Source organism: Diospyros lotus, chromosome 7 (assembly GCF_014633365.1).
Source record: "Diospyros lotus cultivar Yz01 chromosome 7, ASM1463336v1, whole genome shotgun sequence".
NCBI lineage: Eukaryota > Viridiplantae > Streptophyta > Magnoliopsida > Ericales > Ebenaceae > Diospyros > Diospyros lotus.
This window is the reverse complement of record NC_068344.1, coordinates 992,173-1,053,118: the sequence shown is the minus strand read 5'-3', so window position 1 is coordinate 1,053,118 and position 60,946 is coordinate 992,173. Positions and strand designations below refer to the sequence as shown.

At 38.3% G+C, this 60,946-nt stretch overlaps 3 protein-coding genes across 12 annotated transcripts; 1 reads left to right on the top strand and 2 right to left on the bottom strand.

The window, feature by feature from the left end:
- The first annotated feature begins 3,029 nt into the window (after positions 1-3,029).
- Positions 3,030-44,420, top strand: LOC127805968 (prolycopene isomerase, chloroplastic). Of its 6 annotated transcripts, none has more exons than XR_008024250.1 (15): positions 3,030-3,885; positions 5,357-5,563; positions 5,657-5,756; positions 20,496-20,578; positions 20,690-20,746; positions 20,820-20,972; positions 21,081-21,159; positions 21,527-21,675; positions 21,767-21,901; positions 22,029-22,142; positions 37,802-37,912; positions 38,015-38,123; positions 38,508-38,625; positions 43,263-43,342; positions 44,147-44,420. XR_008024250.1 is itself a non-coding variant. In XM_052342839.1 (14 exons), the coding sequence occupies exons 1-13, from the start codon at positions 3,229-3,231 to the stop codon at positions 38,579-38,581; spliced, it is 2,028 nt and encodes a 675-aa protein (XP_052198799.1). In that variant the 5' UTR covers positions 3,030-3,228; the 3' UTR covers positions 38,582-38,625; positions 44,147-44,420. The 6 variants fall into 6 exon arrangements, 3 of the variants coding, with proteins under 3 accessions (XP_052198799.1, XP_052198797.1, XP_052198796.1); XR_008024251.1 differs by having other exon boundaries at positions 42,828-43,342; XR_008024249.1 differs by having other exon boundaries at positions 42,200-43,342.
- LOC127805966 (ABC transporter G family member 22-like) lies at positions 39,416-46,959 on the bottom strand. 5 transcript variants are annotated; one of them, XM_052342831.1, is made up of 11 exons: positions 46,794-46,959; positions 45,966-46,350; positions 44,440-44,510; positions 43,380-43,615; positions 42,860-43,015; positions 42,526-42,709; positions 41,743-42,045; positions 41,330-41,617; positions 40,408-40,692; positions 40,072-40,179; positions 39,416-39,897 (listed from the first exon to the last, which is right to left on the bottom strand). In XM_052342831.1, exons 2-11 carry the CDS (start codon positions 46,345-46,347, stop codon positions 39,685-39,687), a joined length of 2,226 nt encoding a protein of 741 aa, XP_052198791.1. In that variant the 5' UTR covers positions 46,348-46,350; positions 46,794-46,959; the 3' UTR covers positions 39,416-39,684. The 5 variants fall into 5 exon arrangements, with proteins under 5 accessions (XP_052198791.1, XP_052198795.1, XP_052198793.1 ...); XM_052342835.1 differs by lacking the exons at positions 45,966-46,350; positions 46,794-46,959 and adding an exon at positions 44,222-44,281 and having other exon boundaries at positions 44,440-44,454; XM_052342833.1 differs by lacking the exons at positions 44,440-44,510; positions 45,966-46,350; positions 46,794-46,959 and adding an exon at positions 44,222-44,328.
- A 3,047-nt stretch (positions 46,960-50,006) lies between these two features.
- On the bottom strand, positions 50,007-59,113 carry LOC127805816 (calcium-dependent protein kinase 20-like). Its single transcript, XM_052342602.1, has 7 exons — positions 57,608-59,113; positions 55,556-55,699; positions 55,302-55,454; positions 53,314-53,429; positions 52,138-52,305; positions 50,623-50,847; positions 50,007-50,527 (listed from the first exon to the last, which is right to left on the bottom strand). Exons 1-7 carry the CDS (start codon positions 58,512-58,514, stop codon positions 50,408-50,410), a joined length of 1,833 nt encoding a protein of 610 aa, XP_052198562.1. The 5' UTR covers positions 58,515-59,113; the 3' UTR covers positions 50,007-50,407.
- Positions 59,114-60,946: the final 1,833 nt, after the last annotated feature.

Below are 60,946 nucleotides of genomic sequence, written 5' to 3'. Positions count from 1 at the left end.
TATTTTTTTATAATTATTTAATTTTTTATTATTTTAATTATATCTCTAAACTTACTTTTTTAACACAATTTAACTCTTATATTTTGACGTAAATATAGTGTAACATATATTATGTTATCTTATTTTATTTTTTTATATATAAAAATATATGAATTAAATTAACTTAATAATATAACTCCAATGATATAATTAAAATAATAAAAAAATTAAATTATTACACAAAAAAATATTAATATATAAAAGTTAAATTAATTTAAAAAATAAGTTTAAATGTGTAATAAAAATAATAAAAAATTGAATAATTTAAAATATATATTTGGCTAAATAAGATTTTATAACAATAGTTTATGTATATACAAATAGGAGAGAGAAAATCACGTGTAACGTTACCAATCCATGCTTATCATCTATCATCAATTTCGATGACATAGATAAATTATTGAAATTCATTTATTTTTTATTAGTTTCATTTTAGGTAATAATTTAGAAATTCATGGAATTTAATTTCATTTATTCTGTGAATTGATAAATATTTTGCTTAAAATTTTACCTAAAACAAATTAAAAAGTAAATGGTAAGCAATGTCTTCAAATTGAATGGAATATTAAATTGGAAAATAAAGTGATTTGGGAATATTTTACTTTTTTAATAAATTTAAATTATAATAATATAATTAAAAAATAAATTTCTTAGCATATTTTAATTACAAACTATAAATTGACCATATTTTAATTTTAATAATTGTTCAAAATTTTAAGTCAAATCAATTAAATTGTTTCAATATAAATGAAAAACGATTCGATCACTAGTTAAATACTAACTTGATCAATTCTTAAATATTGTATCTTTTCTCCACCGAAGATATAACGGCAATTGGCGAGGTGATGGCAGAGACGAGGTAGCGATTGCATTCGCGACCATAGGAAATAAGAGGAAAGAACAACGGACAGTGGCCTATTTTATAAATTTGCAAAGTAAACGAAGGCATTTTAATCTTTTTATCCCCCTTCAATGACTTTCTCTATCAATCTTTCGAGTAAAGTAACACGATCCTTCTTTTACTATTCACAATTGGATCGGCTGGTCTGGTCCTAGTCTAAAAATGCTGATCATAACTAATTAACTATCAGATGACACTTGATGATTTTTTATTGAATAAAATTTATTATATTTAAAATTTTATTTAATATATTTTTATTTAATTTTTTAACACATGTACAGCACCGAACACTGGTATATTAACCGTTTATTCTTATCCCTTGTCGGGTGATGGGGCAGGGCCCCACTAGTAACGAACAAAGGAATGCAAAACAGCATATTCTGGGATGGAGCACATGATCATGTGTTACCAGTTGAAATTAGGGAAATTATATATAAAAAAATGAATATTTAAATGAATCCACCAATAGTATTTTGATTGAAATTTCGATAAAATTAAAATAATTAAATTAAACCAGTTAAAATTAGCAGTTTAGTTTGATTCAGTTTAATTTATAGACCGACTCGTCTCAATTTTCAAATTTAAATTTTTTGATTATTTTGATTTGGTCCAATATTTTTTAAAAAAATCAAAATAATCAAATCAATCGAAATGGCAAAAATAATATCATTTTGTTTATCAAAATTAGTAGATTTGGTTTGAATAATTATTTTTAAAAAATGTTCGATTTATTTAATTTGAACAATTCAGTAAATTCGGTTACGACTTAACTTCTATTGTTAGCAACTACAAATAATATTTGGCATAACTTTTAAATTTAATGAAAAATCAATCATTTTTGTAGGCTTTTGCAACACTTTTTATTAGGTTTTTGACTTTTAAACTTTGGTAGTAATAAATCAAACATCTTAACGATTTTATATAAATTGAATTTTAAAAAAAATCATAAGTCATATCAAACAAAGCTTTAGTTACATTATATTTTGATCACTCTGTTTCCCTCGATATAATACGAGTTGGTAATTTTTATATTGTTTTAAATAAAAACTTAATCACGTTGATTGAAAAGACGAATGAGTATAAATAAATAAAGTTAAGTTAAGTATGGTTTTGTTTGGATTTATCTTGTTTAATTTTAAAGACATTTAGTTGGACTCTTTTAGGAGTCAAACTATATAAAAATATTTGAATTTAATTTATAAACATTTATTTATATTCAGCTAAACTCATTGATTTATTTAAACTAATTGAGGCAAATTTAAAGCTTCTTATCAAGTTTGTTCATGAATAAATAATTATCGAATTTATTTATGAATTAATAATTGAACTCGATCATGAACAAAAAACTACAAAGTATATTCATAAATAATAAATGTGATTGTTATATTAAGAAGTCTTTGTCTTAAAAATCAAATTTAGGTTATATGAAAATAAAAAACGAGTACAGTATGAAGTGAAAATGGAAAATGTTATATTTTAAAAAATGAAGAAATAAAAATGCGTAAATAAAAAAATATAAATATTTTTTATAAATATAACTTCAATATATAAAATTATAAAAATTAATTATTTAATATAAAAATAAACATAAATTCTATAATTTATTTAAATAAATTCTAAAAAAAGTTAAGAATTTTAAGTTAAAGGCGAATTTTTTTTTATTTTTATATGTGGATGAAAATACTTTTTTAAATTAGAAATATATTTTTGATATTATGAAATGGTGATAAAAAATGTTTAAAATTATAAAAATGGATCAAAAATATTTTTAATATTTAAAAAATAAAAACATTTTAAGAATGTCGAAAGGAAACCCAAAACATATCGGTGCATCATGGTGACACCAAAATTGTGGCTTTCCACGGTGATTTAGATTGGACCATACTATTAGTACATAATTTATGTTTATTTTACACTACACAATGCATACAAATAATAAAAATACCTCTCGTACCTCATCGCCACACCACATTTAGTGAGATATTTTAGTTATATGCCTCACCACTTCACAATGCCTCATCGCACCATTATATAATTTAAGATGTATATAATGATATACCAATAACATTTTTAATTTAAATTATCACGAAGCATCTTGCGAGTGCAGGGAGGGGAGAACAGAGATGGAAGAATACAAAAATGGCCGCCCAATCCCAATAGAATTCCAACCGTGAAAGATTCTTCTTCCCGTTCTTGTAATTTTAAATGCGTTTGTCTCATTTTCTCGAGGAATCACGAAGTGGAATCGTGCCGGTCCACTCTCTTCTGCCCCCACAAAAAAGGCACAAATGGTGCTCTCCCAATCAAGCTCCATCTCCCAGTTTTGTCTCGCTCCTCAGCTCTTCGGCCACAGAAATCAAGGACCCAAAAATCTCTTTGTTGGTGCCCGAAAACTCTTGAATTTTCCGGAGCTAGGGCTTCACAATTCTCAGCTGTCAAGAAGACCACACAAAGCCATAGAGCACAATATATTTCTGTCTTTCAATTCTCTTGAGACCCTGCTTGCTAAGCGTCCCAAAATGGGTGCCGTGAAACTAGGGCTTTACAGTTCTTGGTGTTTTGGCGGGAACAAAACCGTACAATTGGGCGGTTTCAGGCTCAGAAACCAGAAGCAGAGTTTTTTGAGTTTTGATCAACTGAACAACCGAGAGTTTTTCAGTCAGAGGAAAGCGAGATTAATTGTCAATGCGAAATCAGTTTTGAGAGTTGATAGAGAATTGGAGAGTGATGCAAGTGCTGGAGTGGACTGGAATGGGTACTATGATGCAATTGTGATAGGTTCAGGAATTGGAGGGTTGGTTGCAGCGACGCAGCTGGCTGTGAAGGGAGGTAGGGTTTTAGTGCTTGAGAAGTATGTAATTCCTGGCGGGAGTTCTGGTTTTTACCAAAGAGATGGTTATACGTTTGATGTTGGATCGTCTGTGATGTTTGGCTTCAGTGACAAGGTCAGCTTAATACCCATCGTCTTTATTGTCTCACATAATGCATCTTACATGTCAATAATGCACCCAGAAGTAAATTCAAATCATTGTATGTGATTTTAAAGAATAAAAAGTGGTAGCATGTTGAGAAATCAAAACCAGATGCAACCCTGGGTGAGTAAAAGTTGAATCAATCTTGAAAAATGGTGATAACTCAGTGATTAACAAACACTATTAAATCTACATGAAAAGTAGCCTTTGGGTCCAATTCAGCGGTCAGCAGACAGGTACTTGCCCTGAACTAAATGACCCCGACATAGAATTGTCGAATGCTTGATTCTAGGAGAAACTATGGAGGTGCTATTGCCTGTGCACAATCTGCAATGTTCTGGATATTTTGTACAAGTGTTGGTATTTACACCAAATGTCCGTTGCGCAGGATAGTTGAGGATCTATGAACACTATACATGAGGATTGCATCTGCATCTGGTCCAATTAAGATGATAAAATATGGGGTGTGGGGAGTTGATGGTATCAAGGAATTATATGAACAAATAACAAAATATCCCGTCTTTCTGGAAGACAATTGATAAATTAAGGGTAACCAAGGGAGGGGCCTTCACAAGTGTATTAGCAGAGTTTTAATTGAGGAAAATTTTGGGATCAGCCCCAACAGTTTGGTATCGAAGCTTGATTATGATGGTATTTGAGGCAGAGGCCTCATATGGGGTCCTACACAAGATTACATTCAGCTTTCTGGATGTGATCAAGATGTCTCTATGGTTGAATAATACACACCTTTAATCACGACAAATACTAATGCTTTTGTGTTACTTTAAAAAAAATAACCAACACTTGGTGAAGATGTTATGAAGATAGGGAGAGATATCAGGAAGTAGAAGTACAGAGTAAGAGTAGCAACATATGAACCAAGTTTAATGAATATATTTTCTTGAAAAAGATTTGTTAGAAAACCTTTCATATTTTCTTCCTCAAACCAAAGTTATCATGATATGAAGTGAATAAGCTTGTTAGAGAAGTTCACATCTTGCTTTGAAGGTGTGTTGTCATCAGTTCTCAGAGATGTAACTGTATTTGAAGTTCACCATAAATTTTCTTTTTAAGTAAATCCTGTTAATCATTAGCAATTTAGCACCAAACAGGTCCTGCTTAAGTACAATAGAGGATGAATCAACTAATCCAACATAGATAGATTTGCCAACGAGGTTATGCTGGAGCTTGCCAATTCGTCATTTACTTAGAAACAAATTGCAGATAAAAGCTCTATGCTTTGATAATATATGAGTAATTAATCTTTCAATCAATATCCAACTATCATGTAAGAGATTTCAGAAAATAATTTAATCTTTTTTTGCATGAGGACATGGCATGTTTAAAAGGCCATATTGTTTCATATTAACCTTTGTTGCCAGCCTCTCTTGGGGCCTTCGTTTCATAAATCTTTACTGGTGATTTGTGCTTGAAATCTTGGCAGGGCAATCTAAATTTGATAACTCAAGCATTGGCAGCAGTTGGGTGTAAGATGCAGGTTATACCTGATCCAACCACCGTCCATTTTCATTTGCCCAGTAATCTTTCTGTCCAAGTACACAAAGAATACAATGAATTCACCACAGAACTCATCAGCAAATTTCCCCATGAAAAGCAAGGGATTCTGAAGTTCTATAGTGAATGTTGGAAGGTCTGTTTAAGATGAGGTGACTGCAGCATCCTCTGAGTGTCTTCACCTCCATTTGTGATTCAAACTTATGCTATTTACATCCATATTTTGCAGATCTTCAATGCCTTGAACTCATTGGAATTGAAATCACTGGAGGAGCCGATCTACCTATTTGGACAGTTTTTCAAGAAACCTCTTGAATGCTTGACACTTGGTAGTCACTTTAATCTTGATTTTACACTTTGTTTAATTATGAATAAAAATGGTATATTAGGAAGTGCAATGCATGTACATATTAAAAGACAGGCTTACATACTTTTAGCCTTTTTATATGGTGTAAAATGGAAGTTCGAATTTTGAGTCATCTCCCATGGTGCCAGTCCCATGTGGGATGAGTGACTGCAGGTGATTGGGGATTAGTTGGGTGCTCTAAAAAGTCTGGGAACTTTGTTGGGGAAAAAAATCCATTTCTGTATGGAGTCTGAAAAATTTTCAGGGGTTTGTTAATCCTCCTCATCACCCTATCATGTATAAACACGAAAAGAACAATCACTAATCTAAGGATTAGACCTATGTTATTTTGCTCCAAATGTGCAGTGATAAGTTTGCATAGTCATCAGGTTTATGTTGTTTTCTTTTTGATTGTGCAGTACTATGATAGGAACCTGATTGAATTCCAAAAAACAATCCACTATCAATAGTTCCAATTCCTTACAGCAGCAAAACAAGAATGAAACAGGGCATTCGAGAGGCCCTAACTCTCCCAAATCACTATCAAAATTCAGCTACCTCACTCTCCTTCCTCCCTTCCTACTTATACCACTCCCGGACCCCACTTTAACTGAATTCCCCATTCACATGCTGATTATTCCCTCAGCAGTGTGAATTACAACTCTACCCCCATGCGCACATGCTGGTTGCTACACCTGCATGTGCGGACTGCCCCCTACTCCCATCTTCATGCCTTCGGCTGCTTGTTACGTCTTTAATCGGTTCGGTGCACCGGCGGCCTATTATTACTCCCCTCTCGGACTTTCACCTTGTCCTTAAGGTGAAAAGCTGGAAACTGTTGCTGAATCATGTTGTAGGGCTCCCAAGTTGCCTCTAACGGTGGTAAACCTTTCCACTGGATCAAGATATCCAGCCCTCGTAAGTTAGAACCCTTCCCAGGCCGAACTCCCAACACTGCCTCTGGCTCAACCTTCAGTTCTAAGTCAGCCTGCAACTGGAGGGGAATTTGCACTCTTGCGCCCACCTCACCCTTGGCCTCTCTCAACTGGGACACATGGAAAACCGGGTGGACATGGCAGTGGGCTGGTAGTTTAAGTTTATAAGCCATCATTCCCACCCTCTATTCAATTTCAAATGGCCCATAGTACCTAGGAGCCAACTTCTCATTAGGGCGGGCAGCTAGGGACTTCCTTCTATACGGCTTTAGTTTCAAGTAGACAAAGTCACCAACCATAAACTGCACATCCCGTCTTCTTCGGTCAGCCCCCCTCTTCATGATCGCTTGAGCGCGTACTAGCTGGTCTTTGAGCTCTTCCAATGCTAAATCTCGCTCCAACAGTTGCTGTTCTATTGCAGATACCTGCGTTGAGCCCTTGTCAAACCTGATCAAGGTTGGTGGTTCTCTCCCATAAACAGCTTGGAAGAGAGTAACCTTTGAAGCAGTGTGGTATGATGTGTTATACCACAATTCAGCCCATGGCAGCCACACATACCACCCCATAGGTCTTGCTGATGCAAAACAACGCAAGTAAGTCTCTAGGGTCCGGTTGAGGACCTCCATTTGCCCGTCCATTTGCGGGTGGTAGGCCGTACTACGATTGAGCTTAGTACCTTGAAGTCGAAACAACTCCTCCCAAAAACGGCTCATAAACACCTAGTCTCAATCCGAAACAATAGTCCGAGGCATACTGTGCAGCCGCACTACTTATTTTACGAAAATACCAGCTACTACTCCTGCTGTAAATGGGTGTTTGAGACCAATAAAGTGGCCATATTTGCTGAGTCTATCTACAACCACAAGTATAGAATTCATATGGCCCGATCTTGACAACCCCTCAATAAAATCCATAGCTATATCATCCCAAATCTGGCTAGGAACCGGAAGAGGCTGTAAAAAACCCCTTGGCGTTAAAGCCTCATACTTATGTTGCTGGCAAATGTGACACTTTCCCACATGGTGGCGTATGTCCCGCTTCATACCCGCCCAGGAAACACTCGCTGCAATTCGTTTATATGTCTTTAGGAACCCGGAATGACCTCTTACACTACCATCATGACCCTCATGGAGCACCAAAGGAATTAGGGAAGAACCCTTAGGCAGGAACAGCTGCCCTTTATAAAGGAGCTGGTTACCCACCAGCTGAAAATCTGAGTTGTAAGCCGGATCCGCCCGTAACTTCCGTATGATGTCCTGTAAAGAAGCATCTTTCGCCACCTCTTGGACCAGCTGATCGAGTTGCACCACCTTTGGAATCGTTAGTGCGGACAGAGCTGCTGGTTGATTAATTCTCGAAAAGCTATTTGCAGCCTTGTTTTCCAACCACGGCCGGTAGTGTATCTCAAAATGAAAGCCCATCAGTTTCAGCATCCACTTTTGATAATTTGAGCTCACCATTCGCTGCTCAAACAAAAACTTCAAGCTTTTTTGGTCTGTCCTTACTATGAATTTCCTTCCCCAGAGATAATGTCTCCATTTCTGGACTGCAAACACTATGGCCATCAGCTCCCTTTCATAAATCGATTTTTTCCTCTCCAATGGTTTAAGAGCATGGCTGTAGTACGCAATCGGTCTAAGATTCTGCATCAATACCTCCCCTAACCCATGCCCTGAAGCATCAGACTCAATTATGAAGGGCCGATCAAAGTCCGGTAGTGCAAGAACTGGCAGCGACACCATTGCTGTTTTGAGCTGCTGGAATGCTCGTTCAGCCTCTCCATCCCAACGAAAAATGTTTTTCTTTAGTTTCTCGGTGAGGGGCCAAGCCAACTTGCCATAATCCTTTACAAACCTTCTATAGTACCCCGTAAGACCAAGAAATCCCCACAATTCCTTCAAAGTAGTAGGCGCAGGTCAGTCCAACATGGCTTGCACCTTGCAACGATCAGCCGACACGCCTTGCTGGGAGATGATATGGCCCAGATATTCGACCTCCAACTGCCCAAAGGAACATTTCTTCTTGTTGGCATACAATTGATTTGCAGCCAGCACCTTTAGCACACAACGCAAGTGCTGCAAATGTTGGTCAAAATTTTGGCTATAAATTAAAATATCATAAAAAAATACCAATACAAACCGGCGCAAATACTCCCTGAATACATCATTCATTAAAGATTGGAAGGTGGCCGGGGCATTCGTCAATCCGAAAGGCATGACGAGGAATTCATAGTGGCCCTCATGCGTTCGAAATGCGGTCTTTGGTTCGTCTTTAGCCTTGACTCGAATCTGGTGGTAACCAGATTTGAGATCCAATTTTGAAAAACCTTCGCGCCATGTAATTCATCCAGCAATTCATCAATGACTAGAATAGGAAACTTGTTTGGAACTATTACCTTGTTGAGAGCCCGGTAATCTACACAAAACCTCCATCCCCCATCCTTCTTTTTAACGAGCAACATCGGGCTAGAAAAAGGGCTAACACTTGGTTTAATAATACCAGCTGCCAACATCTCACGTACCATATTTTCAATCTCATTCTTTTGAAGATACGGGTAACGGTAAGGTCGAACACTAACCGGGGAAGTGTCGGGTAAGAGATTGATGGCATGATCTTTATTTCTGGTAGGTGGCAGTCCCTCCGGGTTGGAAAAAACTCCTCCAAACTCAGCTAATAATTCCTCCAAGCTTCGGGGCAGTCCCACCTGGAGTTCATTGCATTCGACAGCCACCTCTCCAATTTCCAGCAGCACTCCCTCCCCATTCTCTTTAAATGCCTTCATCATAGCTTTTAGGGAGACTAATGTCTTACTTAAGCTAGGATCACCCTGCAATGTCACTGCCATTCCCCCCACTGGAAACTTCATGGTCAGATTCCTCCAATCCACACTCATCTTCCCCACCGAAGCCAGCCACTTCATGCCAAGAATGACATCAGAACTTCCTAACTCAAGGGGAAGAAAATCTTCCACTATCTGCAGGTTATCCAGTATCAGTTTCACCCCCTTGCACACTCCTGCTCCCTGTACAGCCAACCCAGTTCCCATTATCACCCCATACCCAGCCGTCTCTGTCCTCGGCAAACTCAAGCGTTGCACCAATTCGGATGCGATGAAGTTGTGAGTTGCACCGCCATCCACCAGAACGACCACCGGCTGCCCTTCTATGAGTCCCCTTAGTTTCATCGTTTGAGGTGTAGTTAATCCCATCACCGAATTCATGGATAATTCAATCACCTCTCCCCCATATCCCAACCCTTTATCGCCCCCCTGCACTGCTTCTTCTTCTGCCGTAGCCTCGCCTATTTCTTCGTCATAGATCATTAACACTTGAAGCTCTTTGTTCTTGCACCTGTGGCCAATTGAGTATTTCTTATCGCAGCGAAAGCAAAGGCCCTTCTCCCGCCTTGCCTTCCACTCAGCCTCACTAAGCTTCTTGAAAGGAAAGTTGCCCCCATTACCAGCGGGGTGAATCCTAGGGCCTCGCTGATTTACAGACTTTTGGGAGGAACCCAAACTTTTCGCTGGAACCGGTGACATCCGACTTGCGATCGCGATTGCTGTGGAATACTCGCTCCTGGTTGGTTCGGTTGCCCGATGGCAATTCTGAAGAGCTACGTTCTTGTCCTCAATGTTCTGGGCCACGACCATAATTCGATCGAGCCCCTGCGGTTGTAACACCCTAATCTTAGCTCTTATCTCTGGGGTGAGGCCGTTGAGGAATTGACCTTCCAAAAATGCCTCAGGAACATCAGGCACTGCCGCGGCCATGGTCTCAAACTTCGAGTGATACTCCTTCACCGACCCCTCCTGCCGAAGAGCCAAGAAACGCTCCTCTAGCGACCCCTTCTGAGTGGGGCGAAACCAGCCCAAAATTCCTTGCTTCAGGCCTTCCCAGTTCCGAATTCCTCTTCGCCTTGTCTCCCATTGGAACCAAGACAGTGCTGCTACTTCAAAACACAAGGCTGCGGATTCTATCTTCTCCTTGTCCGTTAGTTGGTTGACAGCAAAATACCTTTCAGCTCGAAAGATCCACTCATCCGGATTTTCTCCTTCGAAAATGGGCATCTCCAGTCGTCTCCCATGTAAGTCCGACCGGTACCCGCCCCCGATACCCCCCTCTGAGTCGCAACCCCCCACCACCCCAGGAGTTACTTTGGAATCCATGGTGAATTCTGAAGGTCCTTCTCGCTCCTTGGACTTGTTCTTTCTCTCCCTCTCCAGTTCATCCCACTTCGTTCGCATGAAAGCAAACTGTTCAAGCATCACCACTACATTGCGCTCCACCGTCTGAACGTTCCCTCTAATGTCGTCGACTCCCCTTTGTACGCCTTCCGTCTTCGACTCCAACTCACCCACTCTCTCCGTCAAATTCACCATCAGGTTCGGAATGGCTCTGATACCAAATTGATAGGAACCCGATTGAATTCCAAAAAACAATCCACTATCAATAGTTCCAATTCCTTACAACAGCAAAACAAGAATGAAATAGGGCATTCGAGAGGCCCTAACTCTCCCAAATCACTATCAAAATTCAGCTACCTCACTCTCCCTCCTCCCTTCCTACTTATACCACTCCCGGACCCCACTCTAACTGAATTCCCCATTCACATGCTGATTATTCCCTCAGCAGTGTGAATTACAACTCTACCCCCATGCGCACATGTTGGTTGTTACACCTGCATGTGCGGACCGCCCCCTACTCTCATCTTCATGCCTTCGGCTGCTTGTTGCGTCTTTGATAGGTTCGGTGCACTGACGGCCTATCATACTAGTCGTCTGTAATCATTCTCATGTTTGTTGATTTGATCGGGGTTTTTAGGTCTTAGTTGGAAGACCTTTAAGAACTCAGGAGTATTTGTCATGAATCAATGCTTTGATTATTTGTGTAATTGGTCAATATTCTGTAGATTTAAAAGCTGTAATTAGGATATGATCATATCTATGTTACTATAATCTATAAATAGAAAATTACTCAATTAGGATACTTGTTTCCATAGTTAGGTAAACATCCTATGTGTATATATGAATCTTCCAGTTCAATGAGAAAATAAGCTATATTGTTCCACATGGTATCAGAGCCTAAGAAACCCTAGGACTCTTTTTTCGAGCCTTCATCGCTGACTGCCCTTTTGTTGCTGCCGACAACCTACCACCAGTAGCCTTCATTGTTTCCCAGCCTTACCTGCTACCTGCTACTACAACTATCACTAGCAGCCTTCATTGTTGCGATAGTACTTTATTTCCCATTCTTTCCTTAGCCCTTCCAATTAACTAGAGATGTCATCCACCACTGATGAAATTAGTTCCCATGACACAAGGGAAACAACAACACCCATGCTGCTTCAGTTGTTGGGAGAACTATAGCAAATCAATGCTGCCTATCGGTTGGATGGAAGAAATTATCTTAAATGGTCTTAGTTGATTCGAAGCATTTTGAAAGGGAATGGGAAGATTAGCCATATTATAGGAACCAGTCCAAAGAAGGAAGATCCATCCTATGCGACATGGGATGAAGAAGATTCCATGATCATTGCATGGTTGTGGAGTTCCATGGCACTCGAAATTAGTGACACCTGCATGTTTTTATCAACAACAAAGGAGGTTTGGGAGTCTATCCAACAAACCTACTCGAAGGTGAAGGATGCAGCCCAGATCTACGAGTTGAAGACCAAAATAGTGACAACAAAGCAAGAAAATAGAACTGTCATCGAGTATGCCAATTTCCTAAAAGGACTCTGGCAAAAGATGGATCACTACCGGGTAATTGAGATGAAGAATAGTGATGATGCAGCCACCTTGAAAGCTTTTATAGACAAAGATTGCACCTACGATTTTCTTGCAGGCCTCTACGTGGAGTATGATCGGGTGAGGGTTCAAATCCTAGGCAAAGATGACTTACCTTCACTTAATGAAGTGATTTCAAGTAGGAGGGGTGTCATGTTGGACCCAAAACCAGTTAAGGCCTCAGCAATGGTGGCAAATAGAGGAGGAAGTTGTGGGTTTAAGAAGAACCAATTGCTTGGAGAGAATGGAAAAACAAGTCTCAAATCCATGGGCAATAACAATCGTGAGAATGTGCGGTGTACTTTCTGTAAGAAACCACAACATACTAGAGAGATGTGTTGGAAGCTACATGGAAAGCCGCCGAGGAAAGAATGGGAAAATAGAGGTGGACAACAGCAGTGTAAGAGTTAGGGACAAGTCAATATGGCAAACTCCACAAGGGGAAAAATAGTCCCATGAACCAAAAGAATTCATCAAGGAGGAGATTGAAAGTCTGTAGTACTTTTTAAGTACTCTTGACACACCATCCTCTTCAGGTACCTGCTCATTGCTACAATTAGGTAAACCTCCAATTTCACATGCTTTAAATGCCTTTGATTTAAGGACTCATGGATTATTGACTCCGAAACCAGATACCATATGACTCCTTCATCCTGGTTTTTTCTCTCATACTCAACATGTTCTAGCAATCGAAAAATTGCTACAGCTGATAGTTCTTTCATCATAGTAGCTGAAAATAGGGGAGATTAAAATCAATCCTTCCTTAACCTTCAAAAATGTCCTCCATGTGCCTAAATTGTTCACCAACCTACTCTTCGTATCCAAACTATCCCATGACGCTAATTGTGAAGTGATTTTCCTTCCTTCTTGCTGTTTGTTTCAGGACAAGGACTTAGGACTGATGATTGGACCTGTTAAGGAACGAGATGGCTTATACTATCTTAAGAAATATGAGAAAGTACCCGTTGGCAGGTGGAATCAGCCCTTAACATGCCTTTCAGAACCACAAATACTCCCCAAGGACACTATTTTGCTGCATCATTACAAGTTGGGACATCCTGCTTTTTCCACTCTTAAAATTCTGTTCCCTTCTTTGTTTAAAATCCTTGATATTAGACAGTTTCATTGTGATGTTTGTGAGTTTGCCAGACATAGATCTACTATTTTTTCTGATAGTAATAATAGATGTCATACTCCTTTTGAATTGATTCATAGTGATATCTGGGGTCCATCAACTATTCCAAATGTTTCTGGGGCATGTTGGTTTGTTTCGTTTATTGATGATTGCACAAGGATTACATGGGTCTTTCTTCTTAAATCTAAATCTGCTATGAGTGATATTCTTCCCAATTTCTTTTCTATGACCCACAATTAATTTTGGGAAAAAATCAAACGGTTTCGGTTAGACAATGCAAGAGATTATTTCAACCAAACCCTTTCCAACTATTTCCTTCAATGGGAGTTATTCATGAATCCTCATGTGTTTCTACCCCTCAACAGAATGAAATTGCAAAACGAAAGAACAACCATCTCCTAGATACTATTTAGGCATTGTTGTTTCACAAAAATGTGCCTAAACAATTTGGGGGAAAGCTATCCTCACAGCCACTCATGTTATAAATTGATTACCCTCCCGAGTGTTACATTTTCAGACTCCAATGGCTATTTTATCCCACTTCTATTATGCTTTTCCTACCACAAATCAGCTTAGTCCTAAATTATTCGGGTGTGTTTCATTTGTTCATGTTCACAACCCTCATTGGGGGAAGTTGGATCCTAGAGCTTTTAAGTGTCTTTGTGGGCTATTATTCTACACAAAAAGGGTACAAATACTATAGTCCTTCGACTAAAATTTTTTTGGTTTCTGCAGATGTTACCTTTGTTGAGACTGAACCCTATTTTACTCACCCTTCTCTTCAGAGGGAGACCTCAAGTGTGGAAGAAAAGGATGAGCTGTTCCTTTCTAACTTTCTGCCAACTCCAGCTCCTAAACCTCTACTTAAACAACCTGCATTTGAACCTCTTCCTCCTAACCTATTGCCCAAACTTGCATTTGACTCTACCCCACCTGCACTTGACTCTACCCCACAAACTCATAAACCTAAATCCTCCCTCCAACCTGTTCTCCAAATTGCAGGGGGAGAGACCACCACTGACAAACGTTTTCCTCATATTTAGTCAAGAAGAAATAATCTAAAACCCAAACCAAGGCTGCACCTATCATTAGTTCCAATGTCTAGAAATGAGGTAACATTTATTGACTCACCTTCTAATGTTGATTCCATGGCTGATATTGACCTTCCTATGACACTAAGGAAATGAATTAGAGAGTGCACGAAATATCCCTTATATCCACTCTCTCACTTTGTGTCCTTTAAAAGATATTATCCATCTCATAGAAGCTTCTTACAAACATACATACATCATCCATTCCCACCACATTATTAGAGGCTTTAAACTATGAAAATTGGAGGAATGCCGTGAATGTTGAAATGCAGGCTTTAGAGAAGAATAATACATGGGAGATTGTGGATTTACCAAAAGGGAAGAAACCTGACGATTGCAAATGAATCTTCACAATCAAGTATAGAGCAGATGGGATACTTAAAAGATACAAGGTTAGGTTGGTAGCTAAAGGTGACATCCAAACATATGGAATAGACTACCAATAAACCTTTGCCCCAGTAGCCAAAATGAACATGGCGAGAATTCTCTTATCCCTAGCAGCTAACTTTGATTGGCCTTTACTATAGTTTGATGTGAAGAATGTTTTCTTACACGAAGATCTTAAGGAAGAAATTTATATGGACATACCCCCAGGGTTCAACAAAAACAGACCTAGGAGTAAGGTTTGTAGACTCAAGAAGGCACTATATGGCCTAAAACAATCGCCTAGAGTTTGGTTTGAGAGATTTTCCAAAGTAATGCAGTCCATGGGTTACAAACCGAGCCAAGGGGACCACACTCTATTCATAAAACACTCAGGTTTAGGTTTTGTCATACCTCTTATTATTTATGTTGATGACATTATAATGATAGGAAATGATGAAAATGAGAGGCAGAACTTGGGCAGATATTTGGTTGAGGAGTTTGAGATCAAGGAATTAGGGAATTTAAAGTATATCGTAGGTATTGAAGTGGCACGGTCCAGACATGGGATATTTATATCCCAACACAAGTATGCCCTTGATCTTTTGTGAGACACAGGGAAGATGGCTTGCAAACCATCTAGCATTCTAATTGACCCTAATCACAAACTTGGTGAAGCTAAGGGAGATAGAGACACAAACAAAGAGGCATATCAGAGGTTGGTCAACGGGCTAATTTACCTATCTCGCACACGGCTAGATATAGCCTATTCAGTTAGTATAGTGAGTCAATTCATGCACAAACCCAAGGAACTTCACTTGCAAGTAGTCTACAAAATCTTACATTACCTCAAAGGTACTCTAGGAAAGGGAATTTTGTTAAAAAAGGGGGACAAACTCACTCTAGAGGCCTACGTTGATGCAGTTTATGTAAGCTTAGTAATTGATAGAAGATCTATCATGGGATATTGTACTTTTTTAGGTGGAAAATTGGTTACTTGGAGAAGCAAGAAGCAATTTGTCGTGGCAAGATCAAGTGCAGAATCAAAATTCCGGGCAATGGCACAGGGGATATATGAACTGTTATGGTTAGAGTTTATTCTAAAAGATCTAAGACTCAAGTGGGATGGTCCTATGAAGCTCTATTGTGACAATAAGTCGGCTATCGACATTGTTCACAATCTTGTGCAGCATGAATGGACAAAACACATTGAGGTGGATCAATACAACAACAACAACAACAACATATCCAGCCTTTATCCCACTATGTGGGGTCGGCTACATGAATTCTAGACTTCCATGTATTTCTGTTTTTTGTCATATCTTTATTTAAGCACATACACTTCATATCAAACTTTAATGTATCTCCCAAAGTCTTCTTGGGTCTGTCTCTACCTTTTTTTTTTGACTAATTGTTCCATTTCATCAACTCTCCTCACATGAGTGTCTCTTGGTCTCTTTCTCACATGACCAAACTATCTTAATCTAGTCTTTCTCATTTTCTCCTCGATTGACACTACTCCTACCTTATTACGAATAATCTCATTTCTAATTTTTTCTTTTCTTGTATGGCCGCACATCCATCTTAGCATCCTTATCTCAGCTATTCTCGTCTTTTGCTCATGCTGGTATTTGACTGCTCAGCATTCTAAGCCATATAACAAGACTGGTCTTATAGCTGTCCTATAGAATTTTCCTTTCAGTTTTAATGGGATTTTACCATCACATAACACTCCCGATGCATTTCTTCATTTTAGCCAACCTACCTTAATTCTATGCATGACATCCTCGTGAATTTCTCCATCTTTTTGAATCATTGATCCCAAATATTGAAAATGGTCTTTTCTTTGTAAGATTTGGTCTTCCAATTTTATTATAACATCATCCACTCTTGCATTCTTACTAAATTTACATTCCATATATTCTTTTTTCCTTCTACTTAATTTAAATCCCTTAGATTCTAAATTGATTCTCCACAACTCAAGCTTAGTGTTCACTCCCTCTTTTGTTTCATCCACCAACACTATGTCATCTACAAATAGCATACACTATGGCACCTCCTTCTGAATGTATTTAGTAAGTTCATCTATTACTAAAGCAAATAAGTATGGACTTAGTGCAGAACCTTGGTGCAGTCCCATTATAATTTTAAATGGTTCAGTATCTCCTTCGTATGTTCTGACCCTTGTCTCTGCACCGTGATACATGTCCTTAAGGGCTTGTATATAGGCTATTCGGACTCCTTTCTTCTCTAAAACCCTCCATAATATTTCTCTCGGGACCCTATCATAAGCCTTTTCTAGATCTATAAACACCATATGCAGGTCCTTCTGTTGATCTCGATACCTTTCCATTAGGCGTCTCAATAGGTATATAGCTTCCATTGTTGACCTACCAGGCATGAAACCAAACTGATTTTCCGAGACATCTATTTTTTTTCTAAGCCTCTACTCTATTACTCTCTCCTAAAGTTTCATGGTATGACTCATTAACTTAATTCCTCTATAATTTTCACAGTTTTGAACATCTCCGTTGTTCTTGTATATAAGAACCAGAGCCAAAGTACTATTCCTTCACTCATTTGGCATCTTTTTTGATTTAAGGATCACGTTAAATAATTTTGTTAGCTAAGAGATACCCTCTTCTCCCATGCATTTCCATACTTCTATTGGTATATTATCCGGTCCCACCGCCTTATGATTTTTCATCTTTTTTAATGTTTGACTTATTTCATTTGAACTTATGTGTCGATAAAATGTATAGCTCACGTTCCCTTCGGAGTTACTAAGATGTCCCAACCTAACTCTTGTGTCCTCACCATCATTGAATAATTTTGTGAAATACTCCTTCCATCTCTCCTTAATCGCTCCCTCATTCACTAATACATTTTGGTTTTCATCTTGTATGCATTTCACTTGGTTTAGATCCCTTGTTTTTCTTTCTCTTGCTTTAGCTAATTTATATATATCCATTTCTCCATCTTTTGTATCAAGTCGTTTATATAAATTCTCATATGCTTTTGACCTTGCTTCACTAACAGCTCTTTTTACTGCATTTTTTCTTTATAATTTTTTAGGTTTTCTTTATTGTTGCACTGATATATAACCAAGTTTTCTTATTTCTAATTTTCAATTGTACCTCTTCATTCCACCATCAAGACTCCTTAAGGTTTGGAGCTCTACCATTTGTCTCTCCAAGGACTACCTTTGCCATGCTTCTCAGGGCAGTAGCCATTTCCCTCCACGTTTGGTTTGCCTGGCCTTTTCTATTCCATTCCTTTTTACCCCTTAATTTTTCTTTGAAGATTAATTGTTTCTCCCATTTTAAATCCCACCACCTAATTTTTGGATTTTGTTTTATGTGATTTTTTTCTCTTCCAATTTTTTACTTGGATGTCAAGTACCAAAAGTCTATGTTGAGTAGTCAAATACTCTCCCGGTATCACCTTACAATCTCTACAACATAACCGATCCTCTTGTCTCATGAGGAAGTAATCTATTTAGGTGCTTGATGCGACATTTTTATATGTGATTAAATGTTCATCCCGTTTTTTGAACCTAGTATTGGTTATGATGAGCCCATATGCCATAGCAAAATCTAGAATAGACTTACCCTCATTAATTTCCCCGAATCCATACCCTCCATGTACCTCTCTATAGTCGTTTCTGTCTCTGCCCATGTGACCATTTAAGTCACCTCCTATAATCACTTTCTCTCCTTTTGATATCATTTGTATGAGTCCCTCTAGGTCTTCCCAGAATTTTGCTTTTATCTTCTCACCTAACCCCACTTGTGGTGCATATGTACTAAAGATATTCATAGTCATTCTTCCTAGACCAACCTTCACCATAATAATCCCATCCCCTATTCTCTTTACATCCACTACCTCATCTACTAAGCTTTTATCCATAATAATCCCCACTCCATTTTTCGCTTGATCATTTTCTGTGTACCATATTTTATATCCAGTTTCTGATAAAGTTTTTGCTTTTTTCTCTACCCATCTCGTCTCTTGAAGGCACATAATATTAATTTTTCTCCTAATCATCACATCTAGCACTTCCATAGGTTTGTCTGTTAATGTGCATATGTTCCATGACCCAATCTTTAATCTATGATTTTGGCCTTGACTTTGAATTTGATTTTGTTTTTTATTTTTATTTTGGTTTTGGACTAGCTTCTTTACCCACATCTGTCCAAGCAAATGCGGGGACTCTTGCTCATTTGTCACTACATCTGGGCGCCGATGTAGTGGCCCTAGCTCACTTGACACTACACGCGGACAGTGTAGCGCGTCGTTATGAAGGGTTACGCCCCAACGATTTTTTATAATTTGTCTAGAGTTCATGTTTTGGATTCGACTAGATTTTACGTTGGCTGTCGGCTACCTAACACAACCCTCCTTATATATCAAGTGGATAACACCTTATATATCAAGTGGATCGATATTTTATTAAAAAGAAATTGGACACTGATTTTATCTGCACACCTTATATATCAAGTGAATTACAGTTAGCTAATATTCTAACTAAGGGACTCAATAGTCAAGTCTTTCACAAGCTTACAACTAAGCTGAGAATGGACAATGTCTATTCACCAGTTTGAGAGGGAGTGTTGTGAATCAAGGCTTTGATTATTTGTGTAATAGGTCAATATTCTGTAGATTTAAAAACTATAATTAGGATATTATGATCATATCTATGTTAAGAAGATTACTCAATTAGGAGATTTGTTTCCATAGTTAGGTAGACATCCTATGTGTATGTATGTATCTTCCAGTTCAATGAGAAAGTAAGCTATATTTTTCCATAGTATTCTCCACTAGCAATTTTACCTGTGTTTCTTTTTGTATACATTTTATATTTATACAGCATGAGGAGAAGCTTGAAATGAGGAACAACTAATCAAATTACATTCATATGTATTCTGCAAAAATTTTGTTTTCATTTAAAGGTATACTCTGCAGAATGAACCAAGATTTCAGAGAAAAATTTTGAATAGAAAAGAAGTTTTCTATTTTGTCAAGGTTTCCTGATTTGGGGGACATTATAGGTAGAAGATAGTCGTGTTACCATTTTTTCACATTTCAGTTACATGAAGACATTTAAAGTTATTATATGGAAACAAAAGTTCTACCTTCTATTTTGTCACATCTTCTGGTCAGGAAAATCTGAGTGGAGAACCAATTGCCTGATATTAGTTTTTGATCTATCTTCTTTACATAGTTTGTTCATCCTGATGCCCTTCTGGTAAGTCATCTATGTGAATGATTATAGATAAATACTTTCAGTACTAATTGATGTTCATAGTGCTTTCTATTTGCCTTTTGTCCTTCTGGTTTTTTCTTGAAGTGTCCAAGTTTCATGGATCACCCTGGCTTTAGACATCTTATGTGCTGTTATTGTCCTCTTCAGCCTACTATTTGCCCCAAAATGCTGGAGACATAGCTCGAAAATTCATAAAGGATCCTGAATTGTTGTCTTTTATAGATGCAGAGGTGGGTTGACATTATTTCTTTTATCAGGTTGTAGATTTCTTCATTCGTAAGTGTTGGATCCAAGTTATCTCCAGTTAATCTAACTAAAGAAATTTATCTTGGTGTTTGCAGTGTTTCATAGTGAGTACAGTCAATGCTTTGCAGACACCGATGATCAATGCAGGCATGGTAATCTATCAATAGCTTTAAGGGGCTCCTTTCTTCATTCTTCTCTAATTCCCTGATACATTCCTCCCCTTAGGTTCTCTGTGACAGGCATTTTGGAGGAATTAACTACCCTGTGGGTGGGGTTGGTGGAATTGCCAAATCCTTGGCAAAAGGCTTGGTTGATCAAGGCAGTGAAATATTATACAGGGCAAATGTGACAAATATCATAGTTGATCATGGAAAGGCTGTGAGTTTATTCTGCTAACAAAGTGATGTCAAATTTTATGTATTGGTTATTGTCTATGTGAAAAAAAAAGGATTTTTTTCCTCATGTTTTTTGAGCCTGCAATTGTAGGTAGGAGTGAGAATGTCAGATGGAAGACAGTTCTTTGCCAAAACAATAGTATCAAATGCTACTAGATGGGATACTTTTGGTTAGTCTTCTGAAGACTTTTCCAAAACATTATGATGAATTTGACTAATGACCTTACTATACTAGAGGGCATCCTTGGTGTATGAGGCAGCCTGCTTTGTGAGGGTCAAGACAGAGTTGTTTTTGTATGCAGCTGTTAAAAAAAAAAAAAATTGATTTGAGGCCTGTTAAAAAATCTTACTTTCCTGATATCAAGTGTTGCCTGCATATGTGATTGGGAGTATGGACAGGGATGGAGATACTGCTCATTATGTGTAGGCCATGATCATTGTAAACAAGCCCTGACATAGAAAAATAGAAAAACCACAAAGAAGAAGAGAGGAATTCTTCTAGTGGAGACCTGATTGAATTGCATTTTTCTATCACAGGCAAGCTTCTAAATGTAGAAGATCTTCCAGAAGAAGAAAAAAATTTCCAAAAACTGTATGTCAAGGCTCCCTCTTTTCTTTCTATTCACATGGGGGTTAAAGCTGAGGTTTTGCCACCAGATACAGATTGTCATCATTTTGTTCTTGAGGTACTTGATTAATCAGAAAATTCATTTGCTCATTAATTCCTGAAGATTTTGATGATGAATGATGACTTAACTGTTGTTTCTAATTATTGAGGATGACTGGACAAATTTGGAGAAGCCATATGGAAGTATATTTTTGAGCATTCCAACAGTTCTTGATTCATCCCTGGCTCCAGAAGGTCGCCATATTCTTCACATATTTACAACTTCTTCAATAGAAGACTGGGAGGTAAATTTAGTTTAGTATTTGATGCTACTTCTGTTTTTGTTTATTAGAGTCACCTTTTGAATTCTTAGTTGGAATATAATATCATAATATTTTGTTAAATAGATAATAATCTAGTTTTCCATCCCAGGGGCTCTCTCCAGTAGACTATGAGGCTAAGAAAGAGGTTGTGGCTGATAAAGTCATTAGCAGATTGGAGAAGAAACTATTTCCAGGCCTTAAATCTTCTATTGTTTTTAAGGAGGTAATAGCGCAACAAACTCCCTGAAAACCACTTCCAATACTTTTTTTGGCTATCAGTTGGTCTGCTTTGAAATTCTGTTTATACTTCCCCGCAAAGCTGCACATAGAGACCATTAAAGACCTTACTGAAGCTGCTGCTATAAATGTACATGGGAATCGCTAAAGACTTTAATTGAAGCAGTGATTTGAATGTGACATCAGGAGCCTTTCTTTGGGTGGGACCATATAAATGGTTTATGTGATCATTTGCCATCTTTTCTGAGATAGTGGGCCGAGGCACTGACATGCTATTTAGAACTTGGGCAATATTTTTGATAATGCAAAAATAATAATAATAGAGAAAGAAAAAGAAAACAACGGTGGCGTAGGACATATCTGGTATTCTGAGGATATTGACTGATTAGAGGCTTATATAGGGTAGAAGGCTAGGGAAAATTATTGAAAAGACTAGGACTTAGATATGTAATGGGTTGGTAGGCAATTTAGAGATAAAATATGGCTCAAAAGATGAAATTTGGGGCTGATAGCAGCAAGGCTGGAAGTAGAGTTATGAAAATAAGAAGCTGAAATTGAAAGATTAGGGAAAAGAGAGAAATATCTTCAAGGCATCACTCCTAGGGTTCCATAGGCATCACACAATTCAATGAAATCATAACATGCTTACGGAAAACTGCAGTAATTTTTCTATTCACTCCTGAAAAAGAGAGATTACAATGGTATTTATATAGCGCCCTAATAATCCTATTCCTAGGATAATCCTTTTCCTATTAGGAAACTAAACAAAAATTGATCCTATTAATATTAAAACATTAAAAAGACTATAAATAAAACCTAAACACTATAAATAAGTGAGAGTTACCAAAAAAACCCTGGGAGACATTTGTAGAACAATAATAACAATCTCAAGCCTTACTCCCAACAAGCAAGCGGGGTTGGCTACTTGAATTCTAGACATCCAACCATCTCTATCTATTATCATATCATTTGTAAAGTCATTATAACTTTATGTCATGTTTATTGTTTTCCCACCAAGTTTTATTTGTTCTATCATTCATCCTCTCACATGTTCTGGTATGAGCCGAGTACTTCCTTTTTTACCTATGATGATAAGTAGGGAAATAGAAGTTGTTTAAGGTTTACTGAGGAACCCTTGACCTCTCAACAATATTGGGTGTTTGAAGAAAATTGATAACATATCTCCTTCAAGAACTAACTTGGCTTTTTAAATAGCCTTGTCTGCCATAACGAACACCAATAAATAGGAAAAACAGTTACAGAATCACCTACCCAACCAAATAGGAGAAGAACAGTTCTTCTCCTAATACTAGTGCAACTGAAGCAAGATTAATAAGACTTATTCAACAACTAGAAAATAATAAAGTAATAATAAGAAAGAAAGGCACATAACAACTCCCTTCCCCTTAAAAATTAGCCTTGTCCTCAAGGCTATGGTTAGGAAATTGCTTTTGCATAGCAACAAGATTTTCCCAAGTCGCTTTTGTAGGTGAAAGTCCCTTCCAATGAATGAGAATTTCATCTTCATATTTTCGTTGACGTTGATCGAGAATTGCCTATGGTATGGGGAAAATGGTTCCTGTATCCATTACAGTCGCTGGAAGTTCACCTTGAATTGGGTGCCTAGAGCTAACTTTTTTCTTTAAAAGAGAAACATGGAACACATGATGAATTTTAGACTCTGTTGGCAATTCCAACTTATAAGAAACTGTTCCTATTTTCTTTAGAATCATGAAGGGTCCATAATATTTTGGAGCTAGCTTGGCAGCTTTTCTTATCGCCACTAATGTCTGTCGATAAGGCTGGAGTTTCAAATAAACCCAGTCTCCCACTTCAAATTCTCGTTTCGTATGATGTTGGTCATAAATCTTCTTCATACAAGACTGCGACTCCTGAAGTGTGACTCTCAAGTCTTTAAGAACTTGATCTCTAATCTGTAGTTGATGGTCCACAGACTCAACAACAGTAGCACCAGGAATGTAAGTCAACAATGTAGGCGGAGCCCTGCCATAAACAAGTTCAAAGGGAGTCGTTTTGATAGAGGAATGCCAGTTGGTATTGTAACAGTACTCTGCCCAAGCTAACCAATTACACCATTCTTTGGGTCACAAACTCGAAAAACACCTTAGATACATCTCAAGGGTACGATTCACCACCTTGCTTTGGCCATCGATTTGCGGATGGTAGGCAGAGCTATAATTAAACGTTGTACCATTCCTCTTGAATAACTCTGACCAAAAGATGCTTCTGAAGGTGGGATCTCGATCACAAGCAATCGATCTCGGCATCCCATGCAATTTAAATATTTTCTCAAAAAAAATCTTAGCAACATCGACAGCAGTATTGCCAGTATATGGATGGGACAATGGAATAAAATGTGCGTACTTGGTTAGTCTATCAACCACGACAAAAATTATAGTTTTGCCTTTAGATACCGGTAAACCATCGATGAAATCCATCGATATATCCTCCCATACCTGATTCGGAATTGACAGTGGTTGTAGAAGCCCAGCAAGAGCAAGTTGTTCGGATTTGTGGCGTTGGCAAATGTCGCATGCAGTTATAAACTCCTTGATTTTTTTTCGCATTCCCGTCCAGTAAAAGTTGGCCCGAATCCGTTGGAGGGTTTTATGATACCCTTCATGAGAGCTGTTATGAAACTGCTCAATTATATCAGGGATTAATGGTGAATCTGCAGCTAGGAAAACTCTTTCTTTAAAGAAATCATTCCATTAACAAGCTTCGTTGGTCCCATGGCTTCATCTCCTTGGATTCATTGAACTAAGTCTTGCAAATCTGTGTTAGAGTTAATTTCTTCTTTGATTGCAGCTACCCAATTTGACACTGGTTGAGAGATTGCTGCTGACTCGCCTGATAATTTTGCCTCCCTTGCATCGTCTTCTCTTCGAGATAAAGCATCGACCACAATATTTTCAGGTCCCTTCTTGTATTTGATGACGAAATCAAACCCCATCAATTTACATGACCATCTTTGTTGAGCTAAAGTGGTGATGTTTTGGGCTCACAGATACTTCAAACTTTGGTGGTCTGTTATCACTACGAACTGTCACCCGAGTAAATAGGGATGCCACCGTTGTACAACCAAGACTAATGCTAGAATTTCTTTCTCGTATGTTGACAACAATAAATTTTTTCCTTGCAACGCTTGACTGTAAAAAGCTATTGGCCGGTCTTGCATTAATACAACTCCCACCTCCGAACCGCTGGCATCACATTCGACAATAAATTTTTGAGCAAAATTGGGTAGAGCTAATACAGGAGCTTTCATCATTGCTGAATTTGGATTCTAGAAGGCAGTATATGCTATAGGCGACCATAGAAATGAGTCTTTTTTTAGCATCCGAGTCAGCGGCCTTGCGATCTTTCCATAGTTCTGGATGAACTTGCAATAGTAACTTGTCAACCCAAGCAACCCTCTCAATGCTTTTGGGGTGGCAGGTTTAGGCCAATTTACCATAGTGGCGATCTTGTCTTGATCCACGGCGCAACCCCTTTATCGGAAATCACATGGCCAAGGTAGTGGACCTGTCTCTGCCCAAACTGACACTTTTCTCTCTTGACAAACAACAGGTGCCTTTTTAATACAGTTAAGGCTAGTTCCAAATGGTGAAGGTGTTCTTTCCAAGACCAACTATAAACAAGCGTAAACAAATACTAAAATAAATTTACACAAATATTCTCGGAATACCTCGTTTATTAAGGCTTGGAAAGTTGAGGGTCCATTGGAGAGACCGAACGACATCACCAAAAATTCGTAGTGCCCATGATGCGTACGGAAAACTGTCTTAGCAGTATCCTCTGGAACTACTTGGATTTTATGGTACTTGCTTCGTAAATCAAGCTTCGAAAATATTTTTGCCCCATTTAACTCATCCAATAGCTCATCAATAACAAGAATCGAAAACTTGTCCTTGATCGTGATCTTATTAAGAGCATGGTAGTCAACACACATTCGCTAGGAACCATCGTGTTTTTTAACTAAAATGACAGGAGAGGAATAAGGACTGTTACTTGGCCTAATCACTCCTGTAGAAAGCATCCCTGCTACAAGTCGTTCAATCTCCGTCTTTTGATAATATGGATATTGATATGGCTTAACACAGACTAGTCCACTTCCTGGTATTAATGGAACCTTGTGATCATGGGTGCGAGAGGGTGGTAGGTTGTTTGGTTCTTCAAAGACATCTTGGAATTTTTCCAGGAGCTGTTGCAAGTGAGAAGCTTGATACTGTTCTTCTTGTGAAGGCTTTGAACTATCCAGAGAAAATAATTGGAACAACATACCTTTATACCCTTTTTGTGCCTCTTTGATAAATTTTAATTCCCCAACTATTTGATTTGCCGGACATGATTCTTCTTGTAAAATCACCTCTGCCTCTACTACTTTGAACTTCATGTGTAATTTTGCAAAGTCCCACAAGATTGGACCAAGTGTTTGTAACCATTGCGTGCCCAAAACAATATCATATCCTTCCAAAGGCAGTAAATAAAAATCAGCAGACACAGGAATTCCTTGTAGGAGCAACTTTACACTCTTGCATTTCCCTTGACTAGATAAACGTTCACCTGATGCCACCATTACTTCAAACTGTCCTCCTTGTACTGGTTGTAAGCCCACCTTATTTGCTAGAACTTCACTGATGAAGTTATGAGTGCTTCCCGAATCAAACAAAACAATGGTGGATATGCGTCCAATGGTGCCTCTGACTCTCATTGTCTCTGGTGCTCATGATCCTGAAATAGCATGCAAGGAAATTTCCAGCATGTCATTCAAGGATGTCTAATTTGTGTCTTCTTCTTCCATAACCACATCGCCATCTCCTTCTGCTTCATAGAGTTCAATCAGGAACAACTTCTTACACTGATGACCCGGAACAAATTTTTCGAAATTGTAACACAAGCCTTTCACACGTCGTTCCTGCAATTCTGTTGGTGATAATCGTTGGACCGGGAGAGTGGTGTTGCTGTTTTTTTCCTCCTACTAAGGAAAAGAATTTTTTCTCAAGTCTGTTGTTATCGTTGGTTAGCGTTGTGATGTATTGCGAGCTTCATACAATCGAGCTAAACCGATGGTTGTTGACAAGGTGTCAAGATGCTAGGGTGTCCTAGGGTTTGAATAGGAATTTAGAAGAAGAAGAACATAATTAGAGGGAGAGACAGAACAAATTAAGGGAAAAAGAGAGAATGAGAGAGAGAGAAAAAAGAGGAATTGATTATTCATTCAACCGATGTCCCTCCACAATGCTGTAGGTTCCTTTATATAGAACCTCTAGCCAATTCAGCAACAACTCTTCTAACTACTTAACAGCCTAACAAGTAGCCTAACAACAAGTTGTTATACAATCAACCCATTCCCGCCTATTAACCAACCAACTCCTTTAGTTAGACCCTAACGGTTTACAAGGTTAAGACCCTCCCAATTACAGTACTACCTCCTAGGGTCGTGATAATCCCCACCCCTTCAAACAATTCTTGTCCCCAAGAATTGATAGCTGCTAATCCCTGTTCTTCATCCAATTCCAGTCTTAACAATCAGATTTATTCTTCTCCTAGTTTTTCTTACTTTCTTTGTTCTCCTCAACTTTGTCCCATCTTCTCTTGCGTTCTGTTGCTTTTGTTCTTGTTGTCAAAATAAAATGTAAATTCCAAGGATCAACATGGGTCCCTTCTTCAATGTCAAAACTCTTTAACCAAATAGCAACAACCTTTTCTTCCTTCATCGTCCGAATCTGGTCCACACCAGATGAAATGACAACAATACTGTCATACGGCTCGGGATCAAAATTGCTCAAAACGACAAGGTTAGTTTCTTCGGCTAGAATTTCCTTGACCTGTGACTCCTCAGCTTTTTCCACAACCAAATGCAAAGAAGCAATACTGTTAGAATCTGCTTCCTCAGATCCATTCTTGCCTTCAGCCTCCAGTTTTTTTTCTCTTTGGTCCAAGTCCTCATCGGTTGCCTGTCTACCCTCAACAACTTCTGTATCAGCATCCTTAGAGCTATTGTAAAGTTGTCTCTCCCTGATTGTTCCGTCCAAACTCCTGTAGCTACATGTGGTCCATTATGAACTTGTGAGCTGCTCTTATAATAATTTTCTGGTGGCAGCCTATGTTTTCTATAGATGGCTTTTAGTGCCACTTCTTGCAATCTTGCATTCTCCGCGCTTGTTCCACTGTAGTAGGGCAAAACATTTTCACACTAAGCCTTAGAACATCATCAAGACCATTAATGAATTTTGACACAAAATAAGACTCGGTTAAAGTTGAATGGAATTTGAGCACAACTGCTTTCAATTTCTCAAATCTGACCAAATACTCCAAAATCGATCCCTCTTGCTTCAGCTTGTTAAGCTCCTCTATGTAATTCTTACCTCTGATCTGGTTGAAGGAAGTAGAGTATTTCTTAGAAAAACATTTAATCGGAATACTAACCTGAAATTTAAGTGAAACTAAAATCAAAAGGTCATCCAACTTTTTGTCGACGTCCTTGATTGCTTCCCTCGTCACATCACATGTTTTCCCAAATGGCTAAGCACTTTCAAGAAGTTCTTCAGCCATCTTGATAGGTTCAATTCTTGAGAATTCACCCTTGTCACAACTTCTCCATTAGCTTTTAAGGATCCCCTTGGCAACCGGAATTGGTTCCGGTAACCCTAATCCGCCTCTTTAGCGGCTTCAGGTTCTACCAACTAATTCAGCCTCAATTGGAATCCGTCGAAATCTGAATCTTTTAACAAAATTGCTTCTTGAATCCCAAATTTGGACTGAGAATTAATGAAATTCCAGGCTGCGAGAGTACCTCCTGCTTCGCTTCCCAGAGATTACCTCTTACTTAGTGTGCGGTTCTTTGCGGCTTCAAGATTTCTGGACTTGACTGAGAGTTGTTGCTCGCCTCCCAAGTCGGCCAATTGTCCGCAATGGAATTGGTCACAATCTGGATTTGCTCCTGCTCTAGTCCTTGATCGCTTGAATTCGCCTTCAATTTTCGATCACTACTGATTCAAGAAACCCAACATCGACCACCCAATCACTGACCACTGTCCTTCAATTTCTAATCACTACAAATTCAAGAAGCCCAACACTGCGATGGCTTCTGCCCGCCACTGTTAGCTTGAGTTCAGTCCCACCAGTGGAAATTTTTGTTCCAATTTCGCATTCAATTCCGACCCAAGTCGGAATTTGCTTCAGAAATGGCCGAACTTCTCAGATAAGAAGCATTGGTCTTGAAATTCAATCAAGACTGAATCTTGAACCTTCACTGATCGCCTGACTCACAACCGAAATTCGCCTTCCAATTCCTATTGGACTCCTACTCCAATTCCGACCCAAAACCGTCGGACGCACTAATGTCACGAGGAGACCCTTCCAAGACTTGAATTCAATTTTTCTGCTTAGCTTAATTGCTGTTAGTTATTATTTGTTGTTGTTATTCCTTAGCAGAGTAGCTACTTTCTGTTAGGCTTTCTAGAAGGAAATTCGGTACAGCCAGGCAGGGAATCTGAGTTTGTTACAGAAGTAGACCCCACCTGGCAGGGAATCTTTTCCAGGCGTGAGCATATATCCGCCTACCTTTAACGAGAGGGGTTATGAATGAACAATCGAATTCCTATTATTTCCTTCTCTAAATTCTCTCATTCCCTCTATTCTTACTCTCTCTGTTCTTCTTTTCTAGATTGCTCTCTCTTCTTCTCTCTTTCTCGCTGATTACTGCTCTTGGTGCGAGCATCAAGCTATCCTAATTCGTGTTGGAATTAGGATAGGGTGTGTTGTCTGGCCAAGCCGTGACAATCTTGGTATCAGAGCATCGGTTCTTGGCGGAGACTGCAGCTTGAGAAATGGCGAAAGGAACCCGCATGAAAAATTTTGAGACGCAGTTGCAGCAGGTTAGCTCGACTGTGTCGGAATTTCAAGGGAGGATTGACCAGCTGGAGATTCGAGGAGAAATGAACCATGAAGTGATCGTAGCAATGGATTGCAAGCTGGAAGGATTGTTGGTGGGACTGGAACAAAGGTTGGAAGGATCTATGACGAGGCTACGAGAGGACATGCAGCAGTTTATGCTCATGTTTACACGCCAGAATACGGTAAGGATGGTTCTTAACTTTCCTCCACGCGAGAGGGACGACCCTGTTTTTACTGAGAAATAGAACGCACAGGAGGGAAGGTACATCTGAGATTGAGGTAGAGCATGACGAAGAGTTAGAAGGGGTCGTGGGCAGAGAGAGGATTGAGTAGCCTCACGACCATCCTCTGGGGTTCACCATGCCTAGGATGGAGATACCCGTGTTCGAAGGAGCTAATCCCCGATGGTGGTTGAGGAAGTGTGAGAGGGTGTTTAGCTGGCATAATATACCCAGAGGACAAAGGGTGTTGCTAGCTGCTGCTTACTTTAATGAAGCGGTGGATGCTTGGTTTCAAGGATGTTTAAGCGTGAGGGGAGAGTATACGTGGGAGGAGTTCTCTGAAAAGCTTTGTGAGCGATTCGGAGAGAGGAGTATGACAGACACGATAGAAGAATTCAATAAGCTTAAACAAATGGGAAGTGTAGATGCCTATTTGCAGAAGTTTGAGGAGTTAAGATCGTTTATGATCGGTCACAACCCACATTTCTCCGAGGCTTACTTCGTGTCAAGCTGCTTGAGCGGCTTGAACGAGGAGCTACGACCAATGGTTAAAATGATGAAGCCAAGGACAGTGGAGCAAGCGTCTGAAAGCGCCCGACTGCAAGAGATGTCGATGGAGGCACTAATGAGGAAGCAGAGACTGTAGCAGCGGGGAGTTAATATCGGAGCCAACCTTGTCGGAGGAAGGAGTTACCCCCGCGAGGCGGCAAGGGGTAACCAGGTGGTCAAAGGTGCAGGAGGGTCAAGCTCGATTCCTTTTGGGGAACAATTAAGAGAGCAAAGGAGGTTGGCTGGCCTTTGCTTTCGATGCGGTGACAAGTATCACCCAGGTCAGCCTTGCAAGAGACAAATTCTCTTATTGGAAGGAGACGAGGAAGAAAACCAAGAAGAAGAAATAGACGGAAATAGCAAGGAGGAAGTAATAGAGGACAATGGGGAGATTTCCATTCATGCTCTGAAGGGAGTGGCTAACAACAAAATCATTAAGGTGGGAGGACGCTGTAAAGGTAATGATCTTATGATTTTAATAGATAGCGGAAGCACCCATAGCTTCTTGGATGAGAACACCGCAGGAAGGCTGAAGTGCCAACTCACGGGGACTCTCCCTTTGAGTGTAACGGTAGCTAACGGCCAAAGGGTGTTGAGTAATTCAGGATGTAATGGGTTCTGTTGGGAGATGCAAGGAGAAAAATTCGAAACAGACCTGAGGCTCCTACAGCTAGGGGGCTGGGATGTAGTCCTAGGGGTAGATTGGATGAGAGGGGTGAGCCCCATCAGTTTCGATTTTAACAGGATGGAAGTGTCATTTGAGAAAGAAGGGAGGACAATGACATTGTCCGAAGGAAAGGAGGTGGGAATGTGCAAGATGATGTCGGGAAGGAGACTGTAGAGGGCGATCAAAGGGAAATGGGGGCGCTGGCCACAACTTTTCTCGATCATGGTAGCAGAGGAGGTCCAGGCAGGCCCAACATTGCAAGGAGAGACGTGCTTAACGGTTAGTGTAAACTCGGAAGGGCCCGAACGGGTACATTACTTAGATCTCCTTAATAGATTGCTGGCTGAGTATGAGGATCTCTTCCTTGAACCTCAATCACTTCCTCCTACCCGAGTCCATGACCACGCCATCCACCTAAAACCACTAACTGAGCCTGTCAACATTAGAGCTTACCGTTACCCCCCACTCCAGAAAAATGAAATTGAAAAACTGGTGAGGGAAATGCTTAAACAAGCCATCATCCGACCCAGCCAAAGTCCCTTTGCTTCTCCCGTTCTTTTGGTTAAAAAGAAAGATGGAACATGGCGGTTTTGTGTGGACTACCGCCAATTAAATGCTATAACCATCAAAGATAAATTTCCCATACCCTTGATAGAAGACCTGTTGGACGAGCTACACAATGCTCGGTTCTTTTCTAAGCTAAACTTGCACTCGGGCTACCACTAAATCTGAATGAAACCCGAGGACATCCACAAGACAACTTTTAGAACGCATCATGGGCATTTTGAATTCTTGGTGATGCCCTTTGGACTCACCAACGCCCCAGTCACCTTTCAATCCCTTATGAACACCATTTTTGAACCTCATCTTTGAAAATTCATATTAGTATTCTTTGATGACATACTCATTTATAGCCCCTCATTTGAACTACACTTATCTCACCTTAGAGTCACCCTTGATATCCTCCGATCTCACCAGTTGTTTATTAAGAGGTCCAAGTGCGCATTTGGCTAAGGGCAGGTGGAGTACTTGGGACATATTATATCCCAAGGAGGAGTGAGCACAGACCCCCGAAAGGTGGAGGCTATGGTATCGTGGCCAAGGCCAAATTTAGTAAGGGCTTTGAGAGGATTCTTGGGTTTAACCGGTTTTTATCGCCGGTTTGTAAGGAACTATGGAATAATTAGCAAACCGCTAACGGAATTGTTGAAGAAGGGGGGTTTTAGCTGGGGACCCAAGGCAGATGAGGCTTTTGAGGAACTGAAAATGGCCATGAGCAGGGTGCCAGCCCTTGGTCTGCCAGATTTCAGCAAGGCTTTCGTTTTGGAGACTGATGCTAGTGGAACTGGAATTGGTGCGGTCCTGGTTCAGGAGGGAAGACCACTAGCATTCCTAAGCCAAGTGCTAGGCCCTAAACACTTGGAACTCAGCATATATGAGAAGGAGTTCCTAGCAATTCTAATGGCTGTGGAGAAATGGAGGCACTACTTAGAGGGAGGGAGATTTATAATCAAGACTGACCATGAGAGTTTGAAGTTCTTGCTACAACAAAGACTTCAAACACAGCTGCAGAAGAAAGGGATGGCCAAGCTCATGGGGTTGGACTACCTTATTCAATACCGAAAAGGGAAAGAAAACGTTGTTGCCGACGCACTTTCAAGGTGCCATGAAGAAGGAAGTTCGGCAGCCATAACTGAAGTGATTCCCCAGTGGTACCTTGAGGTGATTGACAGTTATGATGGGGATGAGAGGCTTAAACCCCTGCTGGAGGGGCTAGCGTTGGGGGTAGACGTGGGGAAAGGATACACCTTAAATCAAGGGATGCTGAGGTATCAGGGAAGGGTAGTAATCGGGGATAAAGCAAACCTAAAGGAGAAGATATTTCAGGCCTTACATGCATCGCCCATGGGGGGACACTCAGGAGAACAAAACACATATTTAAGGGTAAGGCGAGTCTTCTATTGGGCCGAGGATGAAGTCAGAGATTAAGGGGATGGTGCAAGCCTATGACACTTGTAAAAGGTGTAAATCAGAGACAATAGCCTACCCGGGGCTGTTACAGCCTTTGCCTATTCCCGATCAGGCTTGGTCAAGCGTATCAATGGACTTTGTGGAAGGGTTGCCAAGGTGTGAAGGGAAAGATAACATCTTAGTGGTGGTGGATAGGTTGACCAAGTTTGCACACTTCATTGGATTAACCCATCCATACACAGCTCAGGAAGTGGCGAGAGCCTTCTTGGATAGGGTGGTTAAATTACATGGGACTCCCAAGACTATAATTTCAGATCGGAATCGAATCTTCACCAGCATAATATGGTAGGAACTGATGCGATCAATAGGAACGAAGCTGAGCATGTCCACTGCCCATCACCCTCAAACGGACGGCCAAACCGAGAGGGTGAACCAAAGTCTTGAGACCTATTTGAGGTGCATCTGCCTAATGCAGCCCAAGGATTGGCACAAATGGCTAGCCTTAGCTCAATGGTGGTACAGTACATCCCACCATTCCTCCATCAAGATGACTCCATTTGAAGCCTTGTTTGGGTACTAACCGTCAGTTATACCTGCAGCAGAAGGCGAATCCAGGGTAGCTTCGGTGGATGATTACTTGCGAAGGAGGAAAGAGGTGACACAGCAGTTGAAGTAGGAATTGGCTTCAGCTCAGAACTGCATGAAGCAGTACGCGGACATAAAAAGGAGCGAACGAGAGTTCGAAGTGGGGAACGAAGTATACTTGAGGTTAAAATATCCTCACCTCAAGTCCCTCACTCAGAAAAAGGTGACCAAGCTCAATCCTAAGTACTATGGGCCGTTTCCTATAGAGGCCAGGGTGGGAAAAGTGGCATACCGACTTCGGCTACCAGCAGGATCGCTCATCCACTCGGTATTTCATGTATATCTTCTTAAGAAGGCAGTGGGTGAGCATCCTGTCAGCGCAATCCTACCAACCATTCCCATAGAGGCCGGGCAAGCTGTGGAACCCAAGGCTATTCTGGAGCGAAGAGTGATCTACAAACATGGCGCTCCACTCATGCAGGTGTTGGTTAGGTGGCAAGGAAGACCTCCGGAAGATAACACCTAGGAGTATCTACCCGATCTTCTCAAGCAATTTCCAAGGGCAGCTAATCTCCTCAGCATTTCTTGAGGACAAGAAAAATGTTAAGGCGGGGAAAATGTCATGAGGAGACCCTTCCAAGACTTGAATTCAATTTTTCTGCTTAGCTTAATTGCTGTTAGTTATTATTTGTTGTTGTTATTCCTTAGCAGAGTAGCTACTTTCTGTTAGGCTTTCTAGAAGGAAATTCGGTACAGCCAGGCAGGGAATCCGAGTTTGTTACAAAAGTAGACCCCACCTGGCAGGGAATCTTTTCCAGGCGTGAGCATATATCTGCCTACCTTTAACGAGAGGGGTTATGAATGAACAATCGAATTCCTATTATTTCCTTCTCTAAATTCTCTCATTCCCTCTATTCTTACTCTCTCTGTTCTTCTTTTCTAGATTGCTCTCTCTTCTTCTCTCTTTCTCGCTGATTACTACTCTTGGTGCGAGCATCAAGCTATCCTAATTCGCGATGGAATTACGATAAGGTGTGTTGTCTGGCCAAGCTGTGACAACTAACCCCCAAGAGTGTCGAAATTCAATTGCAACCAAAATCCCTCATCGGACTTCCATACTGGCCTCGTACCCTTGGTTTGGCCGTGTTGCTTCCGTCGGACTCATGTACCTGACCCACCTCGCCAGCTGCCAAGAACGCCGGCTTCCCTTGTCACCCGCTCTGCTACGACTTAAAATCCAAGTCGTCATCTCCAACACTAGCTTTGTCTTTCAATTCCAACTGAAAATCTTTGTAGTCACAACCTTTCGTTTTGCGTTGTGGATTCAAGATCACCCCAAGTTTGCATCCACTTCTTACCCAATCGCCGACCAGTGGTTAGAAGTCAGAATTTGTTGGAATCATCGCCAAGAATTGCACCAAGGAATTCAAGATTGCCCGGGCCTGCTTCCACGCCATGCCTTCACTCACCCAATCACCATCCAAAGGTCGGAAGCCTCTGACTTTGATGGAATTAATTGTTCTGGAGTCACCGAACTTGCCGCTTCTTGAATTATCTCCAGCGACTTGGTCAATTCCACCCCAAACTTAGACTCTTTCAAGCAGCTGATGAAACAACTTACTTGGCGGTTCAGAGGAAGATACCCCACTTTAGCTAACAATTTCTCGAACTGAGTCTGATAATCTCGAACTAAACCAACCTGCTGCAACTTGATCAAGTCTTCGAAAAAATCTTGAAATTTAGTAACACCAAACCGAAGATCTAATCCATCCTGGAACTCTTTCCATGTTAGTATCCCCTTCTCCTGTTTGAGTAGTTGATACCATAATTGAGCGTCTCCTTCCAAATGAAAGGATGCTAAAGCCACTCGATCTTCTTCCAGGGTGTGATTGAATTCAAAAAACTGATTCACTCTACAAAACCAGCTCGTAGTATCTTCTTCTCCCTTGAACTGCGGAAAATCAAGTTTGACAAATCGGGGTGCATAGTGCGATCCCTGTTGTGATGTTCCACTAGTGCCACCCATTTGTCGAATCGGATTCTGGAGCAGAGCCTATGAGTTCTCACCTTGATCAGGTTGGCCATTTGTGGGTTGTGAACTAGCTCTGGTGTTGAACTGGACAAAAAGTTCATTCAACTTGTCAAGAATTTGTTATTGATCGAGGGTGAGAGAGTTGACATCTGCTTCCAATTTCTCCACTTTGGAATCCATGCCTGTGCTCTGATACCACTTTGGTATGAACTGAGTACTTCCTTTTTTACCTATGATGATAAGTAGGGAAATAGAAGATGTTTAAGGTTTATTGAGGAACCCTTGACCTCTCAACAATACTGGGTGTTTGAAATTGATAACATATCCCCTTCAAGAACTAACTTAACTTTTTAACAGTGTTCTAAAACGCGCTAGGCGCTAGTCAGGCACCAGACTGGGGCCTAGCGCCTAGGATGCCTAGGCGGACTGTTGTTTTTTTAAATTTTTGATGTAATTTCATGTTATTTTTAGATAAATCAAATTTAAAGACAAATGAAACATATGTATATATATTATAATATATAAACAGATCAGATGGACTGGTTGGTAGAGAAATTTATATATATATATAAATGGTGCCAATGCGTTATTTTGTGTTTTGGCCGCCTAGGCATCGCTTGGGCCGCCTAGACCCGATTAATCGGGCCCAGTGTCTAGGATGCCGACTTGCATGTATTCGGGGCGGCAAGGGTCCGCCTAACGCCTAGGCGGCCCCCTAGGCTGCGTTTTAGACCGCTGCTTTTTAAATAGCCTTGTCTGCCACAACGAACACCAACAAATAGGAAAAACAGTTACAAAACCACCTACCCAACCAAATAGGAGAAGAACAGTTCTTCTCATAATACTAGCGCAACTAAAACAAAATTAATAAGACTTATTCAACAACTGGAAAATAATAAAGTAATAATAAGAAAGAAAGGCACATAACATGTTCCAAGCCATCTTAATCACAGCTCTTGCATCTTATATAGGTGCCACTCCAACTTTATTATATATAATCTCGTTTTCTATTTTATCTTTTCTTGCATGGTTGCACATCCACCTTAACATCTTCACCTTAGTTACACTCATTTTTGCATATGTTGGTTCTTAAGAGTCCAATATTCTAAGCCACAAACAAAGGTAGTCTTATAGTATCCTATAGAACTGCCCGTTTAGCTTTAAAAGGATTTTACAATTGTGTAAAATGTTGGAGCCACTTCTTCATAATCTCCCCTTCTTTTTGGACGATTGATCCAAGGTATCTAAATGGACCTTTTTTGGGGATAATTTGAACTCCTAATCTCACGATGACATCATCCACACTTATATTTTTACTGAAGTTAGTTACTACATTCCACATATTCAGTTTTCAACCTACTCAACTTCAAACCTTTTGATGGCAGAACTTAAGAATAGCTTCAGCAAATTGGTTTTTGCCTTTATGCAAGCTTAAATAGTTTCATGTGCACCAAATTTTTTCCTCAGGAATTTTAAATTTCTTTTACTCCACCCCCTGTGGGGGGCCACCATTGTTGTTGCGATCATGTCAAGGTCTTCTTTAGTACTGCCTGTTAGCTTATTGAGAAAAGCATAATTTTGATGTTCTTGTAGTTGCTACTGGTGTAACCAGTCACTGGCTTCATACTTTGCTCAACTGTTCAGCATTCTCTTAGGCTTTCCATTTATTCAAACTTCAATTACTGTTCTTATGCCAGGTGGGGACACCCAAGACACACAGGAGGTACCTAGCTCGTGTTAATGGTACCTATGGTCCAATGCCACGCCAGACTCCGAAGGGCTTACTTGGGATGCCATTCAACACCACTGTGAGTTGAATAACAAATTCAAATGGATGGTTTAAAAAAAAGATGCTTTTAGTTGCATCTCCAGTTTGTTTTTTTTTTAAAATATTTTTATGAAACTTGCAGGCTATAGATGGCCTATATTGTGTGGGAGATAGTTGCTTTCCAGGACAAGGTGTCATTGCTGTAGCTTTCTCTGGAGTAATGTGTGCACATAGAGTAGCTGCTGATCTTGGTAAGCAATCTAAGTTTTAGATTTCTTTTTTTATCTTTCCCTTTTTGGCTAGGGTGGGGCACGCAGAAGGCTCAAGGCTGGCTCAAAACAGAGTTTGATTTTCTTATGCGAATTAGTTATTCTTGAACCAGAAAATTTGGTTTCTGCCTATGCTTTCCCTGTAATTGGTGAACCTTCTATTTGCAAAATTGTAGTCCAATGGTGCTTAATGAGCAAAACTTTTCCAAGTAAGCCTGAGTTATGGTTCCAACTGTTTAAGTAGACTTCTCCCTCAAAGTGCGATTGTGATAATTAGATGAATCCCCATAACTTTTATTTGCTTGAACTTTAAATATTTTCTTTTCATTTGACACAAGAATTTTCATTTATCCTCTTTTTTCTCAGGACTTGAGAAGAATTCTCCTATATTGGATGCTGCTCTTCTTAGACTACTTGGTTGGTTAAGGACACTAGCATAATCCTTTTCAATTGGTAGAAAGCACCTAAATTCCAACATTCACCTGTAAGTTGAGGCATGAAGACGTGTCCTTTATATCTCTCTTGTACTGGCTGGTTGATCTGTAAAGCAAATTTTAAAATTTTATTTTTGTTCTTTCTTTTACGAGCAGTTTGTTGATTTTGGTAATTAAAATCTCAGCTTTGACTTTCATTCACAACTCATGCTGTATATATGGACAAGTGTTGGATTCTCAATTATGATATTTGATAAGAAACTTGGTTTATTGCAAGTGGTCTGCCATTCAGAAGAAGATTGCACAGTGGTGATCTCTACAGAATTGATGCAAAATTTCTAAGAATCATTGACTTAACTTTGAATTTAATCCTAAAATGTAGATCCCACATTTTCTAGGAGGTTTTATTCAGAAATTCAACCGACTAAAGCTATCTAAAGCAAAATTGGGAGGAAGAAAAAAAAATCTAAGTCCACTTTAAGGAAAAAAGGCTTACCAAGAACAGTAATTATGGTAGCACTCTTCTGCTATTACTATCTAAAGCCACTAAGACTATCAAATATACCACAGCAATCAAAAGCCTTAATCCCATTAGATGGGGGATGACCACTAGAATTCTAGACCTCCAGCCACGTACATTACCAGATATAATGACCATCTATTTTAACACTGAGATTTAGGTGGAAAATCCTGAGATTTCCAACAACTGTTTAGAAATTCATGCACCATGTCTACTTTCATGTTTCAAATGAGTTTTTAGCGACACCACTTGGAATAAGTAGACATGTGACAAGTAGTCATGCTAATGATGAGGGACCTACCTCTATGATAAGCTTGAAGTTCATGTAAAAACCATCCATATAGGAAACTTTGCATAGTTACATCCCATAAAAGTCTATGATAATATGTAATATTGATGCTATATTTTGCTATGTTATAGCTCTTGATAAAGTTGTCTCAATCAGTGGCTTTGGCTAGTTGCCAGTTTCTCACCTTGTGCGCCTTAAGTCTTCAAAAATAGCACTTTTGAGTGGAAGACTGATATTTGAGCTAGCTAATAATTTTATCATCTTTTTCTTTGCCCAAAAAATGTCACCCTTCTAAGCTCCCTAGCGGAGGTTCATTCTTCGCAGTGATAGGTATGCCAGGAGACGATAACCAATGACCATTGCTAGCAGCGCACTGACTTCCTTTACACCACTGTCTATTTTTATACCATTGATCGAGTGAGTGATGTGTTCATACTGCACCTTCAGAAGAAGCTTATATGTATGATAGTTGAAAGACAGATAGCGGAGCCATGATATGAATACTGGAACTGTCTGCAGAAATAATAAACCTTGCATTAGTAACTTACATACCTTTTAGTATTTAGCTGCAAGAAGCTTTCCATAACTTACAGTTTGATGCTAGCATAGCTGCCTTTTCTTTTTTTAATATAATATCTGTCAGAGAATTAAAGATAATCTGACTTTGCAAGCAAATTGGACCTGTACCTTCACGAAGTATCCACCGGCTAACATGAAGGTCATTACTGTTACAGAGGCCAATGTTGTTGCCCTCTTTAGATCCATTAGTAAAGCCCCAATTGCTAGTCCAAGTCCCTGCCATTGCACCCAGATTGTAATGAATTTGTGTAGGTGACATCTTGTTGATTTTCTTAACATTAGGTGTAATAAAATCTTTTCTGTTATTAAGTGTAAGATGCTCCCAACAAACTAATTCCCCCTGTAGTGGTTGACTGATCTTATGGATGCATTAGACAATGTTTCAACTAATTTATTTTATCTCATAAGTTTTATTTTGTTGACAAGATAAATAAAGAGACATACCTGAGCTGCGACAATGCAGAGGAACACTGTTAGCATGCTTAAGAAAAACGGACCAGGACTGCTTCTCAAACCTGCCATGAAATAGACAACAAGAAGGAAAAGAACTGGTAGCAAAAGGTCCAGTGGTAGGTCGCTGGTAGTCCTAGCCACAAAATATGCACTTAGTCTGTACATGTTGGCTGCAAGTTCCTTGTTCAGCATGGCCCTTTCTTGAGGAAAAGTGAATATTGCTGTGAAGACTGGGAAAAAACCCCAGAAGACAGCAATGAAAAAAAGCAAGCCTGCCTGCAATTTCACAATACATATGTCATTCTAGCTTCTAGGTCAAGACCTGAACTAGAATTCATGTGATAATCTAAATTAGGATTCTTTTATCATGGAACTATGTGAAACCACCACAACTTTCTTTTACAGAAGATTCTGTGGATCCTTGTTATTCTTTTCCCTTTTTATTTTTTTGGTTAGGTAAAATGCAGCAACCTTGTTATTCTTTAAATGACATTTCTCACACACGGATTACTGCAGGAAATTGATTGAATTTAGCTGTCTATACTCTTAAAAATTTGTGGTGCAACCTTCAGGTCCTATTTTGCTTCATAGATTTACTTTTACTTCTTTCATAAATTGTTGGGAATTCTTTTTACCTAATTTTCTCAGCCAATTACGGTTCAACGCCATATTCCTGCCCAGAAATGGGATCACAGAATTTTATGCACTTATCAAGTTATGCTTTATGGGCGATCAATGAGTCAGAAGGCAATAAGTTACTGACTACTTGATCTTGTTTTTGTGTAGAGGTTGTTGGTTGCTAAAAGGATATACCTTCTGCCATTTTGGAGCATCTTTCATAAGCTTCTCTAGTTAGTTAAGGAGGGTAAGCTGGTTAGAATTCCTAAAATTTGACAAGGCAGTAGCTCCATACCTGATCTTGCAATTCTTTGGGGCTGTCACCATCTGACTGCCACCATAGCAACCCCAAAATGACAGCAGTTGCGAGAACCTGTGTAATTCTCAACCAGCTAAAATAGTCATGACGCCGTTCTTTGAGTCCTCTCCTGAATAAGATTGAGAACTGTTCCCACCAGCTCACTCCCCATTCTTTCCTTGAATTATACATTTTTGCCTTCAGTTCTTCATCAATTGGTAGAGGAATCATGAGTTTCTTTTTCTCATTGTCTGCAACTCGTGTCTCATAAGCCTCCACAAGATACTGTTTGAAATGAAAATGTCAATGCTCATAGTACAGTTTTTTTAGCAGTTGCAGCAGAATTTGCAATTAGTTATTGATTCTATTATTGAAATTATTAAAATTAATTCGAAACTTTGTTACTTTACCTCATATACAACTGCAGGAGAGGCCTTTCCTTTCCTGCCCTCTGTGCCTGAGTTTTGCACCTTGTCCTCCAATTCTGAGGGCATGGAGACATCATTTATGTTCCCATTTGCAAGGTCTATTAGGAACTCTGCTGGATTCATGGAAATTGACGGGGAGCATCCTATGGATGAGAAGTAAACCATTGCTTCTGATGCCTTCCCAAAGTAAAGCAAGCTCCCTTTTCCCAGAAGGATTAACTTATCAAATTTGTGGAATAGTCTGCTGGATGGCTGGTGGATGGTGGTGATCACTGTTTTCCCAGCCTGCCATTAGATTGGAAAAAGTCTGTAATGGGAAATGTTTTATATCTATCTTGCACTTTATTGTTCTTGCATATCTACCATCATCTGCTATCCCCAAAACTCTCCACTCCCATTAAAATGAAAAATCATAATATTGTTATTACTTTCTTGAAAGGTGAGTTCATGAGAAGCTAGGAATAACAGCAATGGAGGACATTGTGAGAGAACGGAGATCATAATATTGTTATGTATAGGGACTGATCTTGCCAAAAATAAGACTCCATGAGAATCAGAGGAAGTCTGAAAGGACTCAAGTCAAGTGCATAAGAATTATGTCCTTACATGTCATTTGAAGCCATGCCCCAGATTGAACAGACTGGGAGAGGGAAAAACCGGACTAGTTGGGATGAAGATATATAGGTCTGATTTTGACTGCTATTGTTTCTATTGCTGTCATCTTATTATGTGAACTTGAGTCTGTGGAATTGAACTGGAACATACCTCAGCTATATCTTGTAAGATTTCAACAGTCCTCAGAGCAGTAGTAGAATCCAGGCTGGAGGTTGGCTCATCAAGAAACAAAAGAGAAGGGTTGATTATGATCTCATTGCCAATACAGACACGCTTCCTCTCTCCCCCTGAAATTCCCTGAACAAAGGAGCCGCCAATCATAGTGTCTTGGCACCTGAGCACATGATATTTCTCACTGATTTACTCAAAGAATCAAGTACAATTAATTATCTATTGCTTTACCCCTTGATGAACTCATCCTATTGATTACTTGTTCTAACAAATAAATACAGGACTTGAGCATGGCGGAGGAATGAGAACTTACCTCTCCAATCCCAGCTCATAGATTACGTCTGTGGCTCTTTTTTCCTTTTCCTGTTTTGTCAATGCCTTTGGAAGCCGTAGAAGAGCTGCATAAGTTAACGTTTCCTTCACTGTGAGATGAGGAAATAGCACGTCCTCTTGAGTCACGAATCCTATCCTGCCATATTTTTCATGTTATTCTAATGCATGTCTTTTCATATTGCTGTCACTGACTCACTGTTGTGGTAATGTATGCTTAAAGCCAAAGTTGTTCTTGGAATTTTGAGAGCTAACTGTAAGATCAGTCTAAATTGCTATTATGATCAACAATACTTTCTGGCTCATGAAAATTTCTCTCCAAATAACTTGATATATTTCCTTTATCTGCTGATGCTGTAACTGTGATGATTGTGGCGGATTCATAGGAGCAACTGCTTACAAAAGTTTGCACGTACTACTCTTTCTTTATACAGAGGCCAACTAATACCAGACTCGCATAAAAAAGGTGCATTTCTTTTCTGTTAACATATATAAACCCTTACCTGCTCTTGAGATACTTTGAATATGGCTGGTCATTATAAGTGATCGAACCACCCGGGGTTGGCTTTCTCAACCTGCCACCAAGCAGGCTTAGGAGTGTAGTCTTTCCGCTTCCTGAAGGTCCCATCATTGCCAAAACTTCACCGGGATTCACACAACCAGAAATCCCATTTAGGATTTTCTTCTCTGAGGTTGATGTCACTCCTTTGTGAATCACTTTATACGTCACTTCTGTGAACTGCACATATAGGACAAGAAATATGAGTCTCTCTATTCACCATATTGGCATCAGAATCGACATATAATTAGGAGAAAGTAGCACGGTTCTGCTTTATAATAGAACTGTCCATGATCTTCCTTTTGTTTTGTTCAATGCGTGAAGAAACTGACTCAGGACTGAATCCAATGAACAGAACAGAAGCAGCATACATCAGTAGCATATATGTGAAACTATATATGATCCAGGGCCCACCTGAGAGTGAAGGGGGGCCCGGTGCTTCGGCACGTGTCTGTGTTAGAGGCCGGGAGGCTCGGGTCGGGCTAATTAGGAGGTCTTCCCTCCTTTCTTTCTAGCTGCTGTGGGTACTTTACTGTTATAGCCATACCTAAGTAGAGTTGTTATAGCTCTTGTCGCCTCCTTATTTGCCCTTTTTGCTCAGACAAAACAAAAAAGAAAAGAATATAGGAAAAACAAGTTACAGGCATCACATTTTTGTTATGCAGGTTTTAGTGTTCCATATTTGGTGATAAAATTGTGTTGTTTTTGTAGGCAAAAAAGGAGATGGATCGATGGATCTTGTACATAAATGTGTCAGACAAATAAGACTCTGTACAAGACCTGAACCTGACAAGGTAGCCATGTTCAATGGGTTGCGTTGATCGCTAGATAAATCTCCATCATTTCCTGCCCAAGTAGATAGTATGAAAATTAATCCACTTTGCTTTATACCTGTGAAATAGGGGGGTTGTCACCTCGGTATACATATATATATGTATATATGCCCTCTACACACAGAATTAACGTAAAAATTCTCCTTGGCTTATTGAGAACTTTGTCTTTACCTTGAGATGTATCGGCATGGTTGGTTCCGCTTGAATCTTCATCTTACGTGTGCCAGCTTCAAGGTCCTCAGCTGTTAGAATCATACACAGACACACACAGTATGTTCACATCAAACAGACTTGTAATTTTGTTTACCTCCAATGTTCTTTCACGTTCAACAAATTACTCTTGACTACTTATACTGTTCAAAAGTTGTATCAAATTATTTTTTGCCATTAGATTTATGTTACGTGGTACCTCTTTTAACATTTTATATATTTAAAACAGATTTCTCAACTATCTGTTTATCAAAGATGGGAGGGGTATATGCTGTAATTTAGTGATACCTCAAGGATGGCAAGTGTAATTTACTCAATCGGGCTAAAAAATCAACCGGAAGGAAGGACCATCTAGCTAGTACATTAACTGGTTAATTTGGAAAAAAGAAAAAAATGGGCCTAAGCAAAGTTGTACTGATAATTTGAACAATCTTTGGCGGCAGTCATGGTGGGTTGGGGACCAGACAGAAGAAAAATTGTGCAGAAGATGAAGACAAGGCTTTTGAAAAATTAAGTGATTTGGCAAGTGAATTTTACAACTACCATGGACCCCATTTTATCCCCATCATTTGCAAGAGATTAAAATTTTATACCAACTGGGCTTTGATATGCAAATCTCTGGATTTCCCCTTTATTCTTTATTTAGTTTTATACTCAGTTATGGCTTCACTTGGCTTCTGATCTTTGCTAATTTTCATCTTCTCTCTCTCTCTCTCCATTTCCTTTGTCTTGTATTTATCTGGCTTGTGTTCACCTAAGTCTATTGACAGTTCATTTTAATTTTCATTAGCTTTTATCATTTATTGAGATTACAGTTAACAGGAGTTATTATAAAGCTATAACACTGCTTTTTGTTTTTTTTTTTTTTTTTTTGGGCTAAGTTATTTACTATACTTTTTCATCTCATTGTTTTTTATTCTGTATTTCAATACATATCACAGTATGTTAAACCCAATTAACTTTAAATAGAACATTTCAAAGCATATATAAGCATCTTTGGATACTGGTTTTACCCACTCAATATGAGAAGAAATATATGTTCTTGTTGGATGGATTTAAAAGACTTACATATATAACATAATTGTAAATAAAATTAAAAGTGAGTTATATATCATATTGCCTCGTTTATTCGTATATATTAATAAGTGTCTATAATAGTCAAAAAATAGTTTTAATCGATTCATTATATTAGAAGATCACTTTTATACACAAATTTACTCTTATGGTACAAACAACTTTGTTATTTCGATTAAGTAAGAAAATAAGTTTCCAATTAATCACCACCTCATGATTTCATGTGGACTAAGGAGAGGTTGAGCTTTGTAATTAAATATATTTTCATTTATTTGAATCATTAATCTCACTAATACCAGGATCCACCTATATATATATATATATATATATATATGGGCACATTTTAATCCAAGAAATGAACTTTAATTTTGAAATGATTAATACGTACTCTCAGAAGAACAGAGAAGACTTACGAATGTCGTCATCACTGAACGGCCTTGAATCAGCCATGTCTTCCGGCGGCATAGTGAAGCCGGTGAAGGAGAAGGAGAGTCCCAGGCTGGCACTGGAGGCCCGGCTCAGGGCGGCTCCGCTGTTCACGTCGTCGAGCTCCAGCTTCAATTGGGCACTTCTTGATTTCCTAATGTGCGTGTTCTTGCTGTTGCTGCTGCTGGCTCTCCCCGGCGAGGCCGCCGTCAGCCTCTTGCTGGCTCTCCTCGATAGGGTTACGGCGGTCTCAGCCCCTCCCACCGCCTCGCTTGACGCCGACGACTTCATTCCCACCACCATTGCCGTCTCCGCCAACTGATCTGACGTGGTCCTAAATATTCCCGAACTCGAGTTTGCTGTTTCCATCTTCTACGTACATAGCAGCCATGCAATATTTATCAAACAAATTGATAATATATATATATATATCTTAATCAAAATCTATATGTATACATATATAAGTGATAAAGATTTCATGCTTAAACCTGTCTAGAGTTTCATGCTTCACCTCGCGAAAAAGAAATCATATATATAGATGAAACAATACAAGCGAGCCGTTGACATTAATGCAACAGTTTGCAGTGTTTCTATATGGGTTTTACGTACAGAAAGCACAATGCTGGAAAGAAACTAAGAAATGAAAATCAAGAAAAAGAAAATGGCGATATTGCTTGCTGTTTGTACACATGCAATATATATGTGGACATTCTTGAAGTAGAGAGAGCTGAGCAGAGGTTCAATGACACACATGTACGTACTCTTGTATATATACACACATATATAACAGTACAAGTAGGGAGACACGTACGTACCTTCAATTATTTTCCGGGAAAATGGAACTGGGGTGAAGATGAAGAAAGAAAGTTGAGATGGGTGGAGAGGGAAAAACTGAAGGTACCAGCTTTAACTATCTGCAAATAGCTTTGCATAGATCCATGCTGCTGCTGCTGCATCCGTGCCTCTTATAAAGAAGCAATTAAGAAGAGGGAAAGGGAAACTTCAAATTTACAAAGCCACCCCCCCATCTTCTGATAAATTTACAAATCTACACACAAGCCTTACACATAATTAGTCCCATTCCCATATAATTGTGACAGTAACAAGACAGGAACCCCATGCGACGATGGATACGATCAATCCAACATCAGGACGTACACGTGTTCGGACAATTCAAGACTTGTTCGATGGAGTCGTTCAGGAAGCTTTCTTCAGGCATTAATGGTGGCATGGGTTACATCTATATCTATATCTATATCTATATATATATATATACAATTGCTTATTATAGGAGATATATATAGCTGTCTGTATTCGACACAAGCCATGAATCCACATTAGGACAGCAGGGCCATGCATGTCTAATAATATGAGGCTTTGCTTCCACCCTGCATTACCTCTCCAAGAGGGCACCCAAAAGCTTGGAATTTTGCTCTTTATCATGTGCACAAATTTCGCCTTTTATATTGGAGTGTTTCTTCTTCTTCCCTCAGTCCTTTTCAACTACATATATATATAAATTTCGCCTTTTATATATATTGGAGTGTAGCTTCTTCTTCCTTTCCTCGGTCCTTTTCATATCTATATCTATATATTATAATATCTATCTATTATAATATATAAATAGATAGATATTATAATATTATAGATAGATATATGATGTACATACATATGTCATGCCATCGTCACTTTCCCATGTCATCAGTTCTTCAGTTGCTGCTAGCTAGCCATTAGATTTACTTCAACTGAGATATATATATATGATGGTTAATTATAATTGGCTGGATGTATGTATTTTATTTGTAAAAATCTTATCTTAGTGCTAACTACTTATGTTATTGGTTTTCTTTTGTGAGATTACTATTGATTATGTAATAGTCTGAAAACTATGACTAATATTTATCATGTGAAAAATTGGTGCTGTTATTCAAATGAACTTTTCGTTCTTTGGTTGATGTATATTAATGAATCTCTTTTAAGATTTTGTTATTGGCTGTAGGTATACCTAAAGAATTGAAAACATTAAGTTATTTTTAAACATTAATCTCGTCATGTCATGTATTCTTCTCAGTAGGTAATAGAAGTCAGACGACATTGTCCTCTTATTCAACTTAGATTTAAAAAATAATAAGTATAAAAATTTAATTCCCAAATTTAAAATCTTAGAAAATTGGACTTCTATTAGAATGTATGAGATATTTGTGATTAAAAATCTCAAACAGAATTATCTCTACTTAGTTTGATGAATTCACTAAGTCCATCCAATTCGATCAATTCTCCGCTAGCTCTAAGTCTATTTCCTCTTACTCAAGATAACCAACTATAAGAGTATTGGAGATTCTAACTTCAAATATTGCAGCTCACTTCATCTTTAAAAAAATGAGTCTAACATTATTCTTATCTCGGACTCAAGATGATTGAGTTCAAGACTCTCAGAGATAATTTTGGACATTTTAACTTACATCATTTGTATAAAAATAAAGACATTTTTAAGTAAATCAAGAGATTCATACTACTTATATATATTTATTATTTATTTATTATTCTAACTCAAGCCTTAAATTCTATACTTGGAGAAGCAACCCCACCATTTCTTATGTGTGCTCCTATCAAAGAATAATTGTGATAATTGATCCCAAATACTATTATTAACTAGAATAAATTGAGGGTAATGCTAATTATTGTCTGTAGGATAATGTTAAGGGATAATAAGTGTATATTATTTTTAAATAGTATGCATTTATTACATCTTATTGTTATCTTTCAAACAATTGGATTGATTAAAGATAAAAGAAAAATGTATTTTAAAATATTTAATCAACTAATTAAAATTTTTAAATAGTGAAAATAAGATATAATATATATGTATTATTATTGAAAATAATATGTACTTGTTACCCCTTAACTATTATTCAGGGATGCATCAATATACAAGTATACATTTACATTAATATGAACATAATATATTTATATAAATAAATATAATTTATTAAAATCATCTCAAAGTGTTAAAATTGAGTTGCTAAGTAGCATTTTTGTAAAAAAAAAATTCCGATTGTCCTAAATATCCCATTTTACATTCATGTGGAATTTAAAGTTCCACTAGAAATTATCCCACAATTCAAAATAATATATATATATATATATAGAGAGAGAGAGAGAGAAGAAATAGGAGGGAGCGGTGCCCACCGCCCACCGGAAGAGAAGGAGACAGGCACGTGACAGGGACGGCGTCGCGTGGCGTGAAACTGGCGGTAAAGGCATGGCCATCACTCACCACGTGTAGGACCAGAAAATCGCCTCACTTGCTGTACCATAAGTCACGGCAACGGTACTGCCACGTGGACCCCCCCGAATCTTGCAGCCGCTTGTCACTTAGCCACGTTGCTCTTCATCTCTCTGTCTGTTAAAAGATATCTTATAATTAGTTGTGGAGGGGCAACCCCCTTAGCCACGTTCTATTAGCCTAATTGATGAGTAAAAGGCGTTGCAGAGCCTTCATCCAACCCAATCCCAATCCCAATCCCAATCCAATAGCCTGTCCTTTTACTGCGCTCTTTCTCTCTATTCCACATATGAGACAAAGGTGGAAATGATAAATATTTCCTTTTTATTATTATTATTATCATTATTATTATTATTATTATATTTCTGCTTGCTGGATCTCTGCCTCAGAAAAGGACCTGAAAATGAAAGATGGGTTGAGAAGAAAAGGTCTGGTGCTTATGGTTGTATACCTTAAAGTGATAAGAAAAAGCATTTGTGTGTTAGGTTTAGGGTCATGTGAATTGGTTGGGTCTTCTTTATATATATTTATGAAATGGGCTTATCCATTACATGATTACAGCACATCTTTGCTGTGTGTTTAGAACCTTCAACCAAGAAGAAGAAGAAGAAGTTTCCGGTTGGTTCCATGGTTGGGAGGCTGCCACTGGCTCCAACTTTGAATAGTTCTCACTGTCACAACAGCAAATGACATATATCATGTCCATGCCCTTTTGTCCGAAATAGCTTTTAAGTAGCCAATTTCTTCAAAGGAACACGGAAATGTTACTTGGACATTTAACTTTTGACACTTTTACTTAACACCACATCATCATAACACTTTGGAATCAGCTGTTCCTAAGACAGGCATGATGGATACATGAAGCTCAAGTACAAATATCAGCTATATATGGGGAGGTAAGAGTATTATGAACAGTCTTATTATCCAGGATAAAAAGCTGAGCTGATCTGATCTAATGCAGATAACCAACTTAAAACTGATGAAAAAATACAAAATGCATAAACCGAGAAAGGAAGAGAGCAATGAATATTGATCCCTGAAAGCCCAACTGATCTTTACAGAGGTAGGTATGCATCTCCGCTTGGACACAGAATTAGACAACTAGTTCTGCTGTTGATATGGCCATACCAGGATGATCAAGAATTAACCATGTTTTAAGGCTTGTTCCCGAAACCCGATGCCCATGCCGCTCTGCGAACCCTTAATCCCAAAACCGGTGTCTTGCATCATGGCTACAAATTCATTGTAATCAATCCGGCCATCCTGAGAAGAGCACCACAAATTTGTTACACACATTACAGAAGAAGAACTTTAAAACGAAGAGAAAAAGGAAGGTGTTGGATTGGGAAGCCATTTACATTATCCTGATCGGCTTCACGGATAATCTCTTCCAAGTGAGCATCTGCCAAACCAAACTGCTCACAGGCCTGTTGGAGCTCATCTTTAGTGATATAACCACTTCCATCCTTGTCAAAATAGGAGAAAGCTGCATACAAATGATCCTCCTTGTGCACTTTGTTTAAATGAAGCATTGCAGCTATGAACTCGCTATAGTCAATGGTACCGCTATTGTCAATGTCCGCCTGCAATGTCCACAACAGAAGCGTCAAAATAATGTGAGTAATGAAGATCAGACATCACAAGCAGCCAGTGAGAACAGCTTGTTGAACAGACCCAACTACATTTGGCCAGGCGAATTCATTCAACAAAGAAAAATTAGCAATTTGACTAAAATCTTTAGGGAGTTATGTCAAGAGACTGCGAGGAATTTAAGCTAAACTGGCCAGTGTAGAAATGTTACAACTGTTTTAACTCCACAATTGTCAATGGTTAGCTACAAGATTAACAGTTTATTTACGCCTGAATGTGAAGGGGCCTAAAAAGTATCAACCTCCAACAAAACCAACTAATTACTTCCAGATAAGGAGAGTTTGCCATACAGAATAACAACAACAATATTCTAAACTTTTATCCCACTATATGAGGTCGGCTATATGTATTCTAGTCATTTCTATCCATAGTCTTATTTTTGTAAGGCCCTTATACAAATATCATACCTAAGTGTCTCCCACTATGTTTTTCTTAGTTTTTCCCTCCTCTTTTGCCAATCTCTCCATCTTTTTTTGGATGATTGATTTCAAGATATCTGAACCTATTTTTGTGTGGCATGACTTGCTATTCTAGTTTTACCAAAACATTTTTTACACTCCTAGACTCATTTTTGTCGTGTTCTGAAATAGCAGTAGATTTCACTTCACATTTGGTTAGCCTCTCCTTCTATGGTCCATTCTCATTTGCCACACACTTTTTCTTTGGAAATAGTATGTTTTTCACCTTTTAAGAAATTATTTTAATCATGAAATAACTGAAAAAAAGTTTGGAATAAAAATAACGGACTAACTTCCAATTCAAATGATGAAATCCATGTCAACAAGGTCCATCAAGACGCTCTTTCATTATATTGGACAGTTACTTTCAATTAATGAGTTAAAATATGGGTTTGTTCATGGGAATATACTATTACAACATGAACTTGATGCTGAAAGAGGCTTGGGTATGCTTTGAGAGTCAATGCGTCTAAAATAAATCAAACTTATGAACACTAAAAGTCAAAAGTGCACATGAACTCTGACACCAGAGGCAGGTATTAACCATTTTCCATTTTGTAACCAAACGATAAGTTCCGGTCTCATTAGTATAACACCTAGGCTCAATTCAGAAGCCAGTAGCCTAATCAAGTTTCGGCAGCTGAATCTCACACTAATGTAAGCTCAACCAGTAAAGATTGAGTAAATTCATTCTAAGACCAGAAAGATCAGTTTGACAGTTAAAGCTTATATAATAGATAAAATGTAAAATGTAATTGCACTTACTGCTTGCATTAACCCATTGATTTCTGATTCCTTGAGATTTGCCCCCACTCTTTCCAAACCCCTTTTCAGCTCCTCAAGTGTGATTTGTCCACTATTATCTGTGTCTATCATATTAAACATTTCTTTCAATCCGGCAATTTCCTCTTCAGACAGACTATCCGCAATGACCTATAAAGAATGAACATAGATAAATATATATATAAGAAAAATGTTAATGTGAAATGAATGTACTTAGCATACAAACAACCAAAATATCTCTCCCCGACTGCTCTTTCTTTGGGGTGTGTTTGGGGGGGAGGAGGAAGTTATAAATTGAGATGCAATCATGGTAACTTAAACTAGACTTAGACCCTTGAATGAAACATTCAAGATGTTCTTATGCATGATGTTCTGTGTAGCTTAACCATGCAAATACATGTAGATCTTTCAGTTTTGAGATAGGACTTTTGTCAAAATCTTTAGTAGACACTGCTCAAGAAGTTTTACAGTTAAAACTAGATATATATCAAATATTTATTATCAATATAGTGTTTACTCTCATTTGAGCCAAATTCAATCATAAGTCAAGCATGTGTAAGCTTTTAGGTCCTATTTATCTGTAGAAAATATTTCTAATTTTTCAACTCTAATTTTCTATTGAATCAATTTTTCAATTGAATCAATTTTCTAATTTTTCAACTTTGTATTATGAATTGAAAAACATCAAAAAGATGTTTTCTAAATTTTCAGGAAATCAATGTTATTGGTTTTTGAAAAATAAAATGCTAGTGCTTATTTAGCTGTAAAATTGGAGTTGAAAAATTAAAAAGTGTTTTCTACAACTAAACAGACCCTTAAATTCTAGGTGGACACCATGACTTTTTTGATAAGTTACGGAGTTATCATCTTGCTTAACTTTGCCAAATGGGTAAGAAAAAATATTAAGCTGTTGAGGAGCTAATAAGGTCTCTTTGACCAAAAAATAAGCTAAGCTAAACACCCTCTTAATTATTAAAGTGAAGCTTTTTCAAATTATGGAAACCAATTGCTCCATCAAAGTGTTAGAGAGCTATTAAAGTTTAACTGTATTAGGATTAATGAACAACATTAGAAAAGAAATTTTAAATGTAAATATTTTGGCAAATGGCGGGCCTTTGGCATTCTTGTATGGCACTATAAAGGATGAGAAGTTCTTACTCTGATGGCTATTTTCTTGAGTTTGTTCATCGCAGAGAATTGCTTCAGACGAGATAGAACAGCAGAATCAAGAGCTTTATCAGGAGCTACACCACCAACCTGAACCCAAGGGTGGCCTGCAAAAGAATACAACCATTAGTTCAACAGACACATCTCAAAAATAGGGAAGAAAATATGGTCTGATGTACTCATTCTACAGAACAGAAGTTCAGGTTACAAATTGCATTTCCAGAAAAAGGATAAAAATGATGCTCTGGTAATCAAACCTTAAAAGTTATTCCCAACCTTTTAGGCACATAATATTGTTTCTCCCAAAGGATGAAACATAAAAACATTAAAAAATCACCACAGAAATTTAGCAAGTTAATGTAGCTGAGCCCACCTTGTGGGATTAAGGCTATGATTTTTGTTGTATAAGCCAATGTCTCATGCATTAAAAACCAGTCATAAACAATTTAACTGCAGATCAGGCAGATTTATTGTGATGCCATTTAAGGTAGCAACCATGTCTTTTCTAGATCATTTCCTTCTCTTGATCTCACAGTTAAAGTCATTCATCTATTCAGGTTGCTACTCTCAATGGTTGTCTTCATGGTTAAGTCCCTGTGTATCCTTTCATATATTTTCTAACACTATCAGTTTTCATTGTGCATACTTCTAGAGAATCTAATACAATTAACACAGATGGATTGGTGCAAATGAGTTTGCGGCCCTCCTTAGGTGATGTTAGCATTGAAATGGGACAGGACTGCTGAAGACAAAAAGGGAGAGAACTAAGACAGTCAAGAAGGAACTAGTGGAGGACTGTAGAGCTTGATGAAAGAACTAAATGAGTGATCACTTGTCTTGCATGGCAGGACACTATTTTTAAGGTTTCCCAGCCACAAGAGAGTATGTTCACATACTCAGAAAAAATGGGGGCAGACGGTTCACTCCACAATATAGAGGGTTATCTACAACATTTATAAGCAGACTTTCTGAGGTGGATGGACCACAGTTCCTAAGTGCAAAGGCGGTAGAGGTGCTCTGCTCAATGACAGACTCCTGAGTGCCAAGGTGGTTGAGGTGATCTGCTCAAGGAAATGGCGGAGAATGGAGAGAGCTGAGCCCCTTCAGTTAGAAGACAGAGTTCCTATGCTCTGTCTCCAACCTAGATCCCAAGATGATGCTCCACGGGTTTTAGTTGAATCCAGAAAGAATGAGGAGGAGCCTGCAGAGCTAAAGGTATAGGGAGTATGCCTTTTTACATGGAAAGGATGCATGTTTGAGCAGTGGTTCCTATGGCTGAGACACACTCAGTGGCCTATTCTCTCTCAAACTGGTCAGGGACCAAAGTCCCTTGAGCAGAGGGAAATGCCTGTAACAATCCTCTATTCTTTGGTTACAATTCTCTATTCTCTGGCACCAAGAGACAGAACCCCAATTAGGCCCCAAGGAGAGGAGACTTCAAATTTCCTCCTGAATGATTCCAAGTCTGAAGCTTGATGATGCACTTGCTTGATCAAGAGGAAGTCTTAGGATAATAAGGAGAAATTAAACAAAGTCTTCAGGTTAAAGGGAGGCCTAAAAGCATGCTCAAGTCAAGTAATATTTCACTCCGTTTGTAATTGAATCATGTTTAAGCAATTGGAAACAGCTTATTAACTCAGGAGACTAGTCTCATATATACTACGTTATGAGCAGGGAGTCTCATAGTTTACTTCTTAAACATCTTAAAAGAAGTAGCATTCATGGTAGATTCATGTCAATCAAGCAAAAAAGATATCCTGTTATCAAACTATCTAGAGTCTAGAGACCTCACAGGATTTTTTCAGGATTCAATAACATGTTACTATTGTGCATCACCACATTTGCTATTCAAAATAACAGGGTCTATAAAGGACGGGTACATATATATAGAGAAAAAGAGAAACAAATGCAGTAGAAAAACAGAGCTGCCTCTAACCCATTGCTAGAGATAACATTATTTATAGAAAAATGTAACTTACAGAGAACTTCATGGGCCGTGAGTCGCTTTTTGGGATCTCTCACAAGCATTTTTCTGACAAGATCTTTTGCACCATCTGATATACTAGGCCATGGTTCTGATACAAAGTCAAGTTCACCTGTTAAAACCTGCTCAAATATTCCTTGCTCCGTTTCTGGTACAAATTGCACACCAGTAACATTAGATGTGATTCTAACTCTCTTACAACCATAAGTTGGATACAAACTAAGGAAAGTGAAACTGTGGAGTTCTCACCATCCCAAAAAGGTGGGACTCCACTCAATAAAATATAAATGATAACCCCGGCACTCCATACATCACATTCCTGACCATAGTTCTTCCGTAAAACTTCAGGCGCCACATAATAAGGGCTTCCAACCACATCAGAGAAGGTTTCACCTGAATGCAAAAATATTAGCTCTTGTGAGATGAGAGGACTCTTAAAATAAAACAAAAAAAAAGAAGGCAGAAATTTTGATATCATCAACCAGACCTTTATTGCAAGCATGAGTACACACAAGGGGAACAAATCAGACTATTAGGATTGTTGATGATATGATACGCCACACATGCAAAAGCTTAATAGGAAACAAACAAACATGAAGAAACTCTGGGAAAATCACATAAAAACTTTGGAATTGGAGCAAGTCAAGTAGTCAAATACTACTCTGATTAAAAACAGTTAACCTTCTTTTTAGAGCACTTTGAACATTTTGCTGTGAGTGCATTATGATCGCTATTTTGCAAACACTGATCATGCATAAAACTTTTTTTATGTTTTACACAGGCAAGCAGCTGACAACAATATTCATGTTAGGACTTTCAGTGTATAAAGTAATATTGCTTCCTGCTGCTTACAGCAAGATTCAATCCAAAAATACCATCTTCAGTTAAATGCAACTTCGGTGGTCATCACCAAATAAAGTTACTACACCATCAAAATCAGAGTGCATAAAGGTCAGTTACTGTCGCATTAAACACAGGCCAAGAATATATAATTTTTCAATCATCAGTTATAAAAAAAGCATAAATGATTTCCTAAAATAAGGAATAAGGTGATGCATAGGCAGTAAGAACCCGATTTCATGTGGAACAACAGGCTCACTGTAGTGTGCAAGTGTGACTTTTTCTTCTTCCAATTCTCCTTGTAAATTTCTATGTCTATCAACCACACTCTGTTTTTATTTTGCCGGCAAATTCTTATCAATACCATTAAAGGATCTGCCAACAGTGAAATTCATTGACCAAAAGCAGAGACCGAGAAGAAAGAAGAAGGAAAAATGGCAGGAATGAGAAAAGTAAAAATGCAATCCGCAAAAGCAATTCATATATGCATATACAGGGTTCAAACAGGGAAAACATTTGGAATCATAATCAAATCATCCCTGTCTACCTTTCTTCCAATTAGTTTATCCATAGAAAGTGCTTCAAATAGAATGATCCCTTTCTCAAATTGTTTGCCCATATACTCTTCTAGATTTATGAATTTCCCTCAGATGCTCAACGTTTAGGACAGCATCTAAGGTATGTATTTTGACTTATTGGACATGCATGTAACAAGTGTGTATAGATAACCTTACCATATGAATATGAATAAGGCACATATTTTATGCATAAAAATGTTATAAATGGTTCCACGTAGGTGCCTACACATTACTTGCCGCTAGTATCTTTATTGTATTGACCAGCTGTGGCATCCTGGCTTTCAGGATTTTTTATCTGACAAAGGAAATTCCCTCATTAATACTTATAATGTACTGAACCGGATTGAGGCAAAGACATTCACTTTTTACATGCAGGACTTTAAGAATCAAAGAAGAGGCTGACTCTGTAACTCAAAAATTAAATCCAGATTTTGGTCATTCAAGTTGATGGTTTAATTTAACCCACAAGATGTATAAGTAGTAACTTTTTCAAAGTTTAAAATGAAGCACTCAAACCGAAAAATGCATAAATAATAACTTTCTCAAAGTTTAAAACAAAGCATTAAATGTCATTCTTGAAATCCCTGATCAAGACCTAGAATTTGCTGGATGCCACTTAGGCCTTTTTCTTCTTTTTCTGCTTGACAAGTTAATTCGGGTTCTAACGTGTACCATGATCAGCTAAGGTTTGTTAGAGCTTCAATTACCTGCATTTGCTCCAATTTTCTCGAACTTTCTTTTCTTCCATTCTATTTTTAATTAGCCACTAGCTTTACAAAAACATGTATCAAATCTCTTAATGTTCCATTATGCAAAGGAGATTGATGTCATTCGGACAAGATCACCTGAATCCAGGAGGAGGAGTAAGCTTTGGAAACGCTACCTGGCCTGAAGAACACTGAGAGCCCGAAGTCAATCGTTTTAAGTAGCGACTCCTCTTGCTGGTTAACAAAGAGAAAATTTTCAGGCTTCAAGTCCCGGTGCATCACCCCTAATGAATGGCATGTTTCAACAACGCCAACTATTATCCTGGCAAGCTCAGCTGCCTTTCTCTCTGTATAATGTCCCCTCTGTATAATCCTATCGAAAAGCTCTCCGCCTGCACAAAGCTCCATAATAACATGAACTGCGACAGCGTCCTCATAAGCACCAACTATTGATATCACATTAGGGTGACCTGCCAAGTGGTGCATTATATGAATCTCCCTTCTGACATCCTCCACATCCTCTTCGGTTGTCAACTTCCTCTTCGCAATGGATTTGCAAGCAAACTCCTTCCCAGTTGCCTTCTCCACACAAAGAAATGTAGTCCCAAATTGCCCCTGTCCAAGCTTCTTTCCCACGCTATAAATCTCCTTCAAATTACCAGTTTTCCTCTGCAACACAGAGTCAACTCGAAGTCCCATACTTGACATCCGCTTAAAGTGACCGTCATTGTTCTTTTTTCCACCTTGTGCATTCTTATTTTGGTCCCCTCTAGCTATGGTTGTCTCCCTCTTGATAGACTTGGTGTTGTCAACACTTTTTGGCTCTTCTCCGGCCATTTTAACCGGCTCCGGTGCCTTGCTTTGGACATTATCCGGGCGCTCTGGCCCTCCCCCATTAGAGGAGGCAGAAGCTGAATCAGCCGCGGTATCCGTTTTCCCCTCATCGTTGCTTTTGTTGGCTTCTGAATCTGCAGAAGCTGAAGGAAGAGTGTTGTCGGGTTGCCGGGTCTTCCACACTGCCGCTGAAACAGATTGTAAGAACCCACTTTTGCCCAAATTGGGTCCAACGCATGTGTTCCCCATCAAATACCAATCTGGAAAAAGAAAACCCTAATATTCGAATCAAGCTTTATAGATCCCATTCACGTAACCTCCCTAATCAGATTCAGTTGGCCTGAGAAAATCATCCCAACATAGCCTCATTGTAGCCCAAACTCGTCTCCATTGATCTGCGGAACCAAATCAAATCCACAAAATGTACAGTCTTGTTGGACAATGAGGTTCTGTTTCGAGTAAATCCGAAGGGGGGTGAAGAAAGAGAAAACAAAAACAAAAAAGAACGATTGAATGCAACTTTGGGACTAAACACGCCACAAGAATTCGCAACGCCTCCAGAAAATCCAACAACAATAATTACCAATCGTCTAAATTAAGCAAAACCCATTGGTTATTGACACAATACAAACCCTAAATTCGAAAAACAGCAACCCGGGAATGACGAAGAATCAGAATCCGGCAATCGAACACGCGAAGAAACGTACGAGAAGGTGGCGAATTGACGATATCAGGTGGTCTGGATTGGGTCCGTGGTTTTGGTGGTGGTCTCAGTCAAATTTAATGGAAAGGGTAGCGACGCCATTCATTTCCATTCCGAGATTGTGGAAACACAGGAAAAAACTGGAGAATTTTGTCTCATAGACATTGACGATGATTGCTTAGAAGATCAAACATATAATCATTAATCACTTCTTTTACCATTGTTGCATGCATGCATGCAAAAGGGACAAAGAAGATACATATTACGTCCCACCGTTTCCGGGGGCTGAAGGTAAATGGTGTAAATTACACTTTGCCCCTAAAATTTTTGACATTCTTTTTTGGGTCCCCCAAAGTAAGGTAGCTAATTAGGTATATTCCGCACACTAGTCGTCAGGGATAAAATCTCTTTGTAATATAAGTTTGTTAACCTTTGGTTGGTTTACACTTTGGCTGCACAAAAATTAAAATGAAAAATAAATATGATATAAAATAAAAATAAAAAATGATATATATATATATTTTTAAATAAAAACAAAGAAAATACATAAATAAAAAAATATAAGAATATTTTTATAAATATAAACTTTAATATAAAAATAATTATTTAATTTAACAAAATATAAATTTTATAATATATTCAAACAAATATAAACATAGTATTTATCGTTCATAAACCATGATTTACTAATTAAAAATAAAAATAAATTTAAAAAAAAAATCAAACATAATCTAGTTAAAGATGAATTTTTTTTTGTTTCTAACATTTTTGTGAGCGAAAACACGTTTTTAATATTTTTTTAACATTATGAAATGGTCTTAAACATTTTTTAAATTGTAGAAACGGCATGTATGGTTTGAAGTTTATTAAACATGTACTCAAAAAACTCTATAGATGGTTTATATTACGTACATGCAAAAAAAATAAAAAAAATTAAATGAAAGACATTTAACGGTTACAATTTATTTTTTTAACTTTTTTAAGAAAAAATTTAAACAAAATTAGTTTTGGTATAAAATTATTTGAAATGTTAGTTACTATTTCGAGCTCATAAATTCAAATCTTGTTTACGTCATTAATTTTTATTATTTAAGTAAAGTGTAGTGGTAAAATTATCTGATAAATTAATTAATTACTATTTAGATGTGAAAAGTTCAAATCTTGTCAACGTCATTAATTTTTATTTTTTAAATAAAATATATAATAAGTATTTTGGGAAAACACTTTATTGCTAGGATTAATCATAAGACTAAAACATAGTATTTGTATATAGTATAAGGGTGAATCATGAAAATAATCCAATCTTTTTGTGATTTTGTAGTGTTATTTCAAATGCTTTTAATTTTGACAATTAGATCAAAATTGGCTAAATTTGGGATAATTTTATTCATAAATTTAAAAGGAGTATGTTTATACTGATTTGATATGTCATGTGTTATATAATAATAATATTTTTGAAACTCACATGCACATATAAGTAAAAAATATATATATAATCTATAAAAAAAATAAATAAATTATGTATGACAAGTTACTTTTTTTTTTAATTTTTTTTATTTGTATAATGTGAGTCTCACAAATATTATTAATATATGACACTTGACATGTTAAGTCAACATGAATACATTCTCTCTAAATCGATTTTATATGTTAAATAAAATTATACACAATTGAGCAAAAATAACTAAATTTTAATTGCAATGATTTTGTTAAAGGTGTCGGATAGATTGAACTACCACATAATGTTAAGGGTGACTATTCAATGAGTTCGATAACTGAATTGATTGAATTGCCCAAATTGAATAGATTGAACAAATTTAAAAACAAAAACAAAAAATCAAAAAACTTGAATAGACCAAAAAAATAAAAATCAAAATAACAAAGTACAAAAACAACTTGTTTTTGATATTTTCATTGGTTTGATTTTTTTTTTCAATACAAAAATTAAAAAAAAAATAGAACTAAACTGAATTATAGA

What these genes read in the sequence shown, in the direction of transcription:
- LOC127805968 (XM_052342839.1), top strand. Translation starts at nt 3,229, where the DNA reads ATGGTGCTCTCCCAATCAAGCTCCATCTCCCAGTTTTGTCTCGCTCCT. An exon ending in TACTAGATGGGATACTTTTG is followed by an intron (nt 21,160 to 21,526) that starts GTTAGTCTTCTG and finishes TTTCTATCACAG; the next exon opens with GCAAGCTTCTAAATGTAGAA. An exon ending in CTTCTATTGTTTTTAAGGAG is followed by an intron (nt 22,143 to 37,801) that starts GTAATAGCGCAA and finishes TTCTTATGCCAG; the next exon opens with GTGGGGACACCCAAGACACA.
- LOC127805816 (XM_052342602.1), bottom strand. Translation starts at nt 58,514, where the DNA reads ATGGGGAACACATGCGTTGGACCCAATTTGGGCAAAAGTGGGTTCTTA. An exon ending in CACGGCCCATGAAGTTCTCT is followed by an intron (nt 53,430 to 55,301) that starts GTAAGTTACATT and finishes ATTCTTTTGCAG; the next exon opens with GCCACCCTTGGGTTCAGGTT. An exon ending in TCAATGGGTTAATGCAAGCA is followed by an intron (nt 50,848 to 52,137) that starts GTAAGTGCAATT and finishes TGGACATTGCAG; the next exon opens with GCGGACATTGACAATAGCGG.
- LOC127805966 (XM_052342831.1), bottom strand. Translation starts at nt 46,347, where the DNA reads ATGGAAACAGCAAACTCGAGTTCGGGAATATTTAGGACCACGTCAGAT. An exon ending in CCATGCCGATACATCTCAAG is followed by an intron (nt 43,616 to 44,439) that starts GTAAAGACAAAG and finishes CTATATGTGCAG; the next exon opens with TTCACAGAAGTGACGTATAA. An exon ending in CTCCTGCAGTTGTATATGAG is followed by an intron (nt 41,618 to 41,742) that starts GTAAAGTAACAA and finishes CATTTCAAACAG; the next exon opens with TATCTTGTGGAGGCTTATGA.